Source organism: Lycium barbarum, chromosome 9 (genome assembly GCF_019175385.1).
Source record: "Lycium barbarum isolate Lr01 chromosome 9, ASM1917538v2, whole genome shotgun sequence".
In the NCBI taxonomy this organism is placed as follows: Eukaryota; Viridiplantae; Streptophyta; class Magnoliopsida; order Solanales; family Solanaceae; genus Lycium; species Lycium barbarum.
Window position 1 is genome coordinate 44,390,930 of NC_083345.1, and position 72,089 is coordinate 44,463,018.

At 35.4% G+C, this 72,089-nt stretch overlaps 2 protein-coding genes across 2 annotated transcripts; one reads left to right on the plus strand and one right to left on the minus strand.

Annotated features, from left to right (window-relative positions):
* Positions 1–13,471: 13,471 nt before the first annotated feature.
* Positions 13,472–21,193, minus strand: LOC132611485 (alpha-soluble NSF attachment protein). The gene is made up of 9 exons (XM_060325904.1): positions 20,941–21,193; positions 19,816–19,865; positions 19,633–19,705; positions 18,895–18,974; positions 18,412–18,563; positions 17,858–18,017; positions 17,728–17,775; positions 17,331–17,411; positions 13,472–13,730 (listed from the first exon to the last, which is right to left on the minus strand). The coding sequence occupies exons 1-9, from the start codon at positions 21,083–21,085 to the stop codon at positions 13,650–13,652; spliced, it is 870 nt and encodes a 289-aa protein (XP_060181887.1). The 5' UTR covers positions 21,086–21,193; the 3' UTR covers positions 13,472–13,649.
* A 24,477-nt stretch (positions 21,194–45,670) lies between these two features.
* On the plus strand, positions 45,671–46,327 carry LOC132611908 (DNA topoisomerase 6 subunit A-like). Its single transcript, XM_060326265.1, has one exon. It carries the CDS (start codon positions 45,671–45,673, stop codon positions 46,325–46,327), a length of 657 nt encoding a protein of 218 aa, XP_060182248.1.
* The last annotated feature ends 25,762 nt before the right edge of the window (positions 46,328–72,089 follow it).

The window sequence follows — 72,089 nt, forward strand, 5'->3', positions numbered from 1 at the left end:
TTTGACTCAATCAGTTTTTTTTTTTAACCACAATCGAGGGATCTTTCATCTTGGCTTTTAATAAAATGGGCCCAATGCCCAAACAACTTCCTTTTTACCTAAAAAATAATAATGGGTAAATTTTGAAAAGAATTAATTCAGTTTTAATCCAAACAAAATCAGGTGTTCTCTTTTTATGAAAATTACAAAGATCTGTGTTCTTAAAAATATATAAGGGGAGACTTCTAAAATTTGATGCTGTTTTGGCCTATATCAGGCCCAAATAAACGAGTATTTACAGACGAGATATACTCATTTTTGTATAAAAACATCTTTACTAATGTATGTGTCACGCCCCAAAACCCACCCTAGACGTGACCAGCATCCGACGTCATGAACAACATCGGAAGAACCTAAAAGATGCAATAATAACACTTGAACCAGCCAGGTTCAATAATCACCTCCAACAGTTTATAAAATAAACTCAAACGAATCATGAGATATGAATTAAATTAGCGGAAGTCTTTGATAGAATAAAACTAAATCAAACGTATCACATGCCCAAGAGTTAAACAACTCGACAACTACCCATAAGAATGTATACAATGGAGCTTCTAAGATAAGGAATGATTGTCTAACACATCGGGACGCAACCCACTAAAATGATAAAATAATAAATAAATATAATGAGGGTGTCCCACGATTGAACATGTGGGCTCACCAAGTCAGCAGCAACAGCAAATCCTTCCTAAGCGCCTGAAGTATCAAAAACTCTTCTCCGTTACCTAACATACCATCAAAAACAACAACGGTATGCCTGAGTACTTCGTACTCAGTGAGTATCTCGGGGACAACAAGTAATACAAAAATAGAGTAGAATAATGCTTAAAGAAATCAGTTCTGAAACCCATGTGAAATCAATATAAAAATAATTATTCAACTCATGTATCTCAATAAGAATTATCAAAATTGATTATAAAGTCTTTTGTCAAGTTACAACTTTCAATTATGCCGTTCAAAATTGATCACAATTGTCAACAACAGTTCCATGAGAGAATAAGAATGTCACACATGCCTATACAAGCCCAAGAATCAATCACATCGAAGGGATGACCGTAGAGGTTCCCTAATCACAGCGCACCACACCGGAATATGTAATTCATGGTGACTATCTTTCCTCCCGAATAGCTAGGCATAAAGCGCACTCCGGGAAGCGAACCCGGTAGTGGCCACTCTTCCTCCCGAATGGCTTGGCAATTACCACACTAGGATCCATAGTGACTATCCTTCCACCCGAGTAGCTAGGCCAAACACAACAATAAAGTTCATAGCATAGAAGCTGATTCACAATTTGTCTCAAGTAGTCACATCATCGATTAGCATTAAAGTTCATTATGTCATATCGTAAAGATAACTCATTTCAAAGAATGTCTTGAAAACATTTATACCTCCTTAACCAAGATTTCAATATCACAATTCAACATGAAAATATTATTATCAATTCTCAGCCATCGTTATTGATCATCTCTTATAGAGAAAAAACGTTTATAAACTTATAGGTGTACTTAGAGCATGATACAAACTAGGTTTAATGTGGGATTGTCCCCTCACGCACATTAACCATAATTAAAGCAAGACATAGAGTTTCAATTCATAAAAAGTTCACCTTTTTATTCAATGAATAGCCTTTTAAAAGAGAGACATACTTTCAAAACCAGTTTTCAAAAGACAGACATACTTTCGAAACCAGTTTTCAAAAGAGAGACATACCTTAATTACGTTATACATAGTTCAACAAATTACGTCCCTGGAGAAGAATCACCCAAACCTTAGCTTGAATTCCCTTGAATTAGATTATCTTGCTACTCCCTTGAAATAGGAGGTTTTGAGAAGTAATTTTCATACTTAGGGTTTTTGAGCAGATGAAAGGTGATAAAATTAACTGAACCCACGTTTATATAGTTTCTGTGGAATGCGGGAGAAGTACGTCCAAAAATGATGGGACGTACTTCTAAGTACGGGCCGTTCTTTCAGGCCGTACTTCCAAGAAAATTCCAGAGAATCAATGTGAAGAGGAGGGAAAAGGATGGGCAGAAAAGACGTCCCGTCCTTTGAGGTACGGGCCGTACTTCTAGGTCGTACTTTCCCTAAAATTTCCAGAAAGTTCATATTTTAGAAGATCAAAGGACGTCCACAGAGTACGGGCCGTACTTTGAAGTACGAGTCGTACTTTCGTCGTAAATTCTCCCAGTTACCGTTGAAAATGAGATTTTCATCCCAACACTCCCCGTTGTGGTTTCTAAGTCCCAAATTGTGAAACACAACCTAACATATAAGGTTCCAAATGACTCATATAACTCTTTCACATTCCATACAAATTTACGGTATGTTACAGTATGAAACTAATTCGTAATACATAATTCCGAATAAGGCTGAATGTACCAATACAGACCAACCCGAGCAAAGAGTATGAGTATAAGGTCTTAACTTATAAAATCAAGACTCACTTTTACATTCTCTTTCTAAAAACATATACTCCTTGTACAAAAAGGAGACCATTGCTATATGGATGTAATAAATCCGGAACTACGATATCCTATGTATAAAGGGAATGTATTCAAAGTTTTTCAAAAAAAATGATATGCATGACAGTTTTTTTTCTGAGGGAGAGTAAACACAAAAAATAAGCAGTTTAAACATATACTCATACACTAGAATTCGAAGGTCAACCATATAGTACGGATCCTTAATACTGGGGTGCCTAACACCTTCCTCAGGGGATCACCAGAACCCTTACCTCGAACTCTGGATTACGAAGGTTTTTTCATGGCGTTTGAATAAACCCTTCGAAATTGGTTTTCCTAATTTCCTAAAAATTAGGTGGCGACTCTTTTTTAAAACAAGTCCGAAAGAGAGTCAGCGAGTTCGTAGTAGCCTTCTTGTGCTCTAAACCCGCGCGAAAAAATGAATCGTTACAATTATACGTTGAGATTTTACTTCTTGTTTAGATAATTAGCATTAGTTTAATTTAGTAAATAGTTAATCATAAGTCCCTGTGGGTACGATATCTGGACTTAAAATCCTATATTACTTGTACGATCACGTATACTTGCGTGTGCGTTTGGGAGCAACAGGTTTTTGGTGCCGTTGCTGGGGACTTAAAAATTAATTGTTTATCTAGATTATACTTTTCTTTTTTCTATTCAAGTTTTATTTTTATTTTTTATTTTTTTTATTTTTTTGTTTAATATTCTGGTATTCTTCTTGACATGGCATCTTGGAACGAAAATTTATCAAATCTTGGGTATACATGTTTTAATGATTTTTGTGCACTTTGTGGAGGACCCCACTTATGGGAAAATTGTTCTAAAATTTGGATCATACGGGATGTGTTATGTGACCCTTCTAAATCATATGATTGGAACTTTTGTAAATGGTGTGGTGGTCAGTGGAATGAGTGTCCTAACTGTTGTTCTAGTCTCTCAAGTGATACTTGGCTATTGGTTCGAGCTCACCGATTAGAGGTATGGGGGGATTATCTTGATCAAATTACAAGTGACATGACATACTTCATGGAAGAAAGAACAAAGCTCGGACAAGAGATAGACCAATTTGGCCCAAATATCCATGACCTGCAAGCTCAATTGAATAAAAAGGTTGAGGCGTCTGATGCCCAACTACATATTATCTTGGATAGTTGCCAGCATGTGGAGCAGATAGAGGAATTTTAACCATTTGATTAGATCTTTGTTGATGATGCCAATGTTGAGGAAGTGTACAGAAGTGAGGATGTCAAAAATAATGCAGTTTTAGAGTTGGGGCATGTTGGTCCTCATTCTAAACATTTTTAAACATTAGGTTTGGTTGGTGACATGGAAATTGAGCCTTCCATGCCGATGAAGAAGTGTATAGATGAGGAACAAGAGCCTTACATCTTGAAATCTGCCACACTAAAAAGACAAAACGACATTCCTCACTTAAGGGCCAAGAAGTGCAAGATGTGACACCTATTACTTGGTTCCTTTATTTTCACACCACCGCCCCAGAAGCGTGATAGAAAATTTGATGCAAAATTGGGGGTACAATTCATAAGTTAGAGGTGGAGGAAAAAGTTGATTCACGTCATGCCGCGATGTTAAGTAAGGCGCTTACTGGGAGGCAACCCAATGTATACTAGTTTTAGATTTTTATTTTTATAGTGTCATGTATTTATTTATTTATTTTTTCTTTTAAATTTGCAGATTAGGGGAAGTCTGAGTACCTGAAGTTGAAAGCTAAGAAGCATGTTTGGGCTTAAGTGTGAGGTCGTCTCGACCTTTAATGTTGAGGATTATGCTTCTAGCTAGGCCCTAGATGGTCTCAGGGAGTATTTCACACCCTTGTTTTAATTTTTTCTGTGCTATACATGCATCGAGGACAATGCATATTTTTAAGTGTGGGGTGGGTAATTCCGATATTTGAGGTCAAGGATGATTATGCTATAGGATTTTTATTTTTTTCATTTCTTAGCCTTATATATATATTAAAAAAAAAAAATTTTTTTCTTTGTTCGTTCTTCTATTTTTCTTTTATAGCTTTTTTTCTCATTAGTGGCATAGATCATCCACCCTTTGGTTTTTCTTATGGCCTCGGTTATTTTTTGGTCATTTAACAGGGTAAATTCTTTTTGTTTTTAGGACTAATTTTTTTTTTTTTAGTAGTAAAAGAGAGAGAAGAAAGACCCGTTTTGACTTGTTTGATACTAGCATATTTGAGCCTGAGCTTGAGTAGTACTTTCCTGTTAGTGCTTGAGTAATGAAAAGATAGAAGACTTTCTGACACCTCGCTCATCGTTGTGACTCTGTATATAGCTTAGTCTTATTTTGTAGTTCGTCATGATCCTATCTGTCCTATAGTAGAATTGATCCATCTTGATTGAGACTTGTGCCATGTGTAGTGAGGATTTCTTGTAAATATTTCATGTTTTGCATCATAGTCTAGAACTTTCCCTGTATGTTATTGAAGCGAAATAAAAAGTGTTGCTCTGTTTAGAAGATGATAATAGGCTTTCTTTGATATGTTTTGTGAATTTTAGCCTTTTCAGAAATTATATCACTAGTTAGCTTTTGAGCCTGTACCCTTTCGTTTGTTAGCCGTATTTTTCCTTGATCCTTTTGTTTGAATCCCTAGTTTTTTACCCTGCTTTCTTGAGCACAGTAGCTTAGACTGTGATATAATTGATAAATTTAAATAAAGGGATGGTCAAGTGAAAAATGGTGACTAATGATAGCTGCAAAGTGATGAAAAATCCCTCTTAGAAAGAATGTTACATGAGAAAAAAATGAGAAAGAAAAAAAAATTCTTGAAAAAAAAATTGAATCGTTCTTGATATGATGAGAATTACTAGTGAAAATAATTGATGAAGAGAGGGTTGAAAAATAAAGTTAAGAGATGAAAATAATGGGTGATGAAGTATAAAATTGCAAGTGCTTAGGGAAGTGTAAGTCACTATTATATAGTTCTCCTACCTGTCCCCTAGCCAACATTATAACCCGTTAAAGTCCTATTTGATTTTATTCGAGCACACTTAATTAGTAGAGATTGTACATAATGGGCAAGCCTATGGTTCTTTGTGCATACATGTGAATTTCTTTGGGAGTGTGAGAGTTGGTTTGTGATGTTAAGTCCTTAATTTACATTCATTCCTTGAATTGAATGTGTGGACTATTTCTTCTTGTGAGGGCACTTGTTTCATGATAGATAGGTGATGTTATTAGATCTCTTTGACAGAGTAGGTAAGCGAGCTTAAATTTGATGAGTTAGAGTCGAGGTTAGGAGGTTAGAAGTTTATTGTTTGTTTGTTTGTTGACTTGTATATCTTGCATGATGATCAGGAAGTGTATTTTTTATGGTTTGAGTTGCTATAGGCCTAATTGTTGGTATCAACCAAAGTGGTGGTGTTCCTAGGCTTGAGTTATTGAGAGTGGTTTAATGCTTACTCGAGGACGAGCAAGAGTCTAAGTGTGGGTGGTGCTGTTCGGCCAAAAATATATATATATATTTAAGCATTGTTGCCTTACATTTTAGTATTTTTAATCGTTTTTTGAGTAAAATTATATTACTTTGTGTTTAATATTATATTTTTAATGTGTAGAAATATAATGGTGTGACGATAAAGAGATTTGGAGTAAAAATTGAATAAAAAGTGAAAGAAAAAAAAAAGAAAAAAAGGAGGAGAAGGAGACGTAATGATTGCTTAATTATGGGCACTTTATTGTGTAATGATTGACATTGAAAAGAAAAGGAAAGAAAGAATTGAAAAGCAAAGGAAACAATTATAACTTACCTGTCAGCAACGGACGTGAGCCGTCAAATTTCCACGCGAATTCACAGTGACGCATCAAGTGGAGTTTGGACTACAATTATATTCCAATTTTTTTTGGACTCAATTATTTTGTTTGGGCTTTTTTTTACACTTATAAATAGTCCATAAGATAGATTTAAAAAAAAAAAAATGAATAACTTGAAATCCTTAGTTTATAACTTTTGACCTATAGGGAGCTTAGAGCCGCCGTGAAGGCCGTAGTTACAGGGTTTTACCTTCTCTTCTCTGTAATACTTATTTTGACATTTTTATTCGGATGATTTTTTGTTTTTCCTCCATGTCTATGTGGAGCTAAACTCTTTAGTTCTAGGGTTTTGACACAAACATGAAAGTTGACGTTTGATTATCATGTCTATATAATAAATTTTCATATTTTTGGGTTGCTTATTTATTCTTGTGCTTAATTGTTTAATTACTTGATCACTAATTAGACACTATCTGCGGCGTGCGAATTGAACTAGGGATAGGGAATTTGCATGCGTAATAAGAATAAATAGAGCTTGTTCGATTAATCGTTTCGCTAATGAGAATAAGAATATACCCTTTAGCCTTGCTTAGTTGAATACAGAGAAGTAAATGCGTTCTTGTTACCTCTGACGACCATAGGAATATAGGCGTTATAGTAGCATCTACATGCTTGTGAGCAATCGGAAGATACTCATAAAGTTAACATCAACCCGTCAACTAGTAATCCATAGGTAGAATGATTTGAAGACTCAACTAGATTGTTAGTGTCATAGCCCTAGATCTATCTCTTCTGATTTGAAGACTCAACAAGATTGTTAGTGTCATAGCCCTAGATCTATCTCTTCTCCGATAAAAAATCGCTCTTTCTTGGTTGAAGTTCATTATTGTTTTATTTTATTTTTAGTTAGTTATAATTATATCTTGAGATTTTACTTCTTGTTTAGATAATTAGCATTAGTTTAATTTAGTAAATAGTTAATCGTAAATTTCTGTGGGTACAATATCTGGATTTAAAATCCTATATTACTTGTACAACCGCGTATACTTGTGTGTGCGTTTGGGAGCAACACCCGGTCACCCCCTCCCCCTCCTCCCTTCCACTCTCTTACTTCATCTCTACCTTCGTAGCGTTTGTCAAAATTATATATAAATATTTTTGAGAAAATTTATTCTATTTGTTTATCAAATAAAAAAATAATTTTGAATTTCTCTAAAAAAAATAATTGCTGGAACATGTTTTTCATACAAGACATACACCCTGAGAGTAAAATGAGAAGTATAATTAAGTTAGTTTTCAAATTAAGAAAAAGGTATTATTTTTAATAAAAAAAAATACTAACAAGAAAATAATGTCATTCGTTTCAAAATATGAAATATTATTTATGTTACACACTTTTATTTTTAGTCCGTACTAAAAAATGACACCCATTTCACTACTGAAAATTATTTAATTACCATTTCAATTCTACTATTTATGACATAAATTTTCTGGATCCACTTGAATATTAAAAGAGAGCGTATAAATTTCAGAAATATACAAGTTGGTAACTTACAATGCAAAAAGATAGTTCAAAACTTACATTATAAAAAATAGTCCAAAATATACAAACATATACAGAAATATACAGACGTATACAAACATATACAGACATTTATACCAACATATACAAACATATAAGAAGGCAGAGAGAGAGAGAAGTTTGAGTATTTTTTGTAAGAATTAAAAAAAATGGGTCAATTTTAATAGTATTGTTGCTCCAATTAACCTAAAGTGTAATTTTCTCTAAAATCTATAGAGAATTCTATACCACTCATTTGTTCATTATGTCAAAAAAAAAATCCTTTATTTTTTAAGTTTCGTGTTCAAGGAGGAAGTATAAAATAAGAGCAACAATTACACTGCACATCGACAAAGTTACAATTTGCATGGCAAAGAATCAGTCATCTGTCAACTTTTCTACTTTGTGTCCACCAACTTTATCGACAGTGGCGAAAAAGTTGAAATGCACAAAGGAGGACGGTGCTAATTTTATTACTCCTATATTAATATTTCTGATTTCCGACAATAGACTATTTTTTAAATCTGTCGTAAAGAAAATGTATGGACGCTTACGGTTTTATCTTTTTCTGGAACCGTGTATGGTATTTGTGCTGGAATTCCTTAAAATAAAAGCTAAGACATTTGAACTTAGATTGGAATTTCCCTTTTGGGGTTTTCTACTTTTTCCATTATTGCTGACACCTACAGCATATATTTCTAAGTCCTAGTTTTCATTGGATTAATTACTCACCAACTCCGTCCTAACACGTAAAAACTGCAAATATTATTTTAATAAACGTAAAAGGTCTGATTGATTAGATAATGTATACTATAATTATCTCTATTATGTTAGTGGTATACGAAAAAGCTTCCCTTTACCCTAACCTGCCAATACTGAACCTTTCACTAACCTTAGAAGCCATTTAATGGATTTTATTGGTCTTGTAATAAGGTGCTAAAAAGAGGCAATTAATCATCCATGAGACAGAATTACTCAATAAAGTGCGATAAGACATTCTTCATGCCCTCTTCTAATTAAAGAGCTATAAGAAGTTGCAGGATGTCATGACAAACTAACATTAATGTCTTTTTCTTTTGGTGGAATACATTGATAGTTACTTAAATTTATGAGCAAATAGCATTTAAACACTCGAACATGTTTCGATTGTGCACCTAAACACATAATAAAATGTTTATATTAGACATTTTCAATTCAAAATTTAAAAAAAAAACGTTTGCATCTGTTTTTAAACGCCCATTACGTGGACAAGTTGACCATTTAAAACGTGTCAACTCCTTTAATTATATGCGAGATCTCATTATATACATTAGTCTCAATATAAGCCGTAAAACCTCATGCATATTTCAATTGATATGTGTAAGTAAAAGAGGAGACATATTTTATGTGATTAATTTATTTACATAATATGATGCTTGTGAATACACGCGGAAACTTTTCAAAAATATAAATCGAAAGTATATAACAGGAATACTTTACTATGTGTTCAGGTGGTCATCAATTATAACATATCATAATTCAAAACATATCATAATTCGAATGTCTAAAACAACTGATAATTGGAAGGAGTTATCGAACCTTTTTTATATTCATTATGTCTGGTACAACATGAATTTTCAATACTAAAATTTGTGGTTTTCCCGTTAGCACCAAAGGGAGAAACATGCGACATTTAGTATCACTAATAAAATAATATTTATGAATGACACACAGCGCAGCATGAGTTTATCGATTTTTTCTTTATAATCTCAAGTAATGGAGCAGTTTCGACTTTCGCGTAGCCGTCTACAATGTTATGTATTCTTCGACTGTTCTGGTTAATTAATTTAATGTAATTATATACTATACTTATTCACAAAGTATCTTCTGTTTAAAAGGCTTTGATGAAAGAATATCATACTGGGTCCAAATTTCAAGATACCCTTTAGGATTGCAATGGGATAACTTAAAAGGTCATTGAACCATACTAAATGTCTCACTAAAGTCACTTATATTTGTTTTGTATCAAAAATGTCATTCAAGTTAAAATAGTTTACTTATAAAGTCATTATATTCAAAAAAAAAAAAAAAAACTAAAGAAATAATTGCATAAACCTCCCGCAAGTTTGATCTTGTAACACTTACTTCCTTTGTGTTTTACTTGCCTCTCTTATTTAAAATTTTTATGATAAATTTTTTAACCTAATTTTTATCAATATAAGAAAATTAATTTAACCAATTTATCCTTTAGGATGTTTTCGTTTGTGTTTTATAAATTCTGCAAGTCATAATTTATTCTTTAATCAGTTGTGAATTCTAGAGAATTTAAAACCCCTCTTCTTTCTCTCTCTCTTTTTTTTTTTTTTTTTTTGGGTGATGGAACGTTATGAGATTGTGAAGAATTTTGGTTGTGGTTTGCAGTACCTAAGCTTGTAAGAGAAAATAAGACCACAAATTTCTTTGTTGTGAACGTTACATATTGAACCATATGATAACAGGGCAACTTACATAAATAACTACCTTTTAGGAGCAATTAACCATCTGTAACTACCTTTTTCATATTTACAATTAGTAGCTACATTAGATATTTTCGTTGTATTTGAGTGTATTTGAATACACTATTCAGTTGTATCCAACTTTATCTGATGTCACATGTATTTGACTGTATTTGAATGCATTCGAGCTGCCGCGAAATTGAATGTATTCACTGTATTTGAATGTATTTCAACAAAATTTTAAATACACTGTGTACATTCAAAATAAATATGAAGCCAAATATATTCAGATACAAGACAAGAAGCAGAAATATACTTAGATACAACACAAGAAGCCAAATACATATGAGATACATATGACGAAATACACTCAAATACATTCAGATATGAGATACAAAGGAGAAGAAGCCATGGATTCCGGCGAGACGAAATGCATTTTAAAAGGAAGAATACAATAAAAATCGATCGGATCTCCGGCGAAATACAAAATACCATTGTATTTACACCAAAAAATGAAGAATACATTCAAATCCTTTTAAAAAATACAATGTATTTGAATTATTCAACTACACATTTTCTCCTTCGAAATACGGAAATACAAAAACTACGTTCTATGTACACTAAAAAATGGAGAACACAGTCAAATTTGGTGATCTCCGGTGAATACAAAATACACTTTAGATCTCTGAGTCGCACTTAACCACCTGGTGAACGCAAAATCCTCACTCGCACTTTCCCACACGCCGATGAAAACTGCTCCACTCAAAGTTTAACGTGAGGACTTGGGGATATTTGATTATTTGCAGGAGGTCTCAAGTTTGAAGATTGAAATTTGATTAATCTTGATCTTGATGAAGTCTGAAAATTTTAAAAAGAGATCTAATGACACATAGAGATTTCAAGAACGAGAAGTGGTGAAATTGAATCCATGGCCGACCGGAATTCATGGCGATCGAGTAAATCTAATCTGAAAATTCAGCCGCCGGAGTTAGTTCCGCTTGTTCCTCTACGACGCCGACGCGAAGGCGGGATGTGGTGGTTGCTTGTGGTTCGCGGAGCTACGGTTGCTTGTCAGAGGAGAGTTCCGACAGACGTGTGAAGGAAAGGGAGAGGAGAGAGGTGTTGTTGTTGTGGTTCGTCGCCGGAGCTCCGGCAGTGGGGCGGCGGCAGTTGTGTTAGTAAATAGGAAGGAGAGAGAGTTTTTTAGGGTTTGGAGAAGATGAAAAATCTGAAGATGAAAGTTTTTTAGACATTGCATCTATAAATATTGTAAAAGAATTTTAGGGCATAAAGATGAAGAGTCGTGATGCATAGGAAAGAAGGTCATATTAACCCCGAAAAAAGTGATCCAAAAATGGATTTGACCAACAGTCCACGTTATACAATTTTTTTATTTTTTTATTTAAATTTTTCGTTGATGGCATCTGACAACGGAAAAAGTTTTTTGGGGTATAACGTGGATCAGCCCACGTTATACCCCTTTTGGTATATAAATTTTTGATGATGCCCTTTTGGTTTATACCGTGTATTTTTATACCCTTTAGGCTCCGGACTCATCTAGAGGCTCTGGTATACGGGTTCATGTAAATCCGGTATATATTTAATTTTCACTAAATTATATAAATATTTAATTGTTAACCTATTTATTACTACTATAATATTAACTTGAAATCATTTTAGAAAGCCATACACTTCAAATCCTGAGATTTGCATCTTATTACTGCAAATTTAGGAGATAGCCTACTCTAAGCAAGGAAAATAGGTGCGTTCTGTTCTACAAAATACATTCAAAAAGGTGAATTTGCAGGACAGTCTTTTTAGGGAAGAAAGATACTAATTGACAATTATGTAAACATAATATTATTTGACAATTATGTAAACATAATATTATTTGACATTTAATTTTATCAATTAAACAATATTTGCACCTATATAACACACCAGTGCTTTCATCTCTTTTAGCTCAGCAGCATCTAATGGAACAATAGTTCTAGGTACAGCATGAACAAATACCAAACACCGCTGTAAGAACGGATGTCTGCTAATAATATACTCCCTCCGATTCAAAAAAAGAGTCCACTTTTTTCTTGAATAAAAAAAAAAGTTCACTTAGCAAATCAAGAAAGAATTAAGCTTATTTTTTCATATTTGCCCCTATTAAGTGTTATATGATTAAATCTCAATGTCTATTTAATTAGGAGTAGTTTAGTCAAATTACCTATTTTTGTCTAGGAGTTAGTATTTTCTTAAGGGATGTGCAAATGACTAAGTGGACTCTTTTTTTGATCCAGAGGGAGTAATTACTATGCCTAACCCAAACTAGTAGGGGTAGGCATACTAATCTTAGTGTTCAAGTATATTTATCACTGTGCCATTTGGATCCATTTCATTCTTATGCTCAATAATTTAATCTCTGGAGATAAATTAGCTGCTATAAATATGAAAGGACACAAGCATTGTTTTGTTTGAACTCCACTATTTAAACTTGAGAAGACAATTCAATTTGTGAAGTTTGAACTTTATAATTGGGTCATGCATCACTCTTTACACCTATTGATTGATAAATAAAATCAATTCTATTGCAGTTAATTTGCTATCAATATAATGATAGAGGCTCGTATTTGAAGAAATTCAAAGAATGATTCTAGATTCAACGCTTTCGATTCTTTCTCGTTAATCACGTTAACGTACCAGACTAAAATTAAACCATATCACATCTTATATACGTAAACAATGCCTTTAGAACTCTATTTTCCTATTTACAAGTATTTGTGTCCAGCTATAAGAGTTAGTAATTTAAGTCAATTATAATTACCAAGTCCTACACGATCGAGTTAGGAGGATTGGACACTGCCCATTCACATCCGGGACACGAAATCAACAAGAATTTTAATCAACACGTAATCTACTACTACTATCACTAGCCAATTTAGGAGTGTAATCCTAGCTCTGGTTTTCTTGTTTTACAACTTGCAAGCGATTCATTAACTCCAATTTCACTTTCTTCCTTCCTGGCAACCAACAATTTCATTTTATCGTTCTTCTAGTCCAAATGAGAAGAACATTTATTTACACATAATTGATGGTACAAATACCCACACCAATACAGAATTGTACAAAACATGGACTTTAGACCTCTCAGCCTCAAGGCTTCAACTTCGACCATTAGACAAAAACCTTGTAACCAGCCAAACTCAGATTAGTACAAATACAATGCATTCAAGCAAGCATGATAACAATCAATCACCCAGTACAAACAAAATCACATAAATGTACTAGTAGTTTACAATAGGTCAGAGGAACAAATTAAGTAAGATCGTCTTCCTCGAGCTCCTTCGCCTTCAATGTTTCCTTGACTCTTAGAAGAAGTGTTGTCCTCCAAGCATCCTGAGTGAGATATATGCCACAATACAAACATCATAAGTAGATTGTAAATGAACATAGTAATATGTGCTCAAGTCAATAGCATTGATGACAAAAAACAAAACAAAAAAATGAATCCACCATATAGATATGTCAAGATTGAATATGTTGTCACCAGATAAGCAAATAGATTCTATTGTTTTATTAAGTCAGCGGCCTCAGGCATGAATAATTACTATGGGAAACACTCGTACAGCCTGCACATATCAAATTCTGCTTTCAAGTCCAAATGCCAATGCATTTAGCGAAGTTTAAAGGTCAGTAAAGCTGTTTCTATACTCAAATGTGACTACTGCCCTATAACTAATAAAAACCTGCAGCCTTCTCATGCAAGTTTAACATAACATACCCTCTCTATCCTCCATAGACAGTAAAATAAGGGTCAACTGCAGTCTCTGCTCCTCAATTTCATCCACTTCCCGATATCTTCTAAAACTTCCAATGCAATCTAAGTCTCCTCAGAAAACCATGCCTCTTTCATATACTCAAACAGCTTGAATACTCGTGCTCAACCAAAAAAGAGTTCTTTGTTGGTATAAAAAGCTGCTGAAGACCTCTAGCTTCCAAAGCTACACAATATCTAGACAATTGCCGTAAAACCAAAACCATTGAGTTAAATATCCATATGGTTATGCTACTGTTGTTACTTTTTTTTTTTTTACTGTTACATTTTTTTTTAATCAAGTAAAGGTATTTTCATTCGTAAACATTGCCAAACTAGGGGTACAAAAGGGATATACCACAAGGAAAGCATCTACACAATATGATTGTCTACAAACTCCGCCCAATCATCTACACTACAAGGAACTTTCTGTTTACACCAAAAGAAAATAAGGTAGTGGAGATTACTACTCAACTGAGAGAAACTCAACTCTACTCCATCAAAAGCTCTCCTATTCTCTCTCTCTCCAAACCACCCACATCAACGCAAGCGGAACCACTTTCCAAGCCCTTCATCTTCTCCTCCTCCTCTTGCTCTTCCAATTGAACATCAACTCTTTCATACTTCTTGGCATTGCCCAAGAAGTTCGAAACCGTTCTCGCCTGTCTCCTTGCACATGTAACACCAACTGACACAGACAACCTTCCGCTTTCTAAGATTCTCCACCGCCAAGATCACCCCTCTAGTGGCTAGCCAGGTGAAGAAACACACCTTCTTCGGCACAATTGGAACCCATATTGCATTACATGGGAAATCAACCTCCTCCCTAACCAACAATTTCTCATAAAAAGACTTCACAGAAAACACTCCATTATTTTCCGGGCTCCACCGCCACACATCGGGATTATCCACCAGAATGACTTGCCTATAGAGCAATTCTATCCATATTTGAAACTCACTCACTTCCCAATCTTGAAAACCCCTTCTAAATCTCAAATCCCAAAAAGTCGGTCCAGCTTGTGTCCCCCTAATTTGTTGAATTGACAAGTCTCTTTGGCAAAAATAAATTAAGCACCCTAGAGAGATAACAAGTAGAGTTGATGCCAAATATTCAACCTTCAGTACCAGACCCCAAGACCCTGAGGTCAGATAGTGGTGCTTCATAAGAGTTGATGAAGATGCTACTAGCTTATGCACTGAATGACAGCCAATTAGGTTCGGAAGTTACTGTCAACTTCATTGGTGTTTATACTTTATTAGGTCTTGCAAACCGCTGGAACTCCTAAGTGGATGAGGTATGCCAGTGATTTAAAAGCATAAAGTGCAAAGAACTAACAGGCCCCAGGAGCTTGAAACGAAAAGCGAGAAGTGAAGGGTAGACTTATTTGAAGTGGAGCACACAACTTACAGAAGATTAAAATACCATATGAATTTAGTACTGTAGTAAGCATTTTCAATTGGACTAATTTCAGCATCCACTATACAATAATTTTGATATTAGTTAACTTCTCAAAGTCGAGATTCAAAGAATCAACACTTCTCGTGGCGAACACCTTGCACGTCATTGTTTGAAAATCTGAAGCGCATTGCCCATAAAGCAATAATCCCTTAATTTGCATTGCTTCATCACTTTAAGCGACGAAGCCATGGGCTTTAATAACACCGCGTATGCCTAGTATGAAGCATGGAAAGTAACCTTCAAGCATTAACAATAGCACTCTGGAGAGAAGCTGCATATCTTACAAGGGAGTTGAGGAACCACATGGAATGTCCAAAGACTAGTCTGTTTTGGTCCTTAGCAGAACAAGGATATAACAATGTGCATAGATGATATGTTGAGCTTTTCGCATAGCATAGTCTGTTTGGCCATAGATAAGATTCCAAATATTTGAAATAATACTTGGGAGATTATTCAACTAAGTGTTTGTTTATCAAATTGACTCATTATTTTAACCTAAGTTACTCGGACTCTACACTTTCGGTGCCGCACCCGTGTCGACACGACACGCGTGTGGGTGTGGGATCCATACCTGATCTGGTCAACCGCTTTTGGGTACATTGACCAAAATCAACGGAGAAATTCCGGACAGATCCAATGATTTCTATAATCAAAACAAAAGCTAAGGTGGACTTGAAGAAAATGGAATACCTTGTACATTGAAATTTCTATTTCACTCCTTTTCCTTTCATCTCCTTCCGGGATTCTCCTCTTGATCAATATTTTCTCCTCATGTTTCCACATAATATCTCATAATTTAGGTTTTATAATTCTATTTTTAGATATTTCAATTATTTTTAGCCGAATCCCCGCATCCGTATCCATACCTGGATCGGTATCCCCGAATATTAATTTAGATCATGAAGGATCTGACCTCTAGATCCGCACCCGTATCGGACACCCGCACCGAGTCTGAGTAACTTAGATTTTAACTTCAAACTTAAAATATAAATTTGGAGTTCTAAAAGCTAGTTTTAGGAGCTCTTCAAGTTTTTTCAAAATTTCACATAAAACTTCAATTTTGCTTTCATGTCTGAACACAAGTTCAACTTCAAATCTTACTTTTCTTTTTCAAATCTCAACCAACTCATGTCCAAAAGCCTACTATATACTTGAGAATTATTTGGATTATTTTTTGTCATAAGCTCTGTACAAGGGATTCCTCCAGTATTGCTCTACCTAAAAATTTTGCTTATCAGAGAAATTCTCTTTTGCATGAGCATGGAAGCAAAACTAAAAATATTCTCCAGCAAGGAAAAACCTCTTGCAAAGTGGAAGAACATCGTGATTCTATAGAGCAGGGAAGAAACTGAGGTCATCATACCCAACATTGGCCCCTGACTCACCCTCACTGCCTGCTCAAGGACTATAATGAATGAAATGAATTTTTCACCTTCAAAAATGCTAGAGACTAAAGAAACATTTCAGGTAACTGTTGGTGATGTGGGCGACAAGGGTTTCATGATGTTCCATCATAGTTGCTTTTAGACTAAACTTATGATGGTCCAGAACAATTAGGGTGGTCATTGATACAAAGAATACATACATATATCTGTGTGGCATGTGTGTGTGTATCCAATACAAGAAACACATTACTCAGAAGCGTAAAATTTACAATATAAGTCATGTCACCGAAACACATGTTTTCTTTTAATTGGTAAGAAGGTGTGGAGTTCAAGATTACCAGTTGTGTCATGCTATCGTATTCTTTGACAGCATCGGTGAACTTTGCAACATCTTCCTCATCAATCGCAGCTGCCAAATCCTGTCATTAGAGAAAATCCTCCAAAATTAACGCTTTAATGTCACATTCAGAAATTACATGTATTATAACTGTGAAGCAGCAAGTATTATATTGGCTTTGGCCTCTGCATGAACGCATCTCAATATGATCATTCAAAATACTAGGAGGTAACTACCCATAGATGCATTGGATCATGCGAAATAAGATAGAAATTTATAGATTTGATATGATGAGAACCATCTTCACAAAGACCAGACCCAACAATTCTCTAAAAGCAAAGGGTCAGAAAGCAGGAAAGAAAACATTCACAAGCCGGAAAATACAAGCTATGACATACCACTAGCAATTTGCATTCACGTGTCCCTGAAAATGTTGGATCCAGCTCCTGCAGATGAAGATGCAATATTTACCTACTGATATCATATCTGTGGATAGAAATCTTAGTGGCTGAACAATAACACTGGTACCTGATATCGCTCCAAGGCATTGTTGATTGCAACAACATCCCCTTTACAAAGTTGGCAAATACCAGCATTAAGAAGGTGTCCTCTAACTCCATACTTCAACAAGTTGTTGTTGACTGAGTGACGTGCAATCTCCTCAAAGATCTCGATCGCTCTCGGATATCTGAGAAAATGATGTCAGAATTTGTAAGAGAACATTCAATTCTTAAAAGGCATAAAACAATAAGAAGCTAAAATAGAAGCTTGCAACTTTATTAACACCGTGAAATATGGGACACATCAAATGGTATTTATCCATAGTTCTACTTTTAATTTGGAATTGATAACCTTTTCCTAACTACTGACATTGACCTCTTTTCTATCTTTCCTGTTTGGTTCATCCGCACAATAGATTGATTTCACCAACAGTCCAAGAAAACAGATCAACCTTAATGATTTGACAGAGAAATGTGCAATATCTTCCAGTGCTAAGCAATAATTGTTTCATGACATAAATAGACATTCTTTCATTTTCTGGAAGAAAATATATCACACTACCTAAATACTATGAATCTTACTTCTCTATTTGAGCAGAGAATTGAGCAACTTTCTGCTTGCATTGATTTGCAGTTGTTGTTACATCTTCACTTGAAAAAAGATCAGCTGCCTTCTCGTAGTAACTAATAGCCTGCTCCAAGTTTTGCTCTTGCTCATATAATTCAGCAATTTCCTGCACACAGGACAGAGCACATTACATCTCTTTCAACCAGCGAAACCAAGCTCCCTGGGGATACTCCAACTATAATAGCTGCAATTGATACAACCCTCTGGCACAACAGTCGTATACAACATTAATAACAAAGCGACACCAATCACTTATCACTTTTCATTGTTATTTAAGAAGTTCAATCAGTTAAGTACATAAAAGAAACTAAGCATTGAGCTGACTAGACCAAAGAAATAGACCCCAGTCTTACATGAAAGGTCTGATTGGACACAGAGAACAGGCCTCTAAAACATCAAAGACAATATCTAGATTCTTGCAAATAATATAGTTATACCTTGTAATATCTCGCAGACATATTTAGCCTTCCAATTTCCAGAAACATGTTCACTGCCTGCTCTAAACACGATATTGCCTCTGCAGGATACACAATACAGATTTCAGTTTGTGTAAGCCACAGCTAAAGATAACTAAGGAGGACTGGAAAGATAATTACAGTCTGATGATTTTCACAGAACATTCTCAGAAATGATTGGCATTAGAATTATATTGTCTATTATTCTTTCCTTCAACCACAAAATTCGCTATTTCCACCTAGGAAACTCAGAAGTTTCCAAATGTTTCAGAATAGTTTCTGCTTTTAAATAATCTGAAACTTATCTCTGAAAGAAATTCTATATCATGCAATATCCAGAATAGTTGACTTGGCAGTGCAACAATCTCCGATTTTTTAACATCCTCATTATAAATTACTAACACATCACCAGTGTCATAATAGCAAAAAGAAACGAAAAAAACTCAACCCTAAAGGAGAGCATCTAGCAGCTTACGGATGGTAGAGAAAATACCTTGGAACAAGGTCCAATCAAGTATGACACCGACAAACACAAATAATTTGTCCTGGGACAAGATAATATAACTAAATGCAAAACCTCTAAGAAGTTCCTAATGATAAGAGGCTTGTATGTAGAGCAGAACGGACTTGCATCAAAAGATGTTGCAAATATATTTTTTTGGAAGGATGCAATACAAAAGTGCTGTTTTGAAGCAAATAAGTGTTACGTGACTTACAAACCTTTAGTATTTGACTTCTTGTAGCAATGAGCAGCATCAGCATAAGCATTAGCAGCCTCATGTTTGCTATCCAACTGTGAACATAAAGTGATTATACTTTCAAGAACTGAAATATCTGTTAGAAAGAGTGAAAGGAAAGAGCATCAATGAGAGACGACTTACTACAGGAGGATCAAACACTTACCTTAATATGACAATTAGCCAATTTAACATATGTTGCTCCAGCTTGATCCCCTGAAAGAACCAGGTAACAAGAAATTATTCTGCAATTTCGTAGCATGCAACAATGGCGATTGAATTTATGAAACAGTTAGCCTTTCCCCAAAGATCCTTCAAAACTTAAGACCTTGCCTTACTTTTATGTCCATCTTATACAATTGAAAAATCTAAATTGAAGAAAATGGTAATTTTCTTATCTGTTTCCATCTCTAGAATAAATTCTACCAAGGAAAAAAGATGACAGGGAATAATCAAAATCGGCCCATACACCAAGCTACAAGCAAGCAGGGGCCAATTTATATATAAATTTTGGGCCACGTGAACCCATGGTCTCTCCGTAAAACTAGATATTTTATGTACTCCCTCCGTCCTAATTTATGTGTCATAGTTTAACTAGGTAGAGAGTTTAAGAAAGATAGGAAGACTTTTGAAACTAGCAGTCTAAAACAATCCATAGATATTTGTGTGGCTTTAAATCATTTCACTAAAGATAAAAGGGAAGTTTAAAGTTAAATTATTTCTAGATATAGAAATGTGTCATTCTTTATGGGATAGACTAAAAAGGAAAGTGTATCACATAAAATGGGACAGAGGGAGTATATATTTTCTATAATTGGTATAATATTACCTGCTAGAACCCATGATTGAATGTTTAGTTATTTACGTAGAGAAAGAGAACTAGGGATCAATTCCCACTTAATATAGTTTTTCCTTAGCCATGTTCTAGAAATCGTAGATTCGCCTGTAAGCAAATTACAACCCACTCAATCATCACTTACATCCAAGTTACATAAAATCTGCTCAGTAAATAACTCTCCTTAAATGAACAATGCTGCAGTTATTTAAAAGATTTAAAATTAAAAAAAAAAGGTACAAATGACAATCTTCCCAAATTCTCCAACAATTAAATTAACTAATGAAATCCAGAAAAATTTGACACAATCATCTAAATTATTTGACAAAACAATCATCCTCACAATAAATAAGAAAATGCACACAAATTCTCACATAATCCGAAAACAAGAGTAGTGAATTTAGGGCATTCAAAAACATACGAAGAGAAATAGAAGCAGATCGAAAAAGAACAAACATGATTTGGCGAGTTTAAAGCAATTGCCAGCTTTATCAAAGAGATCAGCAGCATCTTCGTATTTGGAACCAAAAAGGCCCCAACCAGTGAGTTTTTTCTCAGCCTTCTTCTCGAAATCTTCACCTCTTGCTATGTGATCCCCCATTTTTTATCTGATCGATAGCTCTTCTTTCAAGTATTCTGAAAAATAACAAGGAAAATGAGAAGAATATGCGGTGGCGATGTCTAGAAAAGTAAAAGAGAGCCCGGTTTGAGGTATTGATGGGCTTTGATTTTTCTAGGCCTGTCACTTTTGTGTCGGGCTTGCGGACCAGCATGGAACTTTGTTTTGGGCGGATTGCCCTTCTTTTGGGGTGGTCTTTAAATTTTGCCCCTCATATTTGTGGTCTTTAAATTATGCCCCTCATATTACTGATCTTTAATTTTTGCCCTTCACATTGCAACTCTGAGCGTTCACGCAGAAATCATGAGGTTCTGAGTTCGAACCCCCACTCAAGCATAAATTAAAAAAAAAAAATTGCAAGACAAGGTTTGGGTCGCGTGTATGCCGGACCCGGCATACGCTTGTTAAGGAATTACCAAATTTATGCCGGACCTGGCATACTCAGGCCTTATAGGCAGACTTGGCATAAGTATGCCGGATCCGGCATAACTTTGGTAATTCCTTAACAAGTTTATGCCGGTGAGGCATACTTATGGGCAAACTTTATGCCGGACCGGCATAAACTTGTGAAGGAATTACTAAAGTTATGCCGGACCCGGCATACTTATGCCAAGTCTTCCCATAAGGCATAAGTATGCCGGGTCCAGCATAAACTTTGGTAATTCCTTCACAAGTGTATGCCGGTGGGGGCATAGCGAAATTTAAACTCTGTCTTGCGAATTTTTTTTAAAATTTTGACTGTGTGGGGGTGCGAACCCGGAACCCATGGGTTTTAGCTGAAGGGCAAAATTTAAAGACCACCCGAAAAGAAGGGCAATTCGCAATGTACTATTCACCATCCAGACCCACCCAGTATACTTTACTGGGCCCCACCACATTTCAGTTGAGCCTGATGCGCTGGTCCACGAAATCAGACATTCTGTGTTCGTCTCCAAGGAGAGTAAAAAAAACAATTTCGCAAGGCAAAATTTTAAAATTATACCTATTCGGGCAAAGTTATATAGAAAACGATGCCTTGTCCGACACCGTAGAAATGAAGTTATGTTGAATAACTTAATTTCTATAAAACTATGCCGAACAAGGCATAGTTTCTATGTAACTTTATCTGAACAAGCATAGTTTCTATGAAAACTTGATTTGCGAAATTAGGTCATAGATTCGAATTTCTTTTTTTGTTTTTTCAATGTCAGAGATATTTTCAGCCGCTTGCCGCTTTTTTATTACTTAAACTACCAAAGGACAAAAATTAAAGACCTGCGATTTGAGGGACAAAAATTAAAGACCACCCCAAGATGGGGCATTCATGTGAATTATCCATTGCTCTTCAAATGCAGAGGTCTTTAATATTTGTCCCTCATATTTGTGGTTTTTAATTTTTTTCCCTACTGCTTATTTAATGAAAATATCTAGACCAACTTCGCCCAGCATAAATTCTGTAACATTTTTATCGTCGGAAAATGAACTTTTGTCTGGCTTGGCATAAGTTTTGTAAGAATTAAATTATGTTGCATAAGTTGTTGTAGTATTTTTTAGATTATGTTGAATGTTGAAAGTTTCGTCTTGTCAAGCATAATTCGTGGGAAGTTACGATACATATACCGAGCGAAATCTAAACTTATGTTTTTTTCAAATAATGTTGAGTGTTGAAATTTTGCTATGTCCAGCTTAACTTGCGGGATGTTATGATACATAGGACAGAGCTAAATGTAATCTTCGACGTGCAAAATCTAAACTTATATTGCGCCAAAAGGGCTGAAGGATAAAAATTAAAGACTACTCCGTAATAGAGGCATTTGTGCGAATGAACCCCGTCACTTTTGACATATATATAGAGTGTCCATTTTAATATGCAAATATTATTTTAAGTAAGGATTAAGGAATGAGGAAATTTGATTCTAAAAAGTAGTAGTCCGTATTACATAAACTAGTTATGTGAGGCCCGTGCTAAGCCCGGGCCCAAACTCAAGATATAAAAGTAGATATTTCAACTAAAGAAATATAATTTGTGTTAGTACAAGTGTACAACAACAACCATATACCCATTGTAGTCCCACAAGTGGGTAGTTATATGAAAGCAAAATTTTCATTTCACTCCTTTAATATTTTAACTTCCATTTTGATGAAATTATTTAATTCAAATCAAATTTGGGGCCAGAATTTGACATTATAACTTATGTATCCTAATTTTTTGAAGTTATTTAGTTCTAAATAAATAATCTATACATAGTTAATGAACTTTTAAGACAAATACATAATTTTACTTGTGCAGCGGATGGAGCTGCTCCTCTCTTAATTAGGGATTAGGGGTTCGAACATGGATATGGAAAAAAATCTTTGGAGGAAGCGCTCCCCCCGAATAGGCGCGATACAGTGCAAATTATCTGGATTAATTGGGCTCAAATGCGGATATCGAGCACCAATCAGAAAATCAAAGAAGGTGAAAAATGAGGTAGGAGGTTCGATAGCTTTTGAAAAGTAGACTTTAAAAACAAAAAACAAAAAAATTGACTTAAATAAATAAGATTAGGACCTAAAAGTAATTAATTAAAAGTTTTTAAAAAAATTGAAAATTATTGTGAGGACTACAAAAGTCCCCAGGTTCGATGGCTTTTGAAAAGTAGACTTTAAAAACAAAAAATAAAAAATTGACTTAAATAAATAAGATTAGGACATAAAAGTAATTAATTAAAAAGTTTTTAAAAAATTGGAAAATTATTGTGAGGACTACAAAAGTCCTCACATTTGCTCTTATATAATATAGTAATATGGTGGTTGACAATTAAAAAGGAAACCTAGAATATATTTTTCTTCATAAATTTAACCGGTTAACGGATAGGTATTCTTTTTTATAATAATACTAGATGGCGTATGCCCGTGCTCCGCCCGGACCCAACACTTTGGATTATAGTGTATCTATGTATATGTAGTTGTGTTTTTATAGTGATAATATATATTCCCTCTGTTTCAATTTGTTTGAACCTATTTCCTTTTTAGTCCGTGCCAAAATGAGTGACTTCTTTCCTAATTTGGAAACAAATTCACTTTATGAATGATTTACAGTCACACAAATTTTCAAGGCTTATTTTGAACCACAAGTTTCAAAAGTCTTCTCTCTTTCTTAAATGTCGTGCCCAGTCAAATGAGTTCCTATAAATTGAAACGGAGGGAGTATATTTTATATTGCTAATAAACATACATAAGTTTGCACTGTTTTTATGCATATATATATTGTTATATCCTGCATTTTCGAACGTCGAATTATTTGTAAGCTGAGGTGGGGCCCACACGTCAAGATTTTTTTTTTTGGGACATGTGACAAATTATATGAATCACATATGTGAAGTTAAACACAACTCAAGAAGGACCCTTGGGCCAAATCAAAGTGGAAGCCCTCCAAAAGGACAATTTAAGGAAGCATTTTCGGATGATCTGACTTCTAGGGGCAAAAACGGTATTATAAGTTTGGAATTTGGGAAAATGCCCAGAAATAAAAGTTGTAGATAATTGAATTATCTTTCCATCCATAGGTCGTGGGCCCTCATACGATATCGGTATCAAAAGTTATGACCGTTTTACTGAACGAACATCCAGTCAGAAATTTTAACCCTGCGCGAACGCGCCTAGAGGGGGCGCGAACGCGCAGAAGGAAATCATTTACTCTACGCGATATCGGTATCAAAAGTTATGACCGTTTTACTGAACGAACATCCAGTCAGAAATTTTAACCCTGCGCGAACGCGCCTAGAGGGGGCGCGAACGCGCAGAAGGAAATCATTTATTAACTATAGCTAAAAATGTATGTGTTTGATTTAAACCCGAAGGATTGTTTATAAAATGTATTCGAGTTCATATTTGTATATCAGTAATACCTTAAGATTCCCAATATAGTAGGAGTATAATTAAAAATACGAGTTCATGGCTTTACGCTCTTGAAGATCAATTGTTTTGATATAGATAAATATTATAAGTACTATAGATAATTTAATATAAAAGGAGAAAATGGCATTATGGAATTAAATATTAGTTCTTCCTACCCAATTACTAAAATCAAACCCATTAATTTCGCTAAACTCACTATGGTTCATCTAATCTAGTAAGACAAAATAAAATGTTAGTCATACAAAGCAAATAAAATACACAACAATAAGAATAAGAAAGAGAGTAAAGAGTGCATGGGTTAGGCCCATTTTCTCGGACTGCTGCCACGGTCTGTTTTGCTATTGGGCTTCAGCCCAGATTTTGTTTTCTATTTGTGCTGCGGGCGGAGCTGACTCAGGATGAGGAGTTTCGTTGGGCTTTTAGCCCAACGCCGAGTACGGGAGAAGACGAGTCCCCTCAGACACGTATGCGGTGTTCATGCATAAAACGAAAGAAAGATTAGTATGTGATTAACAAATAAGACTAAACATGTATAATGCGAATGAAAAAGGAGGACAAATTAAAGGCTCACATACTTACTATGTATATCTAATATGTTCCATATATATACATTCACATGGGACATAGAAGCGCTCTGAGAGATATACTAGAACTGATATACCTCAGTATATCTTATATATACAGGTCCCAGTATGCCTGTGGGCACCGCAAGGCTGTATAACTTCAGGTATATTTGAGTATATCATCTCTTAATTTGATATAGAATACTAAAACATACGTACAAGTAACCCCGAATTCGGTTATTATACTCTACTTCTCCCTCAGAATATGCAGGATATTTGCACAAAGTAAACAGGATATTCAAAAGGAAATACGAGTAAGAACACGCACTGTGGGACTCAAAGAAACAGCGGAGAAACCCAAGAATGTATAATGACTACTCGCGGAACATTTGCAGCGGCAAAGTCAATCTAAAAGTAGTGTTTTCAATCTCGAAATGCAATGAGAATTCAATTCAGATTAAGGCTAACATTTAACTCAAAGAGTGGCTGAAATTTAACTCAATGAATGCAGCGGTTCATGGCCCAAAGCGAAGCAGCAAAATGGTTGAGTGCAGCAACAGTTTCCTAATTTCTTTTAGTTCGTTTTTCCGGGTATTGTATATTCCAATACGACCAACTATTTCCAAAAGGTTCAAATTGGAGACTGATTCGTTTGAGGATAGTTACTCAAAACTCCAGATTCGATTCAAAAGGGGCCAAACAGGTTTAGGCATACATAGCATATAGCCTTAATTAAGTAAACACAGCAGAAATATTTGAGGGAATAGACCCCTGCGAACAAAATTACGCAAGCAGGTTTTTAAGGAACACAACTCAAACTCAAATCAAATAGAGTCAAAACCAGCGCACGAGGATTCTGATATATGCAATGAAGGTAAGGATATGTTTCGGTTTTTCAGATAAAGGAGAAGCAAAGTGTATGTCGAACATGTTCATCTCATAATGCTATATGTAAACTGTTTCAACTGCTCAGTAACCAGAATAAATCATGTTTCAAACTTCAAAAGCTCTTCCATAACAACAAAAGGCTGCCTATCTATTCCTCTTTTCAGTTTTATAAACTTATGCCATGGTCTGACCCGACAGGATGAAGGGGTTAATATTACCAAACAGTTTAAACAAGTTTTAAGATTCTCGCATAACTGAGTTTCATCTTTATTCGTTCAAAGACATGCCCAAATTAAAATCATATAAGAGAAACTTAGAGAGAGCTTTAGCTTAAATCTAGAGACATGTAGGAACAGTTTTAAATCATTACCAAACTGCTTGAACACATTTTACAGAATGGACAAAACTGATCATACACGGTAGTCAAGTTCATGAAAATCTGTTGGCATGGCCTTTCAAACAAGAAAATCTAACTTAGAACAGGGTTGCATTCAATATATGCATACTTAACTGAGGCGACAACATATCTAAACATACCACAGATCCTCTATCCATATCTAAACCCATGAGACATTATTAACTAACTATAATCTTATCATGCTCTTCAAAACAGGACACATGTTAATCACAAGCAAGTTTGACGCCCAATCTAAATCAGCTATCAATCAAGTGACACGATTAGCACACTAAGCGGGCATGAAATTCACTGAATAAGATCAAACTAGGATTGACTAACTTCAGAAAACTGACTCATGTGAATACCAAATAGAGATCTTAAGCCATATTTTCAAGTGAAACACTGAATGTACTAAATAAGCACCAAAGAAGAAATCCGAATAGAGATGAAACTAGTTAAAACTGCCTACAAAATAAGCCATGAATCTGAGGGAAAGGTGAAAAAAAATGCAGTGAAAGTTAAGCAAAGTAATGAAAGCAACAGCCTACTCAACAGAAACAAAATACAACAGATTTTGAGTAAATGCGAGTCATCAATATGCCTATGTACTACTTCAACAAAACTGAAGATCCGAGAAACAAAATCGATACAGAAAACATGAAAGGCAAACTATTCTCTTTCATGATTCTTCAATGAAGACTAAAGCATAAAATTTGGTACGATTTAAGGTTTAGATCAAAACAGGTAGTCATTTTATATGAGCTATCTCATTCATCATAATGATGGGGAGCACAAGAAAAGCCACCTAATGCCAACTGATACCAAGTGAAGCCACTCATTTGAACATATAATTTTTTGTTTATGTTTAAAAGAATGGTAAAGACTAGTATTACAGGTTCGTTACAACTCCCTAAAACAGAATTATTATCAGGTGAAGCGAAAAGAAGAACCAAACTCGTATCAGCATTTACTTAACGCGACATCAATCATAATTTCGCATTCAAACACAATATTTCGCTAAAATTCAGTTGATGACTAAGCTGAAAAGGATACCCCCCATATTATAACGACTACTAACAGATCATTCTTGTTTTATTCAGCTTGTCGTTGCGGATAGAATTCAAAAGATAATGCTAAAATCTAAAACCAAGTTTCAGCCAAATATTTCAAATTCGGAAAAGGAAATCAACTTAGCACATATGCATTATACTTAACATGGACATTCATATTCACAGAATCATATGAAGCAAAGGGAAGCAACCAAAACTGCGGACAATGCGCCTTATACTACATGGGAACTTATCTTAACCATAACGAACACAAAAAAAAAAAAAAAAATAGAAATAGGGATAAGGATTTTACCTCTTGTAGGTGCAGTGAACGGGGCGCCGATGGCGTCGAATCTACACTTGAACTCGAACGATCCCGAAAACAGAACGGAATTTAAACAAAAATCCCAGATTTAGAGTAGGTAAAGTAGAAATGTTGAGGGTAGTAAAGTATCCCTTTTTTTGATGAATCAAACCAGATATTTTAAAAAAAACAGAGAGTAGGGATTCCTTTTTCTTCCAAAACGTTCAGTCCATCCTCCCCCTTTAGATTCAATTCGCACCCAGATTTATAGGGTTTCGTTTTGTTTAAGAAAGAGAGAGATGGAGGAGCGGAGGAGCGTAGGTGGTGGGGGTGAAGAAATGATGAAGGGGAGCGGAGTGCGGCGGTGAGTGGAGGAGTGGGGTCGTCGGTGAGTGGGGAGGCGCGTGGTGGCGATGATGATGATGAAAGGGAGAGAGTAGGGTAGAGAGGGAGAGGGAGGCGGAGAAAAGGGAAAAGGAAAGAGAAAGAGAATAGGTTTTAGGGTAAAAATATTGGGCCGGGTCTGATAATTTTGGGCTGGGTAGGGAAATAATGTGGGCTGAATTGTTTTGGGTAGGGAATAATGTGGGTTGGTTTAATTAATTAGAGTCTGGGTTGATAATTTGGGTAGGGGAATAACATTGCATTTGTATTTCGGGTCATTAATTTGGCTGAAAATTGTTGATCCTTCCTCCGCTATTTAATTATTGTTGGGCTTCTAATTTAACAACTAGTACAATGTATACTATATGAAGACAATTAATAATTAATATGTAAAGAAATAATGATTTTACAAAGTGTTGTTCTATAATTAATTTAATGAGTCCAAACCCGAAAAAAATGAAATGATGATGAATCATTTAAAATTTGTGGTAACGTAAATTGTCGTAGTGTTGAAAATAACAGTAGCGATATTACTAGTAGTAGCAATAATAATAAAAAAAAAATAGTGAAAATAAAGTATTTAGCTCGTCAGTAAATTTAGAAGCCCGAGTAAATTAAAATAAAGGAGGGACAAAATTGGGTGTCAACAGATGCCCCTCTTCGATCGGAGACGATGTAAGAGTTTTCGAGCGAAGAAGTTGACGTAGTAGCCAATTTTGTTCCGACCAACAAAATATGGATTTGTAAGGAAATACGGTTTTTAGAGAATTGGTGGTTGAACCTGTGGAGAGAATATTATTTATGGATTTATGACTTTGCAAGAGTCATGGACAGATGACGAGAATGGAACATATGCTTATAGTCTCCTAATTATAAATGTGGTGCACAACACACCTATAAGTAGGACTCTACTAGACACGGTGTAAATTCTTCAAAGATGCCCCAGTGTTGAGTTATGGAAACACTGGGGATGTAGAAAGGAATATGAGATGGCGAGAAGAGTAGATTTAGTAGAGTTTTAGCGGAGGATGTGAAAGAGAAATTAACCTACGTATCACGTGTTTGTGGACATAGGCGGAATTGAGTTCGAGAGTAGATTCGTGACCTTTGCTTGTGAGTTTGGTATTCCTCTTTAGCAAATTTGCCCCAGTTCACTGCGTAAGATAAAGTTCCACGTTGTGCTGTGTCGCTGCAGGTTGTATTTTCTGCCAAAACTGAAATTCATGTCAAAATTAGTAATAAAGTTTAAAATGTAAAACTATAAAGAGTGTGAATGATCGTAAATATGATTGGGGGAATGAAAAATGAAGCCGTGTGGTCAATGTTCTCTCTGGTTGTCTTCAGGGACTTGAATGAATGTGTGATGCGCATGCTAGGGATGTAATAATATCTCTAGTTGCATTGGAAGATGATAGTGATAAGGTCTCCGGCTGTCTTCCGGGACTCGATGATAAATGATATCTGCGAATTTTAAGGTAAATTTATTAAAGTGGTAAGGTAGATGATGAAATAAAGGAATGAAGTAAGGAGTAAAAATAAGTGTATAGCCGTTTGGCTTTATGCAGGTGAGGTCGTGTAGCCATGCGATGTCTCCGGTGTCTTCGGGGACTTGATGCTATGTCTCCGGTTGTTTTCGGGACTTGATGCTATGTCTCCGGTTGTTTTTGGGGACTTGATGTTATGTCTCCGGTTGTTTTCGGGGACTTGATGTTATGTCTCCGGTTGTTTTCGGAGATTTGATGATGATTCCTGCAAAGTCCAGGATAAAGTTGTAAAGTGGATGACGTCTCCGGTTGTTTTCGGAGGCTCAAAGATAATTCCTGTAAAGTTCAGGGTAAAGTTGTTAAAATCAGTAAAGTAAATGATGAAGTATGAGGTAAAGTCGTAGTGTAGCCGTCCGGCTCATGCATGTGAGGCTGTATAGCCGAATGATGTCTCTGGTTGTCTTCGGAGACTTGATGCTATGTCTCCGGTTGTTTTCGGGGACTTAATGCTAGGTCTCCGGTTGTCTTCGGGGACTTAATGCTAATTCCTGTAAAGTTTAGGATAAAATAGAGGGTAAAGTCATAGTGTAGCCGTCCGGCTTATGCATGTGAGGCTGTATAGCCATGCAATGTCTCCGGTTGTCTTCGGGGACTTGATGTTGTGTCTCCGGTTGTCTTCGGGGACTTGATGTTGTGTCTCCGGTTGTTTTCGGGGACTTGATGCTGTGTCTCCGGTTGTTTTCGGGGACTTGATGATAATTCTTATGCATGCGAGGCTGTATAGCCGAATGATGCCTCCGGTTGTCTTCGGGGACTTGATGATAAATCTCTCCGGTTGTCTTCGGAGACTTAATGTTGATTCCTGTAAAGTTCAGGGCAAAGTGGTTAAAGCATGTAAAGAAGGTATTAAAGTGATAGCATAGCCGTTCGGCTGATGATGTCGACGGTATTGTGACAGGCTGAATTAATGACGCGTAATCCTGATTTGATTCGTCTTTAACCTGCAAAAAGATGTATGAAGTCATAAAGTTGTTGTGATAAAATAAAATTAAAGATAGGGTTAGGAATAAAGCCGTTTGGCTTTTGGAGACGAGGCCCTAATGAGCCAGATGATGCTTTTCGTCGTGATTGATAGACTTGACTATTGATCTTGCGGTCCTTTAATTCCTGCACTCAAAGAAAATTTTTTAGTTTGGGAGGGGGAAGTTGATTCGTGTTGACTCGAAGCTTGACGTTGTTGACACTTCATTCGTCTTGTTTGTTTGGATCTTGTGATCTCCGTTCAAATCTCGGTAGATGATTAGTAGTGAAAACGACTGAAAGAAGGTATTTCATTTGAAAGGTAGGTATGTAAGTATATGTATAAGAAAATATAACTATATATATATAAGTTGTGAAATATGTATATTTAAATGTATGTATGTAAGGAAATATATGTAAGTTGTAAAATGTTCTGTCAACTTCGGACTGTGACATTTCTAAAGCAATTGGTTTATAATATTTCTTGTCTGGTAGCCTTAATCTTGTCAATGTCCCCGTTCTTTTATCTATATTTTTTTCTCAAAAAAAAAAAAATATGCCCCAGTTTTGGTTCTGAAGGGTGTACTAAATTTATGTTGCAGTGTGACCGAACCTTATATAGGTTGCCTACGTATCCGCCGAGGAATCAGGTCAGAACGTAGTTCGTAATGGAGAATGGTCTGAAGTTTTCTAATAAAGGGACCGAACCCGATGTGGATTGCCTATGTATCCCACCAAGGGAATCAGGTTGGCGTAGTTCTGCTATATCTAGGGTAAAGGGTTTGTTGGATTTTATCTAGGGGTGACGGGTCTGTATGTTGATAGTCTTTGTGTAAGGATTTTTTTTTTTTAATTTTCTGTTATAGCGCAACCGAACCCTATGTGGGCTGCCTACGTATCTCACCATGAGAATCAGGTCAGAACGTAGTTCGTATGGATAAGATATTTTTTTTTTTTTTTTGTTGTTGTTGTTGTAAAGCAACCGAACCTTTTGTGGGCTGCCTACGTATCCCACCAAAGGAATCAGGTCAGCGTAGTTCGTATGCATGCCAATGGGAAAAATTCTAACCTAGTATGACCGAGTCCCTATGTGGGCTGCCTACGTATCCACCGAGGAATCAGGTCAAGCGTAGTTCGCACCTAAAGGAAAGGTTGCAAACTAGGTTGTCTAACCTAATGTCGTACTTTGATTTCTTCTTGAATTGCTAGCTTTTAGGCTTATGTTATCACCTATCTGACTCTTTCCGCACTGGACTCCTCTAAATCTTGGCATTTCCGTGAGCAGGCAAAGGATTGTTGACCACATTGGGCTTAGCTTCAACGAGCTGAATTACTCCTTCCTTAATCAGGGCTTAGATTTTGTTTTTAAGCCCATAGCAATCTTCAGTGGCGTGCCCAACAACTCCAGAGTGGTATGCGCAGCTTTTGGAACCATCAAACCATTTTGGGATAGGCTCGGGAATTTTTCCTTCAATCGGTTGTATTATGCCTGCTGCTTTCATTCTTTCGAACAATTGAGCTAAGGGTTCAGCGATCTGAGTGTAATTACGGGTGTTTTTGGTGTCAGGGTTTGGACGGGCTCTAGGTATAGTATGTGGTCGATTTTGGTAAGTTGGAGCTTGGTTGGGTTGATACGGGCGTGGGTTTTGATGCGGAGGTGCTCGGGGTTGGTAGTAGTTTGCTTGGGTGTTGTAAACGGGGTAAGGAGGTAGTGGAGCTTGGTAGGGTTCAGGGTAGTGGTAAGGGTGGAAAGTTTGTTGTGGGTGGTTAAAGTATGGAATGGCTTGGCTCGGCTCATGTCCTTGAGCGTTCATGACTGCAGCGACATCTTCCTTCTTCTTTTTAATCCCGTTGATAGAACCAGATTGTATAGCTTTGTTCATTGCTTGTAAAGCAATAAGATCCTGAATTTTCCCCGATTTGATTCCTTCTTCCAGTGCTTCTCCCATTCGAACAACTTCTGTGAATTTTTGTCCCATCATACCTATCATTTTCTCGTAAAATATGCCAGCCTGGCATTCAATGAAGGTAGCAGTCATTTCCCTATCATTCATCGGAGGTTGAACCCTGGCTGCTTCTGACCTCCAACGTAACGCATATTCGCGGAACGTCTCAGTTGACTTCCTGGTTAACTTAGTCATATAAACTCTATCTGGTGTGATATCGGTGTTAAAACTGAACCTGTCCATAAAGTTTTGCGCCATGTCACTCCAACCACGCCATTTACGGACATCCTGTTGTGTATACCAAGTAAGTGCTTCGCCAGATAAGCTTCTTATGAAGAGCTTCATCCTTATGCTCTGGTCTCTGCCCACTCCAACCAGTTTGTCACAATAAGCCCTTAAGTGTGTATGAGGGTCGCCTGTTCCATTGAATGTATCAAATTTTGGCGGTTTGTAGCCTACGGGTAAATCGACGTCAGGTTGGACACAAAGATCCTCATATTCTACACTCTTAGTTCCTCTAGCAACTTGAAGGTTCCTCATTGCTTCTTTGAGACTGTGGATTTCTTTTAGCAGTATGTTATCTGCCCCTGCCTTTGCATCCCTTTCCATTTCTTCGTATTGATCTACCTCGGGTTGGAACCTGACCGTTACTGGGTTGGTAAAGGTTTGTGTTTCTGTGGCATATACCGGAGGAACATATTGTGCATTTGGGGTGACAAAGTGTGCCCCGTGCATATGCTGGGTTGGATAAGTCTGGACGATGGGGGTGTTTTGGACAAGAGGTGGTGTGTTATAATTGGTGTTTATAGGTGGTTGATTTGGTGGGTTTAGAGGAGTGGTCGTGGGTAGTGGATTAGTGTTGGTGGGTAAAGGAACATAGGGAGTATGAACTAGCGATTGACTTGGTGGGTTGACGGGTGGTGGATTATGAGTAGCATAGGTAGTGTAGGTGGGTGGTTGATTTTGTGGAGGAGTATAGCTAGTGTAAGTGGTTGGTTGACTTTGTGGGGGAGTATAGACGGATGTTGGATTTGGTGGATTTGCGGGGGTGATCGGAGGCAAGTTGTTGTTAGTAGGTGCATTGTTTTGGGGAGGAAAATGCTCAGGAACTGGGGATTCGAGTGATGGGAAACGAGGTGGTTCTGGTGCAGTATTGCTAGGTTCAGAAGGTGAATTTTGGAGTGTGATGGATAAATTGGTCAAGTCCCTAACCCGATTTAGTTCTCCACGTAGATTCTCAATTTCTTGAGTCAGGCGGGCGATATGTTCATCCCGTTGAATAGCAGTTCCATGTTCGGAAGTTTCAGGCGGATCGCTAGCGATCACGAGGTTTTCTACACCAGTTGGAACAGATGCGGCCGGATCAGACATAGTAATTTCATTTCCTTGGACAGCCCAACTACGTTCAGGTAACGATGACGTCTTTGACCTCGTGATGTAAGGATGGTCGGCCATCGAGCGTCAACACGAATCAACTCTCTGTTCGGGAATAAGATAAAATAGACATACAGTATAAACGATGTTAATCTCATGAACATATCTAGGTAAAGTCATGGTCACGTAAAGTCGAGTAAGGCATGTAGCGAATAATTTATCAAGTAGAGTCAAACAAGTTGTCAAACAAATGTAAACGATTATATCAAAACAACTAGCACGTCCTAATATGCATGTGACCTCTTTGCGCCAGAGGTGGGCCTAACGTTGTTTAAAGGATAAAATGTGCCATAATATGTCATCCCGTTGCTTTGATTAATTAAACAGATTCTATTTCTCAAAAGTAAAAAATAATGTAATATTTATTACATGTCAAATGAATACAACATAAAGTGTTTCCTAATCTAAATAAGGTAAATAAAATTTCTATGCCTAACTTCTAGCTTCATTTGTGATGCCCTTGATCTTCGTCATTTGTTGTACTCCGATGCAAATGTATACCTGTCATAGAAACGTTAGTCATTCCTTACTTCCTAAAGTTTAATCAATTAGAGCAAATAGTCAATATTTAGGCACAGTTATCCTTCAAACATGCATATAAGGTATGATTGGTGTCACTCGGGGTCGTGAACCCACTCGGACGTTTGGGTAAGTCATCTAATGGATTTAATATACCAAGGGTATTAAACCTCCTAGGTCATGAAACGTATGCTCTTAATAAAGTGTGTTGGTTTAGCTCTATCTTAGGCTGACTAAGAGTTGGCTTCTTACGACACAAGGTTCCCCCAAGCGGACAACTTGGGAGTGGAAAGTCTGTGGCCGTCGACTGCACCGCTGATCGACTAAATCCACAAGATCAATCCAACTAAAGGGGTAATTTAGTAGTGAACGGGCGCGAACCGCGAAGCCGTTTTAAGTGTGTGAATATGTGTGAGTTTTCCAGAAGTGGAGGAAATATGAACGGAATGACAGTTTTATCAAAGCAAGTAACACATAAGCAGTTTATATCAAACAAACAGTTTATATCAAACAAACAATTAATAGCATGTAAAAACAGTTAACAAACAAATAAAGTAATTAAAATAAGCACACAAAGCCTATTTAAACTAAGTCCGTTATGGTTAGAACCTAGGTAGATTCCCCAGCGGAGTCGCCAAGCTGTCATACCCCATTTTAACCCGAGAGTTTAATTAGAAGGAGTACGACATATTGGAGATTCCTGTTTTTGTTATTTAAGGAGTCGCCATCTAATTATTTGCGGTGAATTAGGACACCTAAAGTTTATTATTTATCTAAAGTTGATTTTAAAGTCTACGAAACCAAATGATTCTAGGTAAGGGTTCAATTAGTCTAAAGGGAAGGTATTAGGCACCCTTTAAGACCCATTAACAATGGTTAACCGACCGGACTTATGATTAATTAGACTAAGGGTAAATATAGTATTATAAATGTTTAGGAAATAACTTATAAATATAGCTAAAGTATTAAAGTAAAAGGTAATAATGTTATTAGAAATAAGACATGTAAAAATAATAATTTGTATAAAAGAAGAGTTTAGTTATGAACTGAAGGAGCGCGGGATATGTAGCGTTTTAAACATAATTGAAAATAACTCTGGTAGGCCTTAACTATTTTTTTTTTGTTTTAAGAGTACGGACGAGATGAAATCTTCCTTCTCCCTTTTTTATCATGTTTATTAACTATAGCTAAAAATGTATGTGTTTGATTTAAACCCGAAGGATTGTTTATAAAATGTATTCGAGTTCATATTTGTATATCAGTAATACCTTAAGATTCCCAATATAGTAGGAGTATAATTAAAAATACGCGTTCATGGCTTTACGCTCTTGAAGATCAATTGTTTTGATATAGATAAATATTATAAGTACTATAGATAATTTAATATAAAAGGAGAAAATGGCATTATGGAATTAAATATTAGTTCTTCCTACCCAATTACTAAAATCAAACCCATTAATTTCGCTAAACTCACTATGGTTCATCTAATCTAGTAAGACAAAATAAAATGTTAGTCATACAAAGCAAATAAAATACACAACAATAAGAATAAGAAAGAGAGTAAAGAGTGCATGGGTTAGGCCCATTTTCTCGGACTGCTGCCACGGTCTGTTTTGCTATTGGGCTTCAGCCCAGATTTTGTTTTCTATTTGTGCTGCGGGCGGAGCTGACTCAGGATGAGGAGTTTCGTTGGGCTTTTAGCCCAACGCCGAGTACGGGAGAAGACGAGTCCCCTCAGACACGTATGCGGTGTTCATGCATAAAACGAAAGAAAGATTAGTATGTGATTAACAAATAAGACTAAACATGTATAATGCGAATGAAAAAGGAGGACAAATTAAAGGCTCACACACTTACTATGTATATCTAATATGTTCCATATATATACATTCACATGGGACATAGAAGCGCTCTGAGAGATATACTAGAACTGATATACCTCAGTATATCTTATATATACAGGTCCCAGTATGCCTGTGGGCACCGCAAGGCTGTATAACTTCAGGTATATTTGAGTATATCATCTCTTAATTTGATATAGAATACTAAAACATACGTACAAGCAACCCCGAATTCGGTTATTATACTCTACTTCTCCCTCAGAATATGCAGGATATTTGCACAAAGTAAACAGGATATTCAAAAGGAAATACGAGTAAGAACACGCACTGTGGGACTCAAAGAAACAGCGGAGAAACCCAAGAATGTATAATGACTACTCGCGGAACATTTGCAGCGGCAAAGTCAATCTAAAAGTAGTGTTTTCAATCTCGAAATGCAATGAGAATTCAATTCAGATTAAGGCTAACATTTAACTCAAAGAGTGGCTGAAATTTAACTCAATGAATGCAGCGGTTCATGGCCCAAAGCGAAGCAGCAAAATGGTTGAGTGCAGCAACAGTTTCCTAATTTCTTTTAGTTCGTTTTTCCGGGTATTGTATATTCCAATACGACCAACTATTTCCAAAAGGTTCAAATTGGAGACTGATTCGTTTGAGGATAGTTACTCAAAACTCCAGATTCGATTCAAAAGGGGCCAAACAGGTTTAGGCATACATAGCATATAGCCTTAATTAAGTAAACACAGCAGAAATATTTGAGGGAATAGACCCCTGCGAACAAAATTACGCAAGCAGGTTTTTAAGGAACACAGTATGCAGGCAGGTGATGATGAAACCAATCTTTCAACTCAAACTCAAATCAAATAGAGTCAAAACCAGCGCACGAGGATTCTGATATATGCAATGAAGGTAAGGATATGTTTCGGTTTTTCAGATAAAGGAGAAGCAAAGTGTATGTCGAACATGTTCATCTCATAATGCTATATGTAAACTGTTTCAACTGCTCAGTAACCAGAATAAATCATGTTTCAAACTTCAAAAGCTCTTCCATAACAACAAAAGGCTGCCTATCTATTCCTCTTTTCAGTTTTATAAACTTATGCCATGGTCTGACCCGACAGGATGAAGGGGTTAATATTACCAAACAGTTTAAACAAGTTTTAAGATTCTCGCATAACTGAGTTTCATCTTTATTCGTTCAAAGACATGCCCAAATTAAAATCATATAAGAGAAACTTAGAGAGAGCTTTAGCTTAAATCTAGAGACATGTAGGAACAGTTTTAAATCATTACCAAACTGCTTGAACACATTTTACAGAATGGACAAAACTGATCATACACGGTAGTCAAGTTCATGAAAATCTGTTGGCATGGCCTTTCAAACAAGAAAATCTAACTTAGAACAGGGTTGCATTCAATATATGCATACTTAACTGAGGCGACAACATATCTAAACATACCACAGATCCTCTATCCATATCTAAACCCATGAGACATTATTAACTAACTATAATCTTATCATGCTCTTCAAAACAGGACACATGTTAATCACAAGCAAGTTTGACGCCCAATCTAAATCAGCTATCAATCAAGTGACACGATTAGCACACTAAGCGGGCATGAAATTCACTGAATAAGATCAAACTAGGATTGACTAACTTCAGAAAACTGACTCATGTGAATACCAAATAGAGATCTTAAGCCATATTTTCAAGTGAAACACTGAATGTACTAAATAAGCACCAAAGAAGAAATCCGAATAGAGATGAAACTAGTTAAAACTGCCTACAAAATAAGCCATGAATCTGAGGGAAAGGTGAAAAAAAATGCAGTGAAAGTTAAGCAAAGTAATGAAAGCAACAGCCTACTCAACAGAAACAAAATACAACAGATTTTGAGTAAATGCGAGTCATCAATATGCCTATGTACTACTTCAACAAAACTGAAGATCCGAGAAACAAAATCGATACAGAAAACATGAAAGGCAAACTATTCTCTTTCATGATTCTTCAATGAAGACTAAAGCATAAAATTTGGTACGATTTAAGGTTTAGATCAAAACAGGTAGTCATTTTATATGAGCTATCTCATTCATCATAATGATGGGGAGCACAAGAAAAGCCACCTAATGCCAACTGATACCAAGTGAAGCCACTCATTTGAACATATAATTTTTTGTTTATGTTTAAAAGAATGGTAAAGACTAGTATTACAGGTTCGTTACAACTCCCTAAAACAGAATTATTATCAGGTGAAGCGAAAAGAAGAACCAAACTCGTATCAGCATTTACTTAACGCGACATCAATCATAATTTCGCATTCAAACACAATATTTCGCTAAAATTCAGTTGATGACTAAGCTGAAAAGGATACCCCCCATATTATAACGACTACTAACAGATCATTCTTGTTTTATTCAGCTTGTCGTTGCGGATAGAATTCAAAAGATAATGCTAAAATCTAAAACCAAGTTTCAGCCAAATATTTCAAATTCGGAAAAGGAAATCAACTTAGCACATATGCATTATACTTAACATGGACATTCATATTCACAGAATCATATGAAGCAAAGGGAAGCAACCAAAACTGCGGACAATGCGCCTTATACTACATGGGAACTTATCTTAACCATAACGAACACAAAAAAAAAAAAAAAATAGAAATAGGGATAAGGATTTTACCTCTTGTAGGTGCAGTGAACGGGGCGCCGATGGCGTCGAATCTACACTTGAACTCGAACGATCCCGAAAACAGAACGGAATTTAAACAAAAATCCCAGATTTAGAGTAGGTAAAGTAGAAATGTTGAGGGTAGTAAAGTATCCCTTTTTTTGATGAATCAAACCAGATATTTTAAAAAAAACAGAGAGTAGGGATTCCTTTTTCTTCCAAAACGTTCAGTCCATCCTCCCCCTTTAGATTCAATTCGCACCCAGATTTATAGGGTTTCGTTTTGTTTAAGAAAGAGAGAGATGGAGGAGCGGAGGAGCGTAGGTGGTGGGGGTGAAGAAATGATGAAGGGGAGCGGAGTGCGGCGGTGAGTGGAGGAGTGGGGTCGTCGGTGAGTGGGGAGGCGCGTGGTGGCGATGATGATGATGAAAGGGAGAGAGTAGGGTAGAGAGGGAGAGGGAGGCGGAGAAAAGGGAAAAGGAAAGAGAAAGAGAATAGGTTTTAGGGTAAAAATATTGGGCCGGGTCTGATAATTTTGGGCTGGGTAGGGAAATAATGTGGGCTGAATTGTTTTGGGTAGGGAATAATGTGGGTTGGTTTAATTAATTAGAGTCTGGGTTGATAATTTGGGTAGGGGAATAACATTGCATTTGTATTTCGGGTCATTAATTTGGCTGAAAATTGTTGATCCTTCCTCCGCTATTTAATTATTGTTGGGCTTCTAATTTAACAACTAGTACAATGTATACTATATGAAGACAATTAATAATTAATATGTAAAGAAATAATGATTTTACAAAGTGTTGTTCTATAATTAATTTAATGAGTCCAAACCCGAAAAAAATGAAATGATGATGAATCATTTAAAATTTGTGGTAACGTAAATTGTCGTAGTGTTGAAAATAACAGTAGCGATATTACTAGTAGTAGCAATAATAATAAAAAAAAAATAGTGAAAATAAAGTATTTAGCTCGTCAGTAAATTTAGAAGCCCGAGTAAATTAAAATAAAGGAGGGACAAAATTGGGTGTCAACAACTATGACTCTGTCCGTCCGGCTTATGAGCATGTCTATTATATTTCTGTGCTTCCGGTCCAGATCATGATTATGTTTGATATATTTCTGCTTTACATACTCGGTACATTTTTCGTACTGACCCCCGGTTCTTCGGGGGCTGCGTTACATGCCCGCAGGTGCAGGCGCACTTGGTGATACGCCGCCAGTCTAGGGATCGGATTCTGCTATTCTGAAGAGCTCCTTCGATCCGGAGCAAATACTTTTGGTATATATCTTCTGTTATCTGTAGACTCTATATGTATGGTATTTTGGGGTACGGCGGGGCCCTGTCCCGTCATCTGATTCTGTATGTCTGTAGAGGCCTGTAGATAGATGTGTGGGTTACGGGTTTCGTCTGTATGTTAGCCTTATCGGCTTATCTGTAAATGTCTGCATGTTCAGGTATATATATATATATATATATATATATATATATATGTTTGCGCGCGTGCCGTATCTGTATCGGCCTACTTCTGTAACATCTGTTTAAAAAAAAAAAAATCTGTATGATACGAAATTCGGTCAGGTAGGTATGTACGGGTACCCAGTTAGGGTACCAGTCGCGGCCCACGGGGTTGGGTCGTGACATATATATATACACACACACACACACACACACTATGTTCAAAACTCGATTAATATAACATTGTAGTTTGTGTTCCGTATCCAAAACTTTATTATATTAGTGTTTCCTACGAATACAAAGTTTGCAAAAATTTATTAATACTTTTTAAAAGAGAAGACCTGTTTAAAAGGAAACTATTTTCCTCTCTTTGAGACAAAACAATAGCAATATTTAATCATCAGTTGATACTTTGAATTTTAATTCGATTAATTTAAAGGTGTAAAAAATTCTATTGTTAATGTATGTAGATTGGACCTAAACAATACTTATTATTTTTGGATAATTCTAATTCAAATTATTAAATTATTTTTATATATTTAAAACGAAACAAAGTAGGAATTTGATTTTCTATTTAAATGAAGATAGAACAGCCTTCCTAAGCAAGCAAATGATTGAACAGCTCTATTCTGTTGTATCAAAAGTAATAGAAATTGTACAAATAATAAAGTAGATAGAACAGCCTTCCAAAGCAAGCAAATGATTGAACAACTCTATTCTGTTGTAACCAAATGTAATAGAAACTTTACAAAGGAAATTGCAAAGGTAATTTGTTCATTTTCTTAAAAAAGTTGTACTGTACCGGCACGTGTCCTTGTAGCCCCTGACCTACTGCCTCTTTCTTTTCTAATAATTTTGCCATGACGGACGACGAACCGCCCCAAATTCACATTTCTATTTAAACGAAGAACTACTATTTTTTAATTTTTGGTGAATATTCTTGGTTTAGCTCATTTTACTTGTCGTGTTGTCTTTTGCATGTTTTTTTTAAGGAAATGTCAATTATAATTATAATTTGACTAATTTACCTTATTTATTATTTGATCTCCATTTAATATTATTTTTTCTTTTACGACATTAATCTCTTTTCACATTTATTAGAGTAAGAATAAAAATGAAAAAGTAATTAAATTATATCTTATTTTAAAATATAAATATTTTAAGTATATTTATTTTAGCAAACATAACAAATAAATGACATGGCGGAATAGCAAATACAACAGTTAAATATCTAGATTAGATCTCAGTCTAATATAAGAAAAGAAAGGAAATTGTATGATTTGGCTACTTAACCTTCTGAAGAAAAGCAATAATATGGAGTCCATATTTTTTTCTGTACAATGATTTCATTTGCTCTCACTAATGGGTTGATACGCATGTGGCAATGAATCCACCATTATTGACTTAATGGGCATGAAAATATTTTGATTTTTTAATATGGGGTCCATTTTTTTTTTATGTATTGCTTGTTTTTTTAATATATGGCCCACTTTTTTTTTTTTTTTTTTTTTTTTTTTACATGAGTTTGAAGGTGGTGGGGTCTTTATTTTTTGTTATGATACATGAGTTGGAGGACGGACGACAATCCTCCTCCAAACTCATGTTTCTATAATAGTATATGATACATCAGTTGGAGGACGGATGACGATCCTCCTCCAAACTCATGTTTCTATAATAGTACTAGACGGACTATGCCCGTGCTGTGCACGGGCCCAACCCTTTATATTATAGTGCATCTATGTATATGTAGTTGTATTTGAATAGTGATTATATATATATATATATATATATATATATATATATATATATATATATATATATATATATAGTATATATTATGTTCAAAAGACGATTAATATAACATTGTAGTTTGTGCTCCGTATCTAAGATTTTATTATATTAATGTTTGCTACGAATACAAAATCGGCAAATTTATTAATATTTTTTAAACGAGAAGATTTGTTTAAAAGGAAACTATTTTTTCTCTTTGAAATAAAACAATAACAATATTTAAGCATCAGTTAATACTTTCAATTTTAATTTGATTAATTTAAAGGTGTAAAATACTTATTATTTTTTATCAATTTTTGATTTGGATTAGTCTAATTCTAATTATTAAATTAATTTTACATGTTTAAAACGAAACAAAGTAGAAATTGATTTTCTATTTAAACGAAGAAATACTATTTTTTTAATTTTTGGTAAATATTCTCGGTTTAGCTCATTTTACTTGTCATGTTGTCTTTTGGATGGTTTTTTAAGAAAACGTCGATTAGAATTATAATTTGACTAATTTACCTTATTCATTATTTGATCTCCTTTTATATATTTTTTTTACGACATTAATCTCTTTTCACATTTATTAGACTAAGAATAAAAATAAAAAAGTACTTAAGTTCTATCTTATTTTAAAATATAAATATTTGACTACTTAACTTTTTGAAAGAAAGTAATTTCATTTGCTCCAGCTAATGGATTGATACGCACGTGGCAATGAATAAATCATTATTGACTTAATGAGATACTTTGGAAATTACATGAATATTGTTTGATTTTTTAATATGAAGCGCACTTTTTTTTTAACATTATTAATTTGCACTATTTATATATATATATATAACCTTGTAGTTTGTACTCAGTATTTAAAACTTTAGTATATTAGTGTTTACTACGAATACAAAGTCTGCATTTTTTTTTTACATTAGTTTTTTTTTTTTTAATATGAGGTTCACTTTTTTTTTATATTGTTTGATTTTATTAATATGAGGTCCACTTTTTTTTTTTTTTACAGTGAGTTTGGAGATGGTGGGTTCCATTTTTATTTTTTTTTAAAATTGCTTGATGTTGTTTAGTATGAGATCCACCCTTTATGGGGTGCAGTTTTTTTTGGACATTATTAGTTTGTACTATTTTTATGCATATAATTTATATACATATACTATGTTCAAAACAAGATTAATATAGCATTGTAGTTTGTGCTCCGTATATAAAACTTTATATATATATATATATATATATATATTTATATATTCATATTAGAATTATGGGACCCACAATTTTTTTGCAATTTTTTTTGACATTGTTTGTTTTTTTAATATGGGATTCACCTTTTTTTTTTTTTTTTATATATATTGCTTGATGTTGTCAATATGGGATACTATGTTCAAAACACGATTAATATAACATTGTAGTTTGTGCTCCGTATTTAAAACTTTATTATATTTCTACTATTAAGAAGCGCCGGTTGGGCTATTTTTTTTTTATATATATATCGCTTGATTTTGTCAATATGAGATACTATGTTCAAAACACGATTAGTATAACATTGTAGTTTGTGCTCCGTATTTAAAATTTTATTATATTAGTGTTTACTACGAGTACAAAGTCTGCACTTTTTTTTTTTTTTTTTTTAATATGGGGTTCACTTTTTTTTTTTTTGATATTGCTTGATTTTGTTAATATAGGATTCACTTTTTTTTTACAGTGAGTTTGGAGATGGTGGGTTCCACTTTTTTTTGTCTTTTTTTTAATATTGCTTGATGTTGTTTAGTATGAGCACTTTTTTTCTACAGTGAGTTTGGAGATGATGGGTTTCACTTTTTTTTTGTCTTTTTTTTTTTTAATATTGCTTGATGTTGTTTAGTATGAGGTCCACCCTTTATGGGGTGCAGTTTGGAGATGATGAGTTTCACTTTTTTTTTTTTTTTTTTTTTTTTTTTAATATTGCTTGATGTTGTTTAGTATGAGGTCCACCCTTTATGGGGTGCAATTTTTTTTTTTTTTTTTTGACATTATTAGTTTGTACTATTTTTATGCATATAATATATATACATATATTATGTTCAAAATACGATTAATATAATATTATAATTTGTGCTCCGTATCTAAACTTTATTTTATATATATATATATATATTAGAATTAGGGGGCCCACAATTTCTTTTTAAATTGGAATGGATATATATATTAGTACTATATAGAAGAGTAGTGTATATATATATATATATATATATATATATATATATATATATATTAAAATTATGGGACCCACATTTTTTTTTAATATTATTTATTGTTTAAGATATATGGGTGAGGCTCACAATTTTTTTTATTAAATTGTGGAAATGGACAACGAAAAGTGAGTTTGGAACTCACTCTTCCATATAGTACAAATAAAAGTGTCCATTTCCAGTATGGTTAGGACTAGGAAAAGGAAAATTTGGTGGGAAGTAATTAAATTAGGCTCCAGAATTAGATTTCTCTCCTATTCTTCTCAGTGTAATAATATAGCATAAGCCCAGTATTTGCTCCGTTTATCAGACGAAGAGATTATGCCAGCGAGAAACTCCCAACTTGGAAAAGGACTCTGTTTCGCCTATTATTCAAAAGTGGAGCCAGAATTCGAAGCTTGTGGGTTCGGAGTTCTAATTCTTTAAAGTTACTAAATTTTTAATTAATAATTTGTATATATTTGACAAAACTTTTAATATGATTCAGATAAAAATTACTGAATTCGGCCGAACCCCCACCCGAAGGGCTGGCTCCGCCCCTGCTATTATTCCTAACTCCACTCAACAAATGAATAGATTATGCCTGCAAGAAACTCCGCTAAAACCTAATTCTGTCATACTCGAAACTCTAAAAACCCTCAAAGAATCCGCTGCTTATTCCACTTCTAAACCCCTAACCCTCTATGATGTTGGCCTCTCCGCCGACCCTAAAGCTCTAACCATGGCGGTAGTTTTTGGCCACCTAGCTTTTACTAAACGTGGTCGTCATATTATTGATTGTAATGGTTATGGATTACGGGTTCCCTATAATATTGATGCTAGTGACAATATCCACAGTAGTGATGCATTGTTTATTTTGTTGGTTGAGAAGAGTTTTAATTATTCAAGTTTGACTCTCGAAGGATTTTGTGATCGATTTCCTTGTATACTCGTTTATGTGGATAGACCAGATGTAGTTGCCCAGTTGTTTTTCAGGAAGATCCACAAGGATCTCAATTTGCCCCTTTTTGCTTTGGTGGATAGTGATCCCCAAGGGTTTAAGTTATTAAAGTTTTTTTCAACATATGGATGTGGTGGATTGACTAATAATTTGACTCCACTCGATATCAAGTGGTCGGGGATGAGGCCCAGTGATTTGGATAAGCATGGGCTACCAAAGCTGTGTAGGTTGCCTTTGCCTAAACGAGATACCAAGATTCTTCACAAGCTGCTCAAGAATGATTTTGCGAAGAAGAATCCGGAGTGGGCTAACGAGTTGACTTTGATGTTGAAGACTAAGAAAAAGGTTGAGGTTGGGGCGTTGTCTGCGTTGGAGGATATTTCCTATCTGACTACAACTTATTTGCCATTCAAGTTGCAAGAGCAGGACTGGCTATGAGGGTCACAGTCAAGCTTATAATGGTAGATGTAATGTTCCAATTTTTTGTTTAAAAACTTGTTATTTATTTTTCTGCATTATTAACACACCTCCGACCCCACTTGTGGATTACATTGAGTTTGTCGTTGGTTGTTGTTGTTATTGTTGATTAACTCTAAAGTTTAATTAAGAGAAAAAACATTATTTCTCCTCCTGAAATTGACACGAAAACTCACTTTAACAACTAAACTTAACTTCTAATTAAATACCCCCTAAAGAACATATGTTTCAATTATTTTCCACCCTGAAAAAATAATACCACTTTCACAATGTGAGGTGTATTACAATCGCGCCACGTCATTGCCACATCATTGCCACGTCGTTGTCACGTCATTGCCATGTCAAAAATTACCAATCCTTCATTTTTTATTTTTCTTTTATTATTTTTTTTCTTTCTTCTTTTTTCTCCCTTTTCTCTTTCTTCTTCTTTCTCCTCATCCTCACCACACTTGTAGCAACCACCACTGCCACTGCCGCCGCCACCACCACCACCATAACCACCGGCTCCTTAAATCAACCCAACTAAAAAATCCCATCTTTGTCAAAGATTTTCTTTTATTAATCATATTTCCACATTAATTAATTCCTAATCAATTTTTAAAATTCCTAAATCATATTTTTTCCAACATTAACTCCCACCAAACTGCCCCCACCCACCAACCTTTCTTCATTTTCAACCCCCTCCCCATACACCAATCCATTTGAAGGGCAGTTCGTGCAATTTCTTCATTGTTGTTAGATTCCATTTGAAGGGCAGTTTGTGCAATTTCTTCATTGTTTAACAATAATGAAGAAAATTTGATTTATCCAGTCCATTTGAAGGGCAGTGTGTGTTGTGTCAAACTGGAAATTATGGAAATTATTGCCAGCCGACACCATTTCATGAAAATTATGGAATAGATACGGGTTGGATTTTCTCAATGCCATAATTGAACATAGCCCAGAAAAGAAGCAACCAATCATTACAGCCCCTTTACAACATCAGCCGCAGCAACAACACAAAAACGAAGAAATTGCACAGTTTGTCCTTCAAATGGGATGGTCTTTAATTTTGTGGACAAGCAAGAAGCGTATAGGGGTGTCAATGGCAATGGCAATGGAGTAGACCAGCAACAGCATAAAAATGAAGAAATGCATAGTTTGTCCTTCAAATGGTAATTTCTTCAAGAGGAGCGGGGCAGCAGCAACAGCACAAAACTGAAGAAATTGCACAGTTTGTCCTTCAAATGGTAATTTCTTCAAATGGGTGTCAATAGCAATTTCTTAAAATGGGTGTCAATAGCAATTTCTTAAAATGGGTGGGGGAAGAGGAGCGGGTGGGGTGGGGGAGGTGCATTTTTATTTTTATTTTATTTTTTAATTGTATAATATATATGTATATATATATATATATATCAGCGGGTCCACCTTTTTGTGTTCTTTACTCTCTTAATTTTTTATTTTTTTCGCCAAGTCAGCATTTAGGGTTGTATTTAATTAAGATGAAAGTTGTTTAGGGGGTATATAATTAGAAGTTAAGTTTAGTTGCTAAAGTGAGTTTTTGTGCCAAGTTTGGGGGGGGGGGATGGATGATGTCTTTTCTCTTTAATTAAATTAGAACTTTAACTTTTAGAAGGCGTTTGGCCCTAAGAATTATTCACTTTATTCAGGAATGTTTTTTCACTTTTCAGCGTTTGGCCATAAGAATTTCGAATACAACTTGAAGTTGTATTCCGGAATACCAAAAACTCAAAAAATTTGTTTTTCAAAAATTTTCACTTTTTTACAACTACATTTCACCAAAAACTACAATTTCAAAAACTATGGCCAAACACAACTCCAACTCCAAAATTCCAAAAAAAGTGAATTTTTTTTTGGTTTCTATGAACAAACGCGGCCTTATTAACCTGGAACTCGAAACTCATTCTTATCTAAAATTGGTGTTTTCGTATATTTGTTGTGTTAATTCACAATTATAGTTAGACGTATCTTGCGCTTTTTGTATTTTCTCCGTTGTCAAAGAGCAGTCAATTAGTATAAAAAAAATTCAATGAACTTATTAGTATAGTGCTTGGTGCAATTCTATCTTTTAAACATCCAACCTTTTCTCACATATTACTTATATAAGCGGCTAACGAGAGGAGCTTAGGGTCAGGAGGATATTTTCAGAATTTATCATTAGGACTGTGAATTTCTACTCCTCCCAGCTCGACAATGACCGCTTCGATTCTCTTATTGCCACTCTACCACTTTGATAATATCCACTGTCTCAAAAACTCCTCTACTTCGCTCTTCTTCTTCCGTCTTCTTGGTGGATTTTCCGTCGATCATTATTTTCTGCTGGTCTTTCGGACTCATCATTGTTATCGCGTCATCAGTCATAAGGGCAGTTCTGTTTTGCCTGCTTTCCCTTTTGCAATCTCTTTTAAGAAGTAAAGTGAATTCTGCTATGCTGGGCTCTTTCTCTGTACTCTGTATACACTTGATTGATTTCATTAAGTTTTTTTGCTTCTTTCATGAGCTTTTTTATAATATAATATATGTATGAAAATTAAGCAAAAAGCTTTGAAGGTTAGCCATTAATCCTCATGTTCCACATCTGCTAAAAGCGACTTCTTTGGCCATTAGGTAAACGAAACTTCAACTGGATGATCAAGGACTTAAACTGATATCAAATTGTAGACTAAGCATTATTGAAAAAATTTATATCCTTAGGCTTCAAAAGCTTGGACCTGCTTGCGTTTCATAGGCTTAGGTTTTTTACTTCTCGCTATGGCAACTACATCTTTTAACCTTCCACTTCTTTAGCTATATGTGTAATTGGTGACTGCGTTTTGATTTTGCAATTCTGCGCGCCTTTAATTTGGTTTCTTGATTTCTTTTGACTGTTGTTTTCCTGCTATTCTGCTTCATTTGGTTTGTTGCTGGCGTTTGCTTCGTTCTGTTGGGATTTTGGCCTTACTTAGGATTTTCGAAGTTGGTTGAATAAAATTTGGGACTCCTTTGGATCTTGCAAGTTGCGTGAAACGTGAACTACAGTCTAACGTACAGCACAAATTGGAAAAGCAGGAACCGAATATTCCCGACCCTCTTCTCTTCTGGAAAAGAAAATTTGCTGTCATTCTTTCGGAGAGCTAAATTGTTTCGGTTTTTTGCTGACCAGAAAAAGGAATATTTAGTCATTTATTAAAAATTTAAAGACATTTTCCCTACATAGCAAAATTGAAATTAAAGAAGAAAACAATGAATGGTTTTTCCTGGAGAGAGATGTAATATTCTGCTATGGCGATAACAAAATTAAGATGTAATATTCTGCTATGGCGATAACAAAATTAAGATGTAATATTCTGCTATGGCGATAACAAAATTATCCTTCATTTTCTCCGCACACACTAAATGACCAAATCTAACATAAAGTATTAGCATAATCTCAGTTAATTACAGTAGACCATGGTGTAGTATATGACACAACTGAGCCTTGCCAATAATGCAAAATGCACCAGAAAACTGTTTCACAGGCATGTTTCGCCTCTTCTCCTACATGTTTTGAAGTAGCTAATCCTATTTTCCCCTTGCAAATGTTTTCCGTAGGTTTATCCTGTGATAGATGTTGATTTGTCCCCTCTTTCATTCCACTAATTACTGTTGTTGTTGTGCTAGTGTTTTGCGCATGTACTTAAGCTTATTTATGTTGGAAAATAATTTATTCTTTAGGTACCATAAACTTCTTGTCACGCTCCGAACCTGGGCATGGACGTGACACGGCACCCGAAACCTGATTACATGTGACCGAACGAACCAACTGGCTAACTGAATCAACATGTGGTATCATAACATACTGAATGCGAAATATAAACTAACACATGCTGATATACTAAAAAAGTCTGAATGACATAAACCAAAATGCGAAAACACTAATATATGCTTGAAACATATCTGTAGCCAACATTGCTTAACATGAAAAGCCTGTGATTCTGTCTAGCTGTTACTCTAGTCTATGAAGCCTCTAATGAAGTACTGAAAACAATGACTGTCTGTAAATATTGAAAGACTGTAAAGTAATGATAATACCCCGAAAGAACTGAGGCTCACCAAATAGCTGGTACGAGAATCCTAGTGCTCTAAATCGTTACCTGTATCGTGAGATGCAGGCCCCGGCGAAAGGGACGTCAGTACATTTGAATTGCACTGGTATGTAAAGCAACTGAAAGAAAGAATTGTAAATATTGAAACTGAACTGAGCAAAGAAGTAAAGATATGAATACTCTCTATTTTGAATGAGAAACCACCTGTCTATCTGTGTAAATAAGCTACAGCCTCAGGCCCAATATATAAGTGCACAAGCTACCGCCTCGAGCCCAAGTATACGTATACATAACTACAACCTCAGGCCCAAGATGCATAAAGGATAAACTACGGCCTCATGCCCAAATACAGGTTTTCAACATTCAGGAATTTAAAATCAGGAACTGAGAATCATACTATAATACATGATGCTAAATTACTGAATCATACTGAGTTACGTGATACTGGAATACTGAATAGACCTATACTGAAACATGTATTCATGAACTGATTATGAGAACTGAAGCTTCAAGTTTTTATGACATGCTGAGTAATCTAGGCTGAGACTTATGGCAAACACAATTCTATATTGATTACGCACTGAGCTCACAACATTCAGAATGAAAGTCATGAACGAATTACGAAACTAGAGAATAAAAGTTCTGCAACTATTCAAGGAATTAAGCTTAACTATATGTCTGAGGCAATTCGTAACGTTGTAAAAGAAACATAGCGTAGGGAGAATCATTAACATTCCCAACGTAGAAAGTTAACCTCACATACCTTAATTCCGGCCTTTGAGAATAATACAACGTTCGTCAACCCTTTCAACCTTAATCTATAAAAATGCAAGTCAAACGGATTCCATATTAGCAATAATATTCATGCTTTGGTCATCTAAGCATTTTATCAAACACTTGGTGGACATAAAGCTCCACAACCTTCATTAATGATGTTTTCTTCACCAAATTCCCATTCCATTACTTCTAGGTGATTCTACAATCTCAATTAGATAGCATTAACACCATTATTCATCACTCATATGATTATAACAATCCTAAGTCACAATCCAAAACCCTGCCATCATTCATATGATTCTCTTTATCAAACCCATTAACTTATCTCCCAAGAACTCGTCAATTCAAATCTCATGAACTTATAGTCTATAATCACCAATACAAGGTTAAAATCAATTGAAGTAGGAAAGTTTTACCTTTAGACGTTCAAGTCTCTCGAATTCGAATTCTAGGGTTCTTTTGTCCAAGACAAAGGTTCAATCGATAATCTATGGAATAGATGAGGGTTCTAGCGTTAGTCTTTGTTAGATTGATGTAATAATCAATGGGGTTTGAGTAGAAACTCACCTTGGATGCTCTGTGGAAGCTCTAGGGTGTTTTCTCTCCAAAAAGGCAGTTTAGAATGAACAGGGAAAAGTTTTACGCAGTTAGGCTTTTATAAAATTCGGGAAAAATCGCTTCAGGCATAAAATGGCTTGGCGCGGCGCATGGGGTGCAGCGGGCTGCATCCAACATGGTGTATTTTTCGACGGTTTCAACATTTTGAGTTTTTTCTGGAATTTTGGCCTGGAGCTTCCGGGGGGGGGGGGGGGGGGGGGGCTAGGCCATTCTAGCAGCATTCGGTAAAAGGGGCATAACTCCTAGCACGGAGCTCCGTTTTAGATCCATAATATATTGTTGGAAAGATATTTCAAAGGGCTACAACTTTCATATTTTAAGTTTTCTCAAATTCCTACCGGATTTTCACAAAATCTGGATGGAAGGCAGACCCGCCGTAAACTTAGCCGATTCTATCGAATCTTAAGCACCTCACTGTTCGTCTTGATTCCAAAACAACTATTTGCTCCTCGATTTTATTTCACTTATTTTGACTTCCCTTCCTACGTGCAGATTTCATAGGAACAAAAACAGGAACAAAAGATTATATCCAGCAAAGTCAATGATATTATAGCAGGCCTTCTATATGATACTACTGGTTTGGATGAACAATATCAAAGACTACATTCCTCTGATCTGTACATGGTTGGGTAGAGTATGACATTGCCATGGCTGCTCTTTACCTTGGTGTACATATGCTCTCTATGCACGTAAAAAAGTTGTGTCTTAGTCCTTGGGGTCATTTTCATGTGATTCTAGCTGGAATTTTCAGATTGTACAGATCTTCATTTTATTCTTTTTCTTTAAATCGTGACTTTTGGTCGTTTTACGTATTATCACTATAACCGGTCGTTTGGTGCATGGTATAAGCTGGGATATCCCAGTACTAATTTTTTATACCATGTTTGTTAGAAGGTATAAATTTATCCTGAGATAAATTTATACCTTGTACCAAACAAAGTATAAAATGCATCCCATGGTATAAGCTGGGATATACCTTCTTATACCACTTATCCTGGGACTATTTTATACCATCTCCTAGATAGTATAAAATAGTTCCAAGATATGGGATAAATTAGTCCCGAGATTATAATCCCGGGATAATTTTGGCCATGCACCAAACGACCACTAAATGAATTTGTAATGTACAATAAATGGACAAGGCATTGTTACCCCTTGAACTTTGGCTAAAGTTGCTCCGACACACCTTACCTTTTCAGGGGTCCTATTACCCCCTTGAACTTTTTTAAAAAAGGAATAATTACTACCCTAAGCGCAGAAGTGGCAAGGAAAGTATATTTCACTTTCTTTGGGAGAGTGAGAAGCATAAAATTCTGACACGTGTCATTTTTTAATTGGGTGCTTCACATTTAATTACACCTATATTTAAAGCTTAAAGTTTTTTTCTAAACTGATTTTCTTAAAAAAAAAAAAAGTGGAAAACTAATTATTTTTTTCTATATATGAAAAAGAATCTAGTTTTTCCAAATTTAATTTAAAAAATGAGTTTTACACATTTAAAAATAATTATTAGTTATTTTTTCACATTTTAACAAGAAAAAAAAACTTTTCCAGATTTTATTTGAAAAACAAAAGTGTCCTAAAAAAATGAAATCATGAAAATCCAGATTTTTTAAGACATTTTTAAAAAAATAAAAATAAATTCCAGTTTTCCATATTTTAAAAAAAATCCATTTTTCCATATTTAAAAAAAAATCCATGTTTTCAGATTTATTTAAAAAAAAAATCAACTTTTCATATTTTTTTATATCCATTTTATTAAAGAAAATTCAGTTTTTCAATTTTTTTAAAAATTGCCACGTAAGCGAAAAGAATTAAAAAAATAGAAAATAAATAAATATAGATGTGGCAAAGAGAGTGTATGTCACTCTCCCATAAGAGAGTAGATATCCAGTTTCAGGGTGGTAATTATTCCATTTTAAAAAAGTTCAGAAGGGTAATAGGACCCCTGAAAAAGTAAGGTGTGTCGTTGTTGCACCTTATTTTTACCAAGGCTAAACAAAGCACAACTTATGGAGCTCTGAAATAGTTAATTATGTACAGAGTCGCCACCTAGCATTTAAGGTATACTAGGGTACCTATAAATTATTGATATATGCAGCTTAACATGGTCTACGAAAATAAGTGAGATTCTAGGTAAGGGTTCAAATTATTTCGAAGGGAAGGTGTTAGGCATCCTTCAGAATCCACAAATGTGGTTCCCGGCTGGACCAATTTAACTATACGAGGGATGTGTAAAAAGGCTTGATTATTATTTACAAAAATTAATAGAATTTAGACTAAAGAATAACTAATATGACTATTCACATAAATAATCATGCAATATGTATTTTATACATATGTGATATAATAATTATTTAAAAAAAAAAAGTTATGTGCAACTTAGAAGCTTGGGTATGTGAAAAGGATATAAGGAATGGACATGAAATTATTTTGCACTCAAGGTGAGTTAACTAATTTAACTAGTTAAGTATGTACGCCTAATCAATTAATTATGAGAGTACATTCTAAAGCCTAAATATTGAGGCAAATCACCCTATTTATTTACTTAAGTGTGCTAAGCTATTGAATTAAAACTCTAGCGAAACATGATAACTATAAGAATATTAGATACGAAAATAATAACTGTCTAATATTAATTTGTCTAAACACATAAAATTTAAATCACCTAAGCAGATCATAAATGAATACCATCAACCTGCACCCTAAAAAGTAAAGTTTCACTATATTTTATGCTTGCATAATTTAAGAATGTAAAAAAAAAAAATATATAAATAAAGAATTTAAGAAGTTATTTGAACTTCTTTTGAGTGTCATCTTCAAAAAGTAACTCCGGATACCTGCATGAGACTTAATAAAAATGTTAGTAAGAGAATAAATAATTATCGGATGAATTAAAAAAATATTGAATAAACTTAAAATGAAAATCCGTCTTTGTACATGGAAGGCCTTGGAAATCGACGGAAATTTCTTCATCGGCCAAAGTGTAGTATCGTGTCTTAATCGGTAAATACCAAACATAGGCAGTATTTGTTTCTTCTGAAATAATGAAATAGAGCAACATCTATTATAGCATGTCGAGTGTAGCATACGTTTCCTTAAAATAAAACAGCAGTGCAACTGGCTGGAGTGCAACAACAATCAGGTAGCAGTACTTTCCCTAAAAATATGGGGAATCTGTCAGCCTCAAGACCACAACAACTACTCTTACCAAAAATGCAAAACTTTGAGGGAGTATTTTCTTATCAAGCATAGCATAAAACACATCAAGATATGGCAACAAAATTGACCAAAGGTGCGATGGAAAATAGCACCAGTGAACCAAAACATGCTAATAACTCTAAATGAAATAGTAGCTCAAGTTCAATACAGTAGTAGCTACGTATAATAACTCAAGTGTAGCCTTTATTCTTTATAACCAAGAACCCAATATGTAACAGCACCAGAGAGGTCTCAATTGCAGAAACCAAATAACAACAGGTTTAAAGCTTTAAAAGGACCAGCAAATTAGGCAAAGTTTAGGTTAGACACACAACACATTTGGGCAAAATGCAACAATTCACTTAGTGGCATAGCTCAACTTCAAAGTATTCAACATTCAGGCCAACAATCTGCCCTTGAAGGGCAGCGGTAAATGGCAAGAAAGCAGCAGCAATGGGATATAACAAACATTGGACAACAGCTAATTTTAGACAGTAAGATAGCAGCTAATTTTTCCAAAACAGTTAAAGCAACACAAAATTATTAAAGACAAAGCATATCAATGGTTAAATGTAACAACAGCTGTGATGGCAAACGTAGTAAAAAAAAAAACGAGGCAGCCATGGTCGTCGGAGAAAACCCATTCGCCGGAGCACGAAAACTCCGACCAGATCTGAGAAAAAAAAAACAAAAACAAAACATACACGCACAAAACAAAAAAAAATCGTTAGTAGGGGGAGGAAGATAGCAGCGGTATGGTGGTGTGCGGGCTGGTTTCGTGGTGGTGAAGGGGAAGCCGTAGGTTGTACAGTGATGGTGGCATGGAGTTCTTGGTGGTGGTGCGTGCGGTGGTTCGTGGTAGAGATTCGCCGGAGCAGTGAGGAGAACGAAGCGGGGACTGTTTTCGGGTGTCGTTTGGTTAGTGATGTTGTGGAGATGGAGTAGCGTTTGGGAGAAAGGGAGGAAGACGAAGTGGGGAGAGAAGTGGCGGGGAAGGGGGCTGTTTTTGGGTGCGACGGAGTTCACCGGAGCTCAAAGCTCCGGCGTGGAGGGGCGGCGGCTAAGAGAAAAGTGGGGGGAGAAAGAAAATGTTTAGGGTTTAGGGGAGAGAAAAAATCTGAAAATGTGCTTGTGTGTTGGATCCCAATAAAATTAAACCCCTCCCCTTCTTTTATAACATAAAGTCCAAAAAAAAAATATATAGAGCCATACCCCTTTGTCCCCTTATTTCTTTTAACTAATCAAAACCTAACCCATCAACTCAAAATGTCCACTTTTAAAAAAAGTGACGAGACTTTGATTTGATTGAATTTTGCTCTGCATTTAAAAAAAAAATAGTTGCTCCGCTTTTCTCTGCACTGTCGGGTTGTACTAAAATATAGTTAATTAATACATGTATAAATAATAATGTAAGTATAAAATATAAATATTAATATGTGAGATATGAAAAGGTATCACTATAAAATTAAGAAACAATTATTAATTGCACAAAAAATGGTAGTATTACGCTGTACATGTGCAAAATAATGATTCTTGAAAAAAATGACAATAAATTGAGAAAATTCCTAAAATAAGGATAATCATCAATAAATTGTTGAAAAAATGTAAAAATGTGTAAAAAATGTATTTCATGCTCTTTAACGAATCAGGGCCCCCCAAAACGTTAATTTTAAACACGTCGAGCCAAAATTAGGTGTCAATAGTCGTAACACCTGCGGTCAAAGTTCAGGAAAGTAATAGTGCCTTATCCCAATAACAATGCAATTTTATTCATATGTAAGGTGTATCGTAACACTTGCGGTCAAAGTTCAGGAGAGTAATAGTGCTTTATCCTGATAATAAAACAAGGCAACTTTATTCATGTTGGGCCTATCCTTACTAGTAATATAATGTGACAGTGAAAAGAGATAAACCTTATTGAGTTCATCCAGTGTACTGGAAATAAGTCTCTTAAGGAAAACTTGTAAATGCTCTACATATGGTTTAGAAAATAAATAAACTAATTTGAATTATTATCAAATGCTACACTACTTTGAATGTCGCATAATCAAGAAAAGAGTAAGGCACTGTGAATACTGCTTTGACAAGTAGAAACTGTTCGGCTGCAATTTGAGATGTTTGACTTATTGTCATTTTAGACTAGGGGTGCTTATCGGTTGGTTCGGTTCGGTTTTGTGAATTACCGGTTCGGTTTATCGATTTTCGATTTGTAAAAATGCTAAATCAATAAGATATTCGTTATCGGTTTATCAGTTTTTAGTCCTTAACGGTTCGATTTTCGGTTTAACCAATAAGAAAATGCTCCGCTATATTTTTATTTTTTGTTTCCTTCTCTTGTTTTCATATGTTCATGCATACACTCTCTTCATGCATAAAGTCTACACAAATTACAAGACAAAAACTATAAAATGCACTGTAGCAATCTTTCAAAAACAAAGCAAGGTCAGTTCATAGTTCATAAACAAGACAACCACATTTGTTCATTTGAGAAGTGAGGGAGACAGGCAGAGACAGAGAGGCATCGCAAGTCCTTGTTGAGACTTTGAGAGAATGAGCGTGCTTGCGGTAAGCAATTTAGAAATATGTTTGTATTTAATAATTAAAATTTAATGCTACTAATACATAATTAGGGATAAAAAGGTAATTTTATATAAGCTTATTGGGTTACCGGTTTAAACATTAACTAAATCCTTAAAACCGGAAACCGAACTGATAACCCAATAAAAAATTTTACAAAACCGTTTACAAACCGTTAACCCGATATCGATAAACCAATAGCGTTTTTATTGGTTCGATTTATCGGTTAAACCAGTTTTTGCACACCCCTATTTTAGACTTCATAAAGACAAGATGATATGAGAATAAATGCCCCTATATTCGAGCAGGAAGGTGTGTGAATTTTTTCGGGTAAATGTCCCTATGTTGGGGTGGTCTTTAATTTTTCCCCTCAAATTTGTGATTTTAAATTTTTGTCCTTCAACACTTTTGGTGCGGCATAACTTAGATTTTGCCAAAGCTTACGTTTAGCTTCGGGATATGTATCATAACATCTCACAAATTATGCCGGACAAGGCAAAACTTTCAACACTGAACATAATCTTAAAACGACATAAATTTAGATTTCATTCAGCAAGGTTTATATTTAACTTCAGCATTGTATCATAATATCCATACAAGTTATGCCGGAAAAGGAAAAACTTTCAACACTCATAATCTGAAAAATACTACACAACATATGCTGCATAACTTAATTCCTACAGAACTTGTATTGAGCGAGATAAAAGTTATGAAGATAAAAATATTACAGAAATTGTGCCAAACAGAGCAGGTCTTTCATTAAATAAGCAGATGGGCAAAAATTAAAGACTACAAATATGAGGGCTAAAATTAAAGACCAGTGCCTTTGAAGTGCAATCCGTTGCAAAAACGTGAATTTTTTCTAGCCGCTTAGTTCCTCCGGTCTATATTATATGATTTTTACCTTTTACACTTAGTTTTAGATAAATAATATTTTACATAATCAAGAAGATATTAACATTTTTTTTTCTCAAATTTATTCTTATTTAGATAAGTGAATTTTACATAATCAAGAAATCATATTAAATTGGTACTATTTAATTAAAGATAATTTAGTGAAAACACTTTTTAAGTTTTAAGGGTAAGTAAACTTAAAGGGTAAGTAATATTTTATGGGGTGTGCCCAAACTAAAACACCATATAATATAATCATATGGAGTATTAGATTACTCTTTATATTTATCATTATACACTTTGATAAAACTTAGCCAACTTTGGAGCCACATTTTTGTTCGTAAGTGGAGCATTTATTAGATCTTACTAATTACTCTCAATTCAATTCAATTTATGTGACACTTTTCATCTTTCAAGAGGCAATTTGACTAATTTTGAATCTAAATTAAATTAGATCAACTAAATATTTTAAATGAAATTTTAGATATTAAAAACTATACAAAAGTATTATAATTTACAACTTTAACTGAAAGTTAATATTTTAAACATAAACTATGTACGAAGAGCTAAATTGGTTCTTGAGGTTCATTTAATCAATTTAGATTTTTCCCTTAATTTCGTCTAAAACTAAGCTTAAATCACTACATTTAACTAGCATAAACTCTTACAACATGATATATCATGAGTAATTTAGAACTTAATAAATACCAAAAAGATCTATTTCAATCAATAAATAAAGACATTATATACTCACAAATTAATAAAAAATGCCAATTTTTTTAGTTTGTGATTTTCACTGATGTCACGCCCCGAACCTTGGCTTGGGCGAAACACAGCACTCGGTGCCTTACTGCATGTGACCGAGCGAACCACATGGCTTGCTGAATCATCATGAGGCATAACATGAGCGGAATATAACGTGAATGCATGATGAGCCTTTATAAAACGTAGTAAGTCATAATACTTAATAAAAATACTTGTTTAAACATGAGTGCAGAAATAACAAGAATGAGTCAAAATGGCTATACGACTCCGAATGTCTGACATACCATAACTGACTTGTCTAGTCTATGAAACCTCTATCATGAGTCTGACTGGAAAACATACTTACTGGGACAAGGCCCCAAGCATACCTTAGATGCATAACTAATCATAAAACAAAAGTTGACTAAACCCCGAATGAGATGGGGCTCACCAATAAGCTGATACGAATGATGTCCTACTGAGAAGATGTGTCGTCCTGTATATCAGTACCTGCATCGTGAAATACAGGCCCCCGGGCAATAAAAGGGGATGTCAGCACATTGAATGTACTGGTATGTAAAACAACTAAATGAAATGACATGGGACATGAAATAACATGATAAGAACTGAAACTGAAAACCTGGACATGAACATGAGCATGAGCATGAGTATATATATATATATATATATATATATATATATATATATATATATATATATATATATATATATATATATATATATATATAACATAAGTAAAACATGATAAGTAGGGAGAGCATTTCATAAACCGACACATGATATCACCACGTGGATACGTGGAGTCTGGTACCTCGCCAGACCAGCAGAGCCCCTATACCTTGCCAGGGTATAAGGTGGTAACGTGCTTGATGGATCCATTTAGTGTAAAATTAAGGTATCGTCCTAACTGGGTGGAGCGATCCTTGTCCTATGGTGGCTACATAGTTTCAGGCTATCTGAGCCTTCTCGGTAATTTGAGCAACTCCAAAAAACATGAACATAATATAGTTGGCTAAGAAGCTCATGATTTTCGTGAATTAACTTGTACTTGTCTTGTAATCATGATTTCACGAAATAACTTGTAACTATGGTTTCATGAAATAACTTGTAAACATGGTTTCATGAAATAACGTGTAAATATGGTTTCATGAAATAACTTGTATTTAGTATGTATGTATCTTGTATCATAGCATGAAAGTAATTATATAATATAGTTGCATGAAAACTTGCAGACATGTAGGATATTCATGAAATAATCATTTTTATTTAAAAACATGCATGCAAGAACCCATGGAATACGAGATATGGGTTTTCATGGATTGCGGACTGATTCTCAATAATCATATGGAGTTATTAAGAACACAATGATAAAATCATTGCAATTCATACATAATATAATCATGGACATGGACCTAGGGTTATCATGAGCATAGTATAGAATAGAAACCCTAGTTTTGTAAAGTTTCATACTTTATGGATTAGGAGGCGTGGGGAAGAACAATGATGTTCCCACACATAGATAGTAACTCTACATACCTTAGTCGCTCCAAAACTTGAATTAAAGACTTGAGCTTTGAAGAAGATTTCCAAAATCTTGAATTCTTGAACCTTGAGATGGGTTTTCTTGAAAACCCTAGTTTTGGAATGATCATTTCTTATTTAGATTAGAAGGATATGTATTAGAATTGGCTTGGAATAATTAGAGTAGACTTATCTTGGTGTTCTTGATGATGGAAGAGGGTAGGAGGTCGTTCTAGGGCTTGAAGGAATGAAAAATAATGATTTGAACTGATATGGACGAATATATACTGTTCTGGAAAAATTAAATTTTCGGCCCAGTTAAATACTGGCCGTATTTTGAAATACTGGCCGTATTTTGAAATACGGACTGCACTGCGTCTCTTCAGTAAAATGGCCATAACTCTTTGTACAGATGTCCGTTTGACCCCATAATATACCGTTGGAAAGGTATTTCAAAGCTCTACAACTTTCATCACGGAAGTTTTCGCATATTCCAAATACGTTTTGAAATACTGGCCGTATTTTGAAATACGGTCCGTATTTAATCATTTGACATCCAAATGCCAAATTCTAGAATGCTCAGAAATCCTTGGTACCAGTATACGACTTGAATTACGGGCCGTATATTGAAATACGGTCACTGTTCATGGGCGTAATCTACCATCTTACAACTGAAGAGGAAATTTCCAATTCCCCACATTCTTTATCTGGTTTTCTAAGTCTAGGATCATGGTCAAAGGTTAGGTTAAAGGTACGGGGTGTTACAATATCTCCCCCTTGGGATCATTCGTCCTCGAATGATGGGTCATGGTTAAGAATATGGCTGAACATGGCTTGAATACATGAACATGAAAGAAACATGACATAAAACATAAGAGCCGGACATGGTTACGTGGGAACATGGTCATGGATCATGAGAACTGAATACGTGATTACATGGAAGCATGTACATGGGGAACATGAAACTAAGTAGCACCTACATGAATGAGAATCATGAAACATTTGTCCTCGATTTATGACTAGTGGTTAAGAATCGCTACTAACTCTGGAATCTACAAAATTTATGGTAGGACTTCCTTCATAATTCGGACCCTCACGACATTTCTCAAACGCCTGCCAGCTAACTAAAGTACCAACACAGAACTCACAGGGTATCTTAATAGGCACGATGTGACATAACATGATTACTGAATCTTGAATGTAGCTAACATAAATACTGAGCTAGCTTGAACACATGGATATTGGTTGAATGATTACATGATTAATATACATGGGGTTTGGAAAAAAATCTGTAGGCACGAATGACATGAGTACTGGAATAGGCATGAACATGACATGATTACCTGGGCGTCAGACACATGACGTGGGGCATACATGAAGACTGGATGACATGAATACATGAGTGCTAAGCTATCATGAGATACGAATACGTGTAAAAATGGATATCGTAACATGGGATCTGAATGTCGAAAACATGATTGTTACAACATGTAGGTTGAATACTAAGCGCGTGTAGGATTTGGATACTTATAGACTTAATCATAGACGTTCGTATGTCACCATGGTAATATGAGATAAGAGTATGACTTAGGCTTTGAATGTAAGTGCAACTCGATGTGAATGCGACAGACTTGAGTCGTATAACAAGAATATGATCCTAACATAGGTATTCATAAATCTCTAGCATAGGCATGACATGAATATGTCGAATTTGAGTAGAATACTCCTGAGATAAGTACCACAGGGTACATGAAAGATATCTATTTGAATATAGGAATGCACCTTACTTCTGATTATCTTGTTAGCTGTTAATCATGATTATGAATACCTTAGCTCATCTTGCTCATTCTCGTGAGCGAATTATAGAGGACTGAGAGAAAATGAATTATTGGTACTATTCACATGAGATACTTTGCTTTAAAGAACAGACATGACATGGTGCATTGTACATGGAGGACGTAACGTGGAATATGCGTACATGGGAACGTGATTCATATGGAATAAAACGTGAATAGCATGACATGGGGCATGGGACCATGAAAAGTATGGCGTTTATATGAGTACCTACATACCATGGCGTATGGACATAAGTTCATGAGTATTGAAGTAAGACTAAGGCATAAGTGTGACTTGCGTGGAGTACAATTGTAGGCTAACTCTTGGGTACTCAGAGACGTAAGGCATGGATAAAAACATAACCTTTAGGATTTAGATATACCGAAAGAATAGGACATGGTTTAACACAGCTTACTCTTATTACCGTGAGTAAACGCCATTTTTATAAATAAGACACATCAAAGAATGGATTATAGGCATGTATAATTCGTTCCTCAAGCATCTAAGACATGGTAGAAAGTCACCTTGAACATAACGAGGCCTAGATACTTAGCGAAAGGAAAAAGGAATCATGTCATCATGATCGTAAAACATTAGCTAAAGGAACATACGCACGAATTACATAGAATCATGGGTAGGACATCCATCTTGGTTCACCTTCATTATAATCTCAAAAAATCATTGTTACGATACCGCTATAAGTGGAATGCATAGCGAAATGAATTGGGGCACGAGTATGTAGTAACATGAATAACATAATCATAGGGGTCAAGATCATCATTAGATTTGAAAAGCACTTAGATGCTAGAACATGGACATGAGTATAAAAGCATGATAGATACGTGAGACCTGAATGCGGTTTTTAACTTTAGACATGAGCACACCTGATGTGTGAAACATGAAAGGACATTCCCTTGCATAGCTTACTATCGTATGAAGTCTTAATTCTTGTATCTTAAACGCGGAGTATCAATCTCTAACATGGGAATGATATGGGTACGAAAGGCACAAGTAGAGTACGTCTGGGCATTAGTACCACATAGTACATGAATTACTCTGGAATTGGAACCGTTATACCCTTAAAACCCGCTATTCGATCTAGAACTTTATCTCATAACATAATTACTCAGTACTTGATCTCAACAGCATGACAAAGATCACATTCTACGCACCTTATCTTGGCTACATGAAACTGCGACCCTATGATCTCCTTAACACCTATCAACTTACAAAACACATAGTTTATATCGGCACCTTATCGCACGATCTCCCCCTTAAGTTCAAAAGCTGATGTTTAAAGCCTGTGGATCCCTTGAGTTTGCAATGAGTGGTCATCTAATGGTTCTGCTAATTTCCTCTAAAATACTGAAGACTTATTTCTTCGGCTTACTTCAAGCAAGTCTTACTTACTGGGAAAACTGGATTACTTAAATGAACGGGTTTCTAATGTACATGACTAGCATACTAGCTCTGTCAGTCTTGGGGGAAACTCTTTTTTTTTTATAGCACTTAAAGGCTTTTTTTCTGTAGCTTACTCTCTTACTGCTTAGATGGTTTTCTTCTTTCACCAATTTCTATACCTCGAATTTAACTTAAACCTTTTGGCTTCTAACACGCCTTCGGTGTATTCAGACAGTTACCTTAGTAGTGCTAACTTGACTAAGTAACTCAAATCGTACTTCTACTAACTCTGCTGAAAATTTCTAATTCATTGTGTCTATTCAAACTCACTCACTATGCTTCTGTTAACCACTTGCTAGCATCATATTCTCTAATTCTTCTTTGAGTACTAAAGTGAAGCATAAGGTTATTTCTAACTTTTCATCCTTATCTGAATCTATTCTGCGGTTGTATACTATCTTTCTGAACTATAGACATAAATCACACTTAGGAAACTTCATCTGTCTCAAACAAGGAATTGGAACAACTAACCCCAAGCTCCCTATACACTTTCAAAATTATATCGTACTATACACATCAGGGATAAATACTTGATCACATAACCTAAGAGGGAATTGTCATATCTTGTATCTTATAGTAATAGCTGCTTCTTGTAGTAACTTACTAACATCATACTCTCTAGGTCTAATCTGAATAAGCTTAAATAATTTAAAACTAACCAAAAAAAATATTTCAATATGGTCTGCTCGTGGTTTTCTTATCGCATCAGTCCCTTCCTAGTCATGTGCATAGATCATATGGCAAAAATATATATATCCTAGAAAAGGTCGAGACTTTCTAGTATTACAGGTGGTTGGCTCTTAGGCTATTTCCTGCTCAAAACTACCGTGGACAATTTATGCCTGCTGCGGTTAACTTCATAACATGATACCTCGTGGGATCTTAAATATGAACCATCACCCTTATACTGTAGCTCCACGATCAGATAATTCAAATAAACTTATTCTGTAAGGTATGTAACCTATGTGTACTGCCATGCCGAAATTTGTCTTTCAAATGATACTAACACCTGATAAACACACCATGCACTACTTGAGTACATATATATATAACATAAGTAAAACATGATAAGTAGGGAGAGCATTTCATAAACCGACACATGATATCACCACGTGGATACGTGGAGTCTGGTACCTCGTCGGACCAGCAGAGCCCCTATACCTTGCCAGGGTATAAGATGGTAACGTGCCTGATGGATCTATTCAGTGTAAAATTAAGGTATCGTCCTAACTGGGCGGAGCGATCCTTGTCCTATGGTGGCTACATAGTTTCAGGCTATCTGAGCCTTCTCGGTAATTCGAGCAACTCCCAAAAACATGAACATAATATAGTTGGCTAAGAAGCTCATGATTTTCGTGAATTAACTTGTACTTGTCTTGTAATCATGATTTCACGAAATAACTTGTAACTATGGTTTCACGAAATAACTCTTAAACATGGTTTCATGAAATAACTTGTAAACATGGTTTGATGAAGTAACGTGTAAATATGGTTTCATGAAATAACTTGTATTTAGTATGTATGTATCTTATATCATAGCATAAAAGTAATTATATAATATAGTTGCATGAAAACTTGCAGACATGTAGGATATTCATGAAATAATCATTTTTATTTAAAAACATGCATGCAAGAACCCATGGAATACGAGATATGGGTTTTCATGGATTGCGGACTGATTCTCAATAATCATATGGAGTTATTAAGAACACAATGATAAAATCATAGCAATTCATACATAATATAATCATGGACATGGACCTAGGGTTATCATGAGCATAGTATAGAATAGAAACCCTAGTTTTGTAAAGTTTCATACTTTATGGATTAGGAGGCGTGGGGAAGAACAATGATGTTCCCACACATAGATAGTAACTCTACATACCTTAGTCGCTCCAAAACTTGAATTAAAGACTTGAGCTTTGAAGAAGATTTCCAAAATCTTGAATTCTTGAACCTTGAGATGGGTTTTCTTGAAAAACCTAGTTTTGGAATGATGATTTCTTATTTAGATTAGAAGGATATGTATTAGAATTGGCTTGGAATAATTAGAGTAGACTTATCTTGGTGTTCTTGATGATGGAAGAGGGTAGGAGGTCGTTCTAGGGCTTGAAGGAATGAAAAATAATGATTTGAACTGATATGGACGAATATATACTGTTCTGGAAAAATTAAATTTTCGGCCCAGTTAAATACTGGCCGTATTTTGAAATACTGGCCGTATTTTGAAATACGGACTGCACTGCGTCTCTTCAGTAAAATGGCCATAACTCTTTGTACAGATGTCCGTTTGACCCCATAATATACCGTTGGAAAGGTATTTCAAAGCTCTACAACTTTCATCACGGAAGTTTTCGCATATTCCAAATACGTTTTGAAATACTGGCCGTATTTTGAAATACGGTCCGTATTTAATCATTTGACATCCAAATGCCAAATTCCAGAATGCTCAGAAATCCTTGGTACCAGTATACGACTTGAATTACGGGCCGTATACTGAAATACGGTCACTGTTCATGGGCGTAAACTACCATCTTACAACTGAGGAGGAAATTTCCAATTCCCCACATTCTTTATCTGGTTTTCTAAGTCTAGGATCATGGTCAAAGCTTAGGTTAAAGGTACGGGGTGTTACAACTGAGTTGTAATTATTTTACATAATTTAAATCATGTTACTTTACAAAAAGTTGAGTCCCTTATGTCCCTTTGACATTTAACAATTCTCCTGCCAAACTTCCTTCCTCGTAAATAATCTTTTGTTTAAATTATATAATTAGGTCACTAAAAAACTTTAATAATTATGAAGACTTATTAACGGTACAAATTCAACGTGACATTAAATTATACTCCATCCATCTCAATTTATATGAGGGGTGACCTATTTGGGGAGTGAAACAACTCTTTTTTTGTCTCCAATTTCAAGTATACATTATTTGAGCATTTTGTAATAAAATTTAAACATTTGAAAACTAAATAAAAGTATTATAAGTTTGCCTAATTAATAATTTACAATATATGAAAAGAATTGGAGAAAACGTAGTCAAAGAAAAAGCTATTAGACTCCCCAAATAGGTAAACCCGCATATAAATTGAGACAGAGGGAGTATTAATTATGTGATAAGTAAGTATTAATTATGTGATAAGTAAATATGATACAAACCATACTTCTTTAATTAAAATATTATTACTTTTATATTTTCAATTTGGGTTCAGGCTTAACACGGGGCTCATATAACTAGTTGGAGTAGGAGGAGAGAATGTATATAATCTAAAGATAAGGCTGATTTTAACTAGATATGGAAGTTGAGCACTCCCAACAAAATTAAATACTTCATGTGGATCCTCCAGCATGGAGGCTCCCAACTAACAATTATCTCGCCTCCATAGGGCTGAATATCCAAGTGTTACACCTTGGAAATTCCCCCCGCTAGCGTACAGTGATTAAACCAATGAAAGGTATGACGTATATGGTGTTTTGACGAGGGACAACGTCCTTTAGACTGGTATTGAGGTGTTAAACAATTGTTAAGAAGGTTCCATAAGGGTCGGAGATGAAGCGAAGTGATGGAAATGAGATTCAGTGAACTGGTGGATTATACGGTCGATTATACGGACCGTATAATGCTTTTACGACCGTATAATGAACCGTAAAAGAGTCACAGAATGAGGTTGCTGAAGGGATGATTTTACGGTCAATTATACGGACCGTATAAAATTATACGACACGTATAGTGCACCGTCAAATTGACACGGAAAAGGGTAATCACTGGAGCAGTTTTACGGTCGATTATACAGACCGTATAATGGACCGTATAATGATGTCGGGACAGATTTCAACTTTATAAAATAATGATCCAAGTCCATTTTATTTATTTCCCCTTCTCTCTCCACGACCCAATGTCTCTCTAGAACATTCCAAAACTCTTCCAATACAAGAATACAAGTGAAAATCAAGATCAATAACACCCAAATCCATGAAATCAAGAGTGTGAAACTCACCAAAGTTCATCTATACCAAGAAATTGCAAAGGAAGTGAAGTAGGGTTTTTAGTATAAAAGAGTATTGCTACTCAAGACTTGTTCAACCACCATCTAAGGTAAGTTTCATGACCATCTCATGTTGTTTAAGGTATTGGAAGGTCAAAATACTTGAATTATAGAAAGGCATAGCAAATGGGTCATAAATGGGTAAATAGTGCAAGTGGTTGAATGGTAATTGGATTGAATCATGAATGTTGATATGTTGTGATTATGAATACGTTATAAATGATGTTTATATCATGAAACAAGTATTAAATACGCGAAAACACAATAATGAGTTATAAGGATAAATGTGGGAAAATTGGAGAAAAATAGTGGAATGTGGTAAATATATATATATATGATGGTTGTTGGATGCAATATTGTGGATGATGTTGTGAACGTTGGGAGTTGATATAGATTATGGGAAAAGTAGTATAGACAAAGGAAGTGCTGCCCAATTATCTCTAGAAATAGTGACGCATTCCCTTAGTCGATTAACTAACGTCTATACGAATTCTCTCTTGAAGGTAACGACGTGACGTTAAAGAAGAGCAAGTGAACGATAGCTTAGATAAACGATAAAGGTATGTGAGGCTAATCCTTTCTTTCAAATGGCATGAATCTTATGACACGATTCTCCTTTCTTCCTATGACTCTTTTATATCCCGGAAAGCCATGAGCCTACGATCATGACTAGTTATATATATATATAAGACAAGAACTATGCTATGAGCCCAATAACGATATAATGTTTCCATAAAGTAGATGATGTCATTCGTTGTGTACACTCATCTTATATACTAATCCCTTCAAGGTGAGGCCGGATGTTCACAAATGTTCATAATGGAATCGAGGGTTCACGACCTTACGTCACCTCGATAAAGGATAGTTGTTCTAGAGTCTTTGTGCGTGTACTATGATAAGCATATTATGATGACATTACACCGTGCCTATAAGGCCGGGCAGCACCGTTAAGGCGGGCGGCTTTCAGATGATTACACCGTGTATATATGGCACGGGCAGCACACTAGTGGGCGGCATGAGATGGTACCCCGGACGCGGGAGGCCTGGACGCGGGCTAATGTTATTGATCATCACATCGATCCTATATGGACGGGCAGATTATACATTATGCATATATGATATACTGATGAGTATGAGTAAGACAACATGCATTACTTCTATTATAATTGTCAGTCAGATACAGCTATTTCACATTGGCATTCTCTTTACATCATTGTCTTATTTCATCGTTTATGCCTCTCATACTCAGTACAATATTCGTGCTGACATCCGTTTTTCTTTGGACACTGTGTTCATGCCCACAGGTAGACAGGGAGGTGAGCTTGATCCAGATTCTTAGTAACTGTCAGCTGATTGAGAGCACTCCATTGTTCGGAGGTGCTTATGATTCTTCTTTTGGTATATAAGTACATTTTGGGCATTGGCGGAGTCTTGTTCCGTCTATATGTTTAGTATGTCAGTAGAGGCTCGTAGATACGCAGTGTGGGTTAGATGGTCTCACAAGATGCTATTGTGTGTATATATTATTTTGATGGCCGAGAGGCAAATGTATATAAAACATTTATGTTTCCATATAAAATATGATTTTCCTACAATTAGTGTATAAAGTTGATAAAAGAGCATTAAGTGAGTAAGATGAGTAGTAGCTCGAGTGGTGCTCGGTGGCTAGTTCCGGGTACCCGTCGTGGCCCCTAGCTGGGTCGTGACACCAAGACACTTGTAGCTTCTGCAATGACACCAATGAAAACATTCAGCACATCTTCTTTGACTGTCCTAATGCCTTGACCTTTTGGCACAACATGTACAACCTCAGCAAGCCTGACAACTTCGGAATCAGAATTCATTTCAACCCTCATAGTTTGGGCCAGCAATCTCTACAGCATCAAAAACAAAAGAATCGACTCTTCTATACTTTGGAAAGATATCATCTCTTTTTGTTTTTGGCACATATGGTTCACCAGAAATAGCAACCAAATCAACCACAAAAAAGATCCTATCAATTACAAAGACACATGGTCGAAAGCCATGGAATACTGTCTGCTCATAAGTAACCCACATCACACCAGGCCCACCATGGACATTCATGTAAAATGGATTTCACCGAATAGAGGTCAGTAGAAAATCAACACTGATGGAGCCTGCATTGGGAACCCTGGAATTGGGGGACTGGGAGGGGTGATTAGGAACAACAATGGCGACTGGATAGTTGGATATACCAAAAGCTTACCCTTTGCAACAAATACATACAGTGAAATTGCTGCGCTATAGGAGGGACTCACCATAGCAGTACAACAAAACTTGAAACCAATCATGGTGGAAAGTGACTCAACAGAGGTAATTCATATGATTAGTAATGGACACTATTTCAACTTTAATATTTTTTAAAATTCTCCTAAAACAAAATTTTGAACTTCCCCTTCACCCTATATTCAATGTTCCTCCTTTTCTTTACAAAGATACTTTTAAATTTATACTTTTTACTAAAAAATAAGGGTGTTTTACTCATTTTTACAAGAGATAGCTTATTAGCATTTCTTTACCGATAACATTAACTTTGTATTCTTAGTTCAACACTTTAATCCAAATACAAAACTGCTCATTTATGAAAATTAATTTGAAAAAGGATTAAAAAGTCACAAACTATCATAAATATAACACTTTTGCCTTCTGATAACTTTTGGTATCAAAATTAACCTCGCCGTCTAAAATTGGAGCACATTTGCTACTCCTGACTAATAGAACTCCAACTCAGATTTGACCAAGTTATTTTTTTATTGACATGGAGCTCCACTCGGACAACCCTCTACCTCTCCCTCTCAAACATTTGCAACCAAACAGGAGGGATAGGGTTAAGAGGGGATTGTTTGAGTTGTTTTTTTTTTTTTTTAAATAAGCCGCTAGGGCAATTTTATAAATTAGGAAAACCAAAAGGGTCCAAAAATAAAGCAAAAAGCGGAAAAAGGAAAGTGAAAATCTTGCAACAAATTAGATTTGCAAACTCTATGTTATTTGGTCGTTTATTCGCTCTCCTGTCGGCACTCTAGAACCTTGATTTCTCTGTGCAAATCTGCGTCCAATTCATCTTCTCAATGCAAAATGAAGGTGAAATCTTTGTTTTTGCTATGCATCCTAGTCTATTCCAGGTGTGAATCTGAAGAAATGCTCTTAGCTGCCCTAAATGATGTCTGCTCCACCACTTCAGGCGACAATCATCACTGGAGCTTCTTCCAATGTTCCTCGTTGTTGTTCTCTGTGTGTTTCTTTTGTGCTTGAAAGCTCAATCTCTCACTATACTTGTCAATTTTCATCTCCATGATGCCACTGGTTGTTGCTTCCTCGCAAATCGGAGCTCTGCTGCATTGATTCATGCCTTGTACTTTCCAAAACCACCTCCGGTAAGATCCTCCTCTCCCGTTTTGATGAAAACCCTCCTTGTTGGTGCTTTATTATTGGACTTTTTGTTGTACCATCCTCCAATGTTTGCATTGCCTTGTGATGTGCTTTCTGATGCGGATGAAATTTTTCTGTGTACATATCTGATGTTCATTTCCGTGCTTTTCTGTTCCACTATTTGTACTAATTCTTGTTTCCTGTGTTTGCTCTTCATCCCTTTGCTGCTCTAACTCTCAAGTAAGGAGTTTGTGATTTATCACTCTTTATTATCCTTCTTTGTTTGAGTTGGAGCTTCATGTCAGTTAATTGTTTTTAAACTTGGTCAAATTTGAATTGGAGTTCCGCTAGTGAAGGAGGGAAAGTGTGGTTTAAAATTTTGATACCGAAAAACAGCGGAGGGCAAAACTACTCTATTTCCAATACTTTAGGATTATTTTTGGGGTAAATTTCATATATGGTCATACAATTATGATTTGTTTTTCAACAAAATCACTTAACTGTGTTTTCTAATAGAAAAGTCACAAAACTTTGCCCTTAAACTAAAGTCACACATGCTGGAAAATCCCACT

What these genes read in the sequence shown, in the direction of transcription:
- LOC132611485 (XM_060325904.1), bottom strand. Translation starts at nt 21,085, where the DNA reads ATGGGGGATCACATAGCAAGAGGTGAAGATTTCGAGAAGAAGGCTGAG. An exon ending in CTTTAAACTCGCCAAATCAT is followed by an intron (nt 19,866 to 20,940) that starts GTTTGTTCTTTT and finishes TGGTTCTTTCAG; the next exon opens with GGGATCAAGCTGGAGCAACA. An exon ending in CAAGAAGTCAAATACTAAAG is followed by an intron (nt 18,975 to 19,632) that starts GTTTGTAAGTCA and finishes TGTATCCTGCAG; the next exon opens with AGGCAATATCGTGTTTAGAG.
- LOC132611908 (XM_060326265.1), top strand. Translation starts at nt 45,671, where the DNA reads ATGGCGGTAGTTTTTGGCCACCTAGCTTTTACTAAACGTGGTCGTCAT.